Source organism: Pezoporus wallicus, unplaced genomic scaffold (assembly GCF_028554395.1).
Source record: "Pezoporus wallicus isolate ANWC-B61680 ecotype Strahan unplaced genomic scaffold, APGP_CSIRO_Pwel_v1 contig_5785, whole genome shotgun sequence".
NCBI classification, from domain to species: Eukaryota; Metazoa; Chordata; class Aves; order Psittaciformes; family Psittacidae; genus Pezoporus; species Pezoporus wallicus.
Genome location: NW_026641150.1, coordinates 3,871,042 through 3,942,611, shown reverse-complemented (window position 1 = coordinate 3,942,611; position 71,570 = coordinate 3,871,042). Strand labels below are relative to the sequence as shown.

General features: G+C 44.8%; 1 protein-coding gene and 2 long non-coding RNA genes across 13 annotated transcripts; 2 read left to right on the top strand and 1 right to left on the bottom strand.

Moving 5' to 3' along the window:
* Positions 1-15,043: 15,043 nt before the first annotated feature.
* Positions 15,044-54,892, bottom strand: LOC130606198 (uncharacterized). Of its 8 annotated transcripts, XR_008973896.1 has the most exons (8): positions 45,754-46,111; positions 44,956-45,006; positions 38,756-38,838; positions 29,694-29,779; positions 20,333-20,459; positions 18,277-18,311; positions 16,630-16,782; positions 15,044-16,167 (listed from the first exon to the last, which is right to left on the bottom strand). It is a non-coding gene; the product is annotated as an uncharacterized LOC130606198 (long non-coding RNA). The 8 variants fall into 8 exon arrangements; XR_008973893.1 differs by having other exon boundaries at positions 15,044-16,782; positions 45,754-46,108; XR_008973898.1 differs by having other exon boundaries at positions 15,044-16,782; positions 45,801-45,855.
* On the top strand, positions 45,335-51,102 carry LOC130606199 (uncharacterized). Of its 4 annotated transcripts, XR_008973902.1 has the most exons (5): positions 45,715-45,822; positions 46,847-47,035; positions 47,823-47,954; positions 50,391-50,593; positions 50,682-51,102. It is a non-coding gene; the product is annotated as an uncharacterized LOC130606199 (long non-coding RNA). The 4 variants fall into 4 exon arrangements; XR_008973901.1 differs by lacking the exon at positions 50,682-51,102 and having other exon boundaries at positions 50,391-50,668; XR_008973903.1 differs by lacking the exons at positions 45,715-45,822; positions 46,847-47,035; positions 50,682-51,102 and adding an exon at positions 45,335-45,419 and having other exon boundaries at positions 50,391-50,667.
* Positions 54,893-58,155: 3,263 nt separating the features above from the next.
* On the top strand, positions 58,156-61,235 carry POU3F3 (POU class 3 homeobox 3). Its single transcript, XM_057422305.1, has one exon. It carries the CDS (start codon positions 58,179-58,181, stop codon positions 59,496-59,498), a length of 1,320 nt encoding a protein of 439 aa, XP_057278288.1. The 5' UTR covers positions 58,156-58,178; the 3' UTR covers positions 59,499-61,235.
* Positions 61,236-71,570: the final 10,335 nt, after the last annotated feature.

Genomic DNA, 71,570 nt, shown 5'->3' with positions numbered 1-71,570 from the left:
ATTCTCTTTGTCTCAAACAGGGAACAATACATCCCACCTCACGCAGTCTTTCTCGTTCTGTCATCCTTGGGAACAGAGGGATTTTCCTCATCCTGTAAAATGGTGACTGAGGATTGCCTTGTGAGGATCAGAAGGGCATTCCCTTGAGATTGCCAGGCAATGGCCCAGGCCTCGCAAGTATTTGTTCTTCCTGTCATACATTCTGAAGGACAAAATCCCAGGGAAATCAGTTGGGAGTTTTAATGTGGACTTTAAAGGCCAGATATGCCTAAGAATATAAAGGTGATTAAGAAATTATTCTACTGAAATGTTGCTAGCAATCTGGGACTTTTCTTTGAATGAGAAACCAAAGTTAAGAATGCCTTGCTTTGTTTTTCATAAATATCGGATGACAAATCTTAACCTTTTCTTATAACCTAAGCCACATTTGACATACCACTGCAAATGGTTGTTTCCAACTTTGGGTAAACTTGTTATGCTAAACCCTCCCAGTGGTGTCATTTGGATCCCAAATACAGTTTTGAAGTTGGACTGACTCTTCTTTTATGTGGTTTCAACTCCAGTAAGATTTGATCCTGCGCATGTAAACAGTGGTTCAAGAACTGTCTTTTTAAATAAGTGGAATTCACAAGCTTTACAAATAAGTTTGACTTTATAAGCTTCTGGAGAAAAAAAAAGGAAAAAGTCTGATCTAACATTCTGCTTTGTTAAAGATTTTTCATCATCATAGTATGGCAATGTAAAAGGTCTCTATTTTATATAACATGGCAGAGGCAGACTCCACAGACTGTGTGTTGTCATCTCGAAGTATGTATCCCACCTGAAACAAACAGCAGGCCCAAGAGCTTTCTTTGGGTGCCTCCCAGCCTCTTGGGCCCTAGGTGCTTGACGTCGCTTTGTTTCAGGGTCCAAATCTCCAAAAAGAAAGAAGCAGACACAGACTCCAAAGCACGCCCTGCCTTTCAGAACATGCTCTCAGCAGAGTAAGGAGCAAAGAAGGAGCTTATCACTCTTGAAAAGCCCCTTCAGCACTCAATAAAACCCACTGTAAGCATCGTAGCCACTTGCTGGCATCAGCATCAATTTTATAACTATTACTGAGGGTGCTGAAGTGTAACAGAGAGAAGATGCCTTACATCAGATTGGACCCTACTTTTTTGAGGAATAATATAACCATAAACAAGAGCCAACCAGCAAAGAAGCAAAATCAGAGAAACAAAGGGGAATTCATTACTTCGAATTCAAGTACACTGGTTTGGGAAAGTAGGCAAGGGGAGCAGCTCCTTTTCCTTCAGAAAACACATACTGCAGCATCTTCATCCTCATCACAAATAAGTATGAAACAGAGCAATTACTTTAGTGCTGCTCTTTTCCTTACTGCCCAAGCCAGCCACCCATGACAAGAGAGCCAGTTAGAGAATCCTAACTGGCAAAAGGAAAAACAAAACAAAACAAAGAAAGGAAGAAAGAAAGGAAGAAAGGAAGAAAGAAAGGAAGAAAGGAAGAAAGAAAGCAATAAATAAAAAGAAAGAAAAGAAGGAAGGAAGGAAGGAAGGAAGGAAGGAAGGAAGGAAGGAAGGAAGGAAGGAAGGAAGGAAGGAAGGAAGGAAGGAAGGAAGGAAGGAAGGAAGGAAGGAAGGAAGGAAGGAAGGAAGGAAGGAAGGAAGGAAGGAAGGAAGGAAGGAAGGAAGGAAGGAAGGAAGGAAGGAAGGAAGGAAAAGAAAGAAAGAAATGAAGAAAAAGAAAGAAAGAAAGAAAGAAAGAAAGAAAGAAAGAAAGAAAGAAAGAAAGAAAGAAAGAAAGAAAGAAAGAAAGAAAGAAAGAAAGAAAGAAAGAAAGAAAGAAAGAAAGAAAGAAAGAAAGAAAGAAAGAAAGAAAGAAAGAAAGAAAGAAAGAAAGAAAGAAAGAAAGAAAGAAAGAAAGAAAGAAGGAAGGAAGGAAGGAAGGAAGGAAGGAAGGAAGGAAGGAAGGAAGGAAGGAAGGAAGGAAGGAAGGAAGGAAGGAAGGAAGGAAGGAAGGAAGGAAGGAAGGAAGGAAGGAAGGAAGGAAGGAAGGAAGGAAGGAAGGAAGGGAAAAAGAAAGAAAGAAAGGAAGAAAGAAAGAAAGAAAGAGAAAAAGAAAGGAAGAAAGAAAGAAAAAAAGAAACCCAAATCTCACACTCTCCAGCTGCAGGCATCATGGAAAAGTGCCTCAGGCCCCACACATGTGACTTCACAGCAAAACCTAGAGCCAGCCCTGAGGGGTCTGGTACACAGAGTGAAGTAATGTGTCTGTGATTAGCACGTGTGAAAATTAGAAACCCTCTTGTTTTAAGAAGGTGGGTTATCTACCGAGCCTGTTCTACAATTCTTTCAACTGTAATGTGATGAACAAAGGCTATCTGTAGAAGATGCAGTATTTCTCTACTGAGTCTATGTCACTTAGAGCTTTTTATGCTAGACTGGTTTTAAAAACTTCAATTTAAACCAACATGAAAGGTCCTTAAACAGTAAATAGCATATTATATCAAAAACAAATAGATTAAAAAGTGAACATCCATAGCCAGTATATTTCTTTCCAGAAGAGTTTCACTTTCCACACTAACTAAAACTGTAAGACTGGCAGATCTGGGCCAGAGGTTTGTAATGGGCCTTTTACATTTTTTTTCTTCCCTCTCCAGTGATAAATAATCAGTTTTAGAGAACTGATAAAAAGAGACAAGAATGAAAAGTGAGTATGACACATTTATGAGAAGGATTTTTCATCTATTTCTTAAATACAGCACCTTTATTCCAGATTGTATTAAAAAAAGAGACGGGAGAGCCACCCAATTTATGTTGTGCTGCAGTAGTGAATACATATGAATATATGGAGCATAGCCTGAGAGAGTCAGAAAATTCACCAAAAATTTCCTGACAACTTGAAAAAAGTTATGTTATCATTCAAGAGTCGTTTATTTAAAAGAGCAAAGTAAAACCCAGGCCACACGACAGAGGCAGCCAAGGATAACAACACATTGTTTCCAGACAAACCCCCATCAAAGACATATGACTGCAGACTCTGAAGTCAGAATATCTTCATATTTTAAATTTCTATGAGCACTTTCAAGAAAAGCTGGAGTTCCGCTATAGGATTTCCTACACACTTTCCTCTACTGATTGATAACAAGAAGTAGCATTAGCAGTATTTTTTCCCCATCATTCCACTGAAGCTAATGGAGTAGAGGATTTGTTACTTGATCTAATGGCAATAGCTTTCCAATAGACATGCACAGAATCATTGATTAGTTTGTCCTCTCCTTGTTTGCGTTAGAACACTGTTCAATTTACACCAATTAAAGAATGCTTGGTTTGTGTATTGAAGAATAATTAAGGGATGGAATTCCCTATAGGCTACTAAAAATGACATCTGACTGGAATGGTGATTACAGCATGAAGGCAGCATTAGTATTTAAATAGTTTGACTGTTATATAAAATCATTACAGCACCTTACCATGAAAAAGAGCATTAGTTAATTTTGCCTATAACAAAATTAGTTGTATGTATTTGCCTGGTCACTTTAAGTAAATTTGACAAGGCTAATCTTACAGCACGCGTTCCAGGTTTGGTGTAAGGAGCAGACAGAGCACTGTTTAAAGCAATCATTTTGATAGATATGTGTATAATCTTCAACCAAAATACAAATATGCACCAATGAATAGCAGAGGTTTGCCAGAGATTCTTAAATCAAATTTAAACATTAAAAACACATTGGTTGCTGAAACTGAAAATCCAAGGGTAACTGGCATGTTAATTATACAACAATCATGGTTTCACAAACTGTAAATACACAAGAAATCCCTACTTGGCCACCTCTGTGTTTCTGCAACTTTTATCACCCTTTCCAGCACTACATAAAACAAGGCATCAAGAAAAGCAAAGGGGCACAGCGGAAGGAGACATCCTTGCAAATAGGACTCCTCCATGAAATATCTCAAAGAATTAAAAATATTGGAGTAGCCTAACACATCCATGTAACGCTTCTTTAGAGAAGCTTGTTTTTTCTTTGAAGTACAAGGTGGAGGAGAGATTCATTCTTGAAAATACCTTTGAGGAAGGAGGGTTTTTTATCCCCTAACTTTCTCCTATGTATATTAAATTCTATCATCTCCTCACCTTGATTATAGTATCTACAGTAATGATCTATTCAAAACATGACAGTAGCATTACTGTAGCATAAACTGCTTGGGGCCACTCCTGGAGTGTATTTACCTTTCCATAGTCTACTTAAATAGAGTGTGTTTGTTTTACTAAACTTAGATACAGTAGTATGTTTTAGAAGGTCATCCTCCTGCTTCAAGACCTCACATTGCAGCTACTATCCTTCCTATGAGAATTTATGCAGTTCCGCTTGAAGGTTGTCAACACCCTCTTTAATTCATTAAAGGGTTCTCTGTGAAGGAACATAAGACTTTTCTATTTAAGCCTCTAAGGGGTATAAGACTTATTAGCATGTCTATATTGTGTAATGAACGACTGTGTTAAAGATGCCTGAGATCCCGAGCCCAGGTTCCAAATGAGGTGATACATCTGCACAGCACAATATACCCTTATTTGAGAGGCCCAGCACCCCTGGCCAATCTGCAACACCTCTTTACAGATCAAACTAGTCTTTGGTGCCGTGCTGGTCTCATGACCATGCCTGCTTCTGCAGGTTACTTATGGATATCTTCACCACATCGTATTCCAGTGAATGTATCTTCCCTAAAATTAGGTCTGGGACAGTGCACTTCATCACAGAGTACAACCACTGATTTTCCATGGGATTTTGTTCCAACATTTAAAAAGTTTTCTGTTCTAGCTTTTGTTTTCATTTGCATAAGTAATTCTCACTTCTGTACCAGACCTCCTGTTGGGATCTCCTACTATAATCTGTCCAGCTAGACCTTTGGCTTTGAGGAGTGAGACTAACGCTTCCTTTCAATGAATAATCTTCTTTTGCTGCAGGGCTGATATGAGGGTGTATTCTTCCCTCCACCCATGAGAAGAATGTCCATTAATTTCAATAGAAACTCTCCATGCAGAAAAGGGAGAACTGTGCCCTGGGGAACATTCGTGGAAGATTAATGGTGAGGAGAGAAAAGTGATACAGTACAGGCAGAACAAAATCAGAACCCACCACACAAATAAAACCAGACAAGGGTTCATTTTTTAAAAGTCAGTCAGAACAGCAGGAAGGCTTTGAAAAAATCAGGGCTGTTTCAGTGCACTTTTGCATACATTGGCTTTCAGGATACATGAATAGAAACCTAACAGTAACTCCTTTTTCATACCTCCTTTCACAGGTCTCACTGGCAAAGAAGGATTTAGCACTTAATTCCTGTACTTTTATGTGGCAAATTAAGAATTTGCACCTTAAAAGGAAATTGCTTTTCAAACTCCCATAAATTCTGGATTTTATTTTTTTAAATGGTGGAAAACATTCCCCGCCTTCATCCCAACACATAATAAATATCACTCTCTATTACTTCTCTTCAGAAAGGTGTAGGAAAGTAGACTTGGCCAAAGAGAGTTGTTTATCATTCCTTCTGAGGAGATGCTAAAGGTCTAGAGTGCGTCTTTTACCACTTTGTCTCCTTGGCCTTTTTTATTTCAAATTCAAACATTGCTCTTTTCACTAAAATCAAGTGCCTGTTGAGGAAAATACTGAACTTGAGGCTTGGTCATTTGATGAAGTAGGGCCTGCTGGTACTAAATAACCCTTACTAAATTTGGAATATGCATAGAGTTGCGATGTTTTTTATTTTTCAGCTTAAAATCAGCTAAAAGTAAAATCCATCCACCATTTTTGCTATCATTTTAGATAATGACTGGTTGGTTTGCAACTGCACTGAGATGGAAGGAGGTTGGTGAAGCAGACAGACTGACACAGCACTAGAGCATATGGTAGACAGTGGCTAGTGACTCTCCAGGAGGAAGCACTGAAGGTGTGGATGGTTCTGCTGCCTCCAACACAAAGCCCTTTCTTTGGGGGACTTGAAGGTGAGGTATTGTCCACCAGAGTGGGACAAAGGACACAGTCAAACCACCTCTAAAGTACTTTTCTTCATGAAGACAAGACTGAAAGACAAGGAAGTGCAACGCAGAAGAAGCGTGAAGCGTACACTCACAACACAGCACTATGCTGGCAACTGTGGCTGTCAGCAAAACACCCCATTTCTGACTGTTGACACCCAAGTGAAGATAAGCTTACAAAAAAGTTAGTACGTACCTTCATTTATTTTTCTGTTATTTCTGGCCTGGTTTCTTCCTCTACACACTTCCTAGCACAACAAAAGGTCTACAGGTCTTGGGATGGCACTGTTTTTTCTCATTTAATCTGTGAGGCACCATAAAAAACAATCAATGATAATGAAGCATGCTCTGAATTTGTCTAAGCACAAGTGACTCTAATACTAACATGTGAATTTAGTAAAGTTAGTCTGTAGAGAAGAGATAAATTACAGCAGCAATTGAAGTTGAATGTGATAGAGAAATCCAACCAACAGAAGACTGTCTGGAAACAATTATTCAGAAAGCTGCTGACCCTCTATTTCTTTAAAGAGTTAAATATTTGGATCTGTTAACTGGCAGCCGCAATAATAGGCATATGCTCTAATCTTTGATCCATAGCTGAATTTTCAACTCTTTGTATGAGAAACAGATCACATAGATTTTCATATTTTTCAGGATCTATAGGGAGAAAGAGGAGACTAAAAAATGCTTTTCCAAGATGCCACTTTGAGATCACATGATTGTCATGGGTCCCCTCAAGCACACTAATGTTCAGAGCCAGTTGCAAGACTCACAGATTTTATAAATGGCTCTAAACTGTGACATTCACATATGAAATTTAATAAAAATTCCTCCTAGAACAGAGAATTACAAGCTAAAGTTGTGTCGTAGCTCTTCAGGAGTATGTACATTTGTCATTAAGATATCTTTTCCACATCCAAATTTGTGTGAGAACTTTCCTAAAATCTGAAAGACTCCAGGGGTGATAGATAAATCAGGAAAATTTTTGTGAGCAAATGAGGAACTGTTGTCTGGACTCAAATGTATGAGCAAGTAATAGATTTCTGCCAAGGTCCTGACATGATCTTAGCTTTGGCAAAATTTTTCAGTGCTGATGAATTTCTGCAGACACAAGATAACCATGAACCACACAATGGGTAGAAGGGATGTTAACCAAATAATTCTGTTTGTGTTCAAGGTTCATTTCTTGCAAATCTGTGTTTTCTACACCAGCTGAAAGATGTTTTCTAATCACTCATTTTGTATCAAAATTCATGCCTATGCCACAGGAGATTTCTTCCACTTGGTAGTGTTCCCTCAGAAAATAGCTCCTACTGACAGAAGTGAGCAGTATATTGAATATCGTGAAGTAAAGAGGTAATCATCCCTGCAAATATTCTCAATTATGGGATGTTTCAACATAGTTTTTACTTGATTTGAAAAGAACCCCCGTTACTTTACAATAAGCTTTCTCTCTTGGTTCACCTACACAACACCGATACCCTCAAAGAAGGTGATGATAGTGATTGTTATTTGCTTATGGATATTTCTCATACATAAGAAACAAAAATACGGATTATTGTGTGGGACTGCAGATATGTGCAAGGAAGGCAATGCAAAAGCACTCTCCCAAAAAAATCCATCCTGTCTAGCTTTCTTATAGTTCCATGCAGTAAGTCATATAGGGACATGGGTGAATGGTTGAGAAGATAGACTAGAAGCCTGATTGACACAGGAGGCAGTGATCCTGGGCACTATCTGCCCTATCCTGTGGGAAGGTAAGACTTTGTAGAGTCACGGCAAAAATCCCATGAAAAGGAGAGGAAAGTGGTGCACATTCTTGGTTAAACTGTAGTAAAATGGTGAGGTGATACAATAGTATTCAGAATGCTTCTTTTGAGAATGACCAGATCATTGACAGGTGAACCAGAACCCGAGGCAGCAAAAATGACTTCAGTATCTTAAAGATGGAGGAAGGTACTAGCAAAAGAGAACAGCAGACAGGTTTTAATGAGAAAAAATAATTGCCAATGCAAAGTTTTGAGAAGGGACCAGCCTGTCACCCACACACACATTCCACAGGTCAAGCAAACTTAAAATGGAACCCAAAACCCAAAGCTAAGGTTGCTATGTTTTGCACCTTGCTAACATCATTAGGGATAACAGATAGTCTTCTGTCACCAGAAGGGCCATGTTACTGGCTTTTCAAATTCTAGAAGCCTGATGAAAATAAAGGGCCAAGATTTGCCTTGCTGCTTTGTTAGGATTGTTGTCTTCCTTTTACTAACATGAACAGATACTTTTCTTTTTGTGTTTTGTATACCTTTGAGTGTCCTGTCCTAAAGGTTTCTGAAAGATATCTATCTCTCAGAAACTTATTTATTGGCGTTTGTGTAACTTGCTTGTTTTGTGAGAAGGCAAGGTGCAAAAATGGGGAAATAGAACTTGCCTTAAGTCTTGCATAGTATGGTCTTAATTACTTCACTTAGTTAATGCTAACCATATTTTATAAATATCCATGCATTATATTTGTTCTGCCCACTGAGATCATACTTTCAAACTTATTTGAAAATGTATTGTGATATGTTCTGTCAATGTAATATTATAATAATACAAAACTGGTTATATCGGGTAGAAGAAACATCTTAAAAATTGTATCTACAGTTTATTCTCTGTATCTTAACTTTGTACTGCACTACAAGGCCATTTGCTGAGATTTTGATCATGTACTGTTAAGTTGGATCTTAGCATATCACTGCGTTCAGTCAAAATATGGAAACATAAAATGAGAACACCTATAGTTGATGAAAATTAGACCAAGAAAGTAGCATTTTTCTTTACATCATGTAAAGCAGAAAATTTGAATTTCAGTAGAAACAGATTAGAAGTGAGATATTTGGGAGGCATTGTCATTATTGTGGACTACAGGAAAAGAAAAAATATACATCAAATCAGAATAGTACAAGATTAAATTAAAAATGTCAATGAACCAAGACATTAACAATGGGATAACATCACCTTAGTGATTTGATCTAAGGCAATTGCCCACATTTCTTCTGCAGTCAAGAGAGAGAAAGAGAGATTCCACCAGCAACAGAGACCTATTTTACTTTGGACATCTGAGATACCATCTTAAAACAGACACATGAAATACCTGATCAAAGTGAGGTTCCATCTGCAACAGACAGAGAAAGAAGAATCACCTGAGATTAGATAGCTAATTGTGAGATAGCTATAGCAAGTCGTAATGAACCCTGCTTTGTATATGAATTTCCAAACTTTGGGATATTAAGGACCTAATTTCTTTCTAAGTTTTTTTTCTTTCTTTAAACTGATGTGCTGTGTGCGACCATGTCCATTTGTATTTAACATAGATTTCATAGGCTGAACTCTGGCAGCTCTGGAATTATGGATCTTGAGACATATTTAACATCAACTTAGAAAGGTTAGGAAGTTCAGGCTCTTTTATCTGTTCCCAAAAGCCAATGAGCAAGTAGAGCTGTTTGGTATCAGATATTTCTTCTTCACTTGAAATAAGAAATTTAGAGAAATAGGATACCCATCACACTTTCTGAAACCTAGGACAACCTCAACAACAGCAGAAAGACTTTTATCATTGATGGATGAAGCCATGGAACTAATTTCAGATATAGTTTCCGTATCTGTGCCTTCAGCAATTATAGTTAATGTCGATCTCATATCTATCCCATATGAAAGGGAAGTTTATCCATATCCCAAATCAGGTATATGTATCTTTAGTGACCATAATACAAATTAAGCTAGTGTCTAGGGTCTGATTCTATTAAAACACCAGGTAACGGTCATTAATGTTCATTGAAATAAGTTTTATCTCACAAAGCTCAGTAGTGTTTGCAAACACGTTTCATAGAGCTGAACTTCTTTTGAAACATCTGGACTGAAGGCCAGATACGGTGTCCAGAGACTAAAACAGGACACAGAGATATTTGCCCCATTTCTGGTGTCCTAGTTCTGTCCTTCACAATCATTAAAGATTAGATTGGCCATAGGGAACTTTCTGTCTTCCTTAAAACAGAAAGGGGGTGGGAAGAAACAGAAATAGATATACAGAGGAACAAGTGGAAAAGAGAAAGGATTGCTGCAGCCCTCTGACTTCCCTTTATCAGAGGTAAGAGAGTAAAGGGCTCTTCAGTCTTGGCTGAGGGCCAGGCCATGGGCTAGGATATGGGCCCCCTCCTCCTATATTGTGGTGCTGAGCACTTGCCTGTCCCTTTGCCATAACATACCAGGTGGTTGCTTGCCATAGTGCTGGAAGAGGGGGCTCTTGCACGACCAGCTTTTCACCTGAATGTCTTCCTAGCAACAGTGCCAGTTTGGATTTGGACAGTGAGGATTTAACCCACCTGTGACAGATGTAGTGCAGAGGAATGGCACTGGGCTTAATAAAACAGACAAATAGGATGTGAAGAGTGACTGCAGTCATATGCAGAAATATCCTTCAGTAGAACAGAAAGAGAACACCAGCTGAAAGCCAAGCCTCACGTGCTGGCAAATATAAATCTTAGGCTGGATGATGCACCAAAACGCCCCAGAGATCCCCGCAAAACCGTACAAAGTGGGTCAGGAGAAGAGTGCAACAAGCCAACAGAGGAGTTAAATGAATCTCTTGCATTATGTCTGCTGCTGAGAGTCATGTAGAAATTCCTGTGCCAAAGGCACTTTGCAAAGAAAATCAGAGTGTGGCCTTTATACAGATTGAAGTCTCTAAGGAGGAAGTTGTAGAGTAACTTGAGAAACTCAAGTGCAGTAAATCACCGCAACCGGATGGTGTTCATCTGGGAGTTCTGAGGGGAAATAAAGTGAAAAAAAAGCCAAGATACTGACAAGGGGATGGCTTCTTCCCTCAGAAAATGCAGCAGCACAAGAAAGCTAGGAAGCCCTATTATGTTGCCTGTCTTCAAAAAGAGATCAGCAAAATCCTGAGAATTGCAGAGCTTTGAAGTTTACCACAGTTTTAGAGAGCCCAAGAAACCAGTTCTGAACAGCAGCTCAAGAGAGAGTTTGTTGGACAGGAACACCCTATGATGGTGCTCTTCCGTCTCTCAAACCACTGAGGCTGTTACAAGGGGGAAAAGTACCGCCCTGTAGGACTGAAGTACCTTGAGAAAACAGTGGAGTGGCCTTCAGAGGGAGAGTGGGATAACAGGCATTTCTCAGATGAAGGTGACCAAGTGATCCAAAGGTTCAAAAGATTTTGCAGAGGTCACCTATAAGCAATTGTCATAGATGACATTAAGAAATAAAACTGTGAAAAGCATCTTTAAGGTTATTTGTTCCTAGAGGAAATGAATATGAGAAGCATTTCTCTTTTTAGTGAGTGAAAAGGTGAACACCCAGTACAAGGTATTAAGACTGGTGTCATAACAAATAAACGAGTCTGAATCCCAAACCCTAATGCATTCAAATCAGCATATCCAGAATCCACCCCAAGATCTGGATCCAAGTCACACATGTGTTTCCCATCTTAAAAGAGGACAAATCAGTTCCTGAACTCCTTGAGCTGAGGTTTGACTACGCCGTACCCAAAGACTATTGCTCCAGCCTACATGACAGTTACGTACAACATAGTGGGGGCGGGAGGAGTGCATGTGTACACATAGCATGCAAAGGAAGCAATTAAATGTAAACTCAAAACAATTTGAAAAGTGATTCACGGCAGAAAGAGCTCTGACGTAGAGATTACATTACATGAGCATTTGCTCTTGATATTAACTTGATGCATCTAGCTGAAAGGGCAGAAGATTATAAATAATAGGACAGTGGGAATTTTGCTGGGTTTGGTGAGCCCACTTACAAGCAAACATTTCCAATTATTTTTCTTTCAGTTCCTACAGGCCCAGTGCACTAAAGGCAAAGTTACATCAGTTTTAATTCACTCTATCTCTTTTGAATTCATTAGATTTTGAAAGCTTTCAAAGTAAGTCAGGGGTAGGAATTAGACAAAATATAGAAAGTGGGACATTTCTGACTGGCTGGTATGTTTTTAGTGTCTAAAAAAGAAAGCTTTTTTTTTTTTCTTTTTTTTAAGCAACCTGTAGGAGGGCTTCTAAAAATAGATATTTACATTTACATACTAGGACAGATCCTCAGCTGCCATGAAGCATTATTGCTTCATATTGCTTCATCTTCTTGAACAGAGGTAACCCTGACCACCACAGCTGAGAACCCGCCTCTCGCAAATGTACATATATATGTGAAATATGTCTAGGATTCTGTATTTTTCTGAGTGTATAGAAACTGCTTCTTCATCCAGGTGCTTTTGCCTGTGCTCTAAGTTGTGGGTGTTAAAAGCTCCTCTGTTTTTAACTGGGGGTGGTATCTTCAGGGAAGCAGGGTGAGGAGGAAGAGTGAAGTGCATGGAGAAGGCCGCATGCACAAGGGAACCAGCATGAACAGAGAATCCCAGAGAAGAAGGTGGAGGAGAGAAACAGGAACAAAGATTATATCCCATATAACCGTGCTGTGGTCTAAGGGCATTATGTCATGACAGCAACTGAAAACCAAGCAGTATCTGTATTCAGAGGAGCAGGGAGTTAAACTGTGACTGAGCAGCAGCCATGACTTTTGGAAAACACCTCAGGTGTTTCTTGCTAAATGGCAAGAATAGCAGGAGAACTGTCATTGATAGCAAGGTGGAGAAAAAGCCCTTCTGCACTCAGCTGTGCTGTTGCTGGATTCATGTAACACAAGACAGCGTACATGTCACACCAGATAGTGCTAAGAGGTGCCAAAAGCCACTTTCACTCTTTCCCCCTCAGTATCTCCCTGTGTGAGAGTCGGGTGAATACCAATGTGGAACAACTATGTGTTGCTGCATGTTTCTGCCCACACAGTGGGACCCTGGTAGTGATTTAGACAGTACTGGACTCTGGACACATAATGTACACAGAATATCCATAATAAATAATAATTACCACAGTAGGGGGCAGCAGCCAGCTGTGGAGGAAAAGTAGGGCCAGCTGCTGGAAGAGATGTTAGGCGCTGGCTGAGCATGCAAGCTGGGCACTGGGGAGGGCGAGAGGGCCATGGCTGAGAGCCAGTGGCAGCTTACTGCCAAGAAGAGGGAGATAAAAGCACAAAAGCGGTTCACCAGAGGGAGCTGCTCCTGGCCACCCCTCAGCAATCGGTAGCGGCCCTGATCCAGGAGAGAAGGCTGATGGCAAACAGGAGCACCGCCAGCCAGAGTGCGTGGCCCACACTACTCACATGTACCATGCTGGAGCTAACAGGACGGGTATCAGTAAGCTAAGCAAGCCTTCTGTAGGGAAGTAGACCTGCACAAGCCTTCTGGTTTCCAAGAGACACATATCTCCTCCAGAAATGAGCACAGTCTCATCCTGTTCCCCTCAACATCTCCCTAGAGGCACCTCCAGCTGAAGCCAGGTCAATACTCCTAAAATGAGTCAGCTCCCCAGGAGACTCATAGGCACCTGGTCAATGCTTTTCCGAAGCACCTTGATGCCCAGGTCTCCTTGATTTCATCTGTAGAGAAGTTTCCAGGCAGTTCTGAAGATCCCTAAACAGCAGCATTTTTAGCTGCCTGAATTCCTGTGAAGGTATGATACTTATCATTTGGGGTCCCCAGGTGATATGGTAAATGAAAAACTATTTTGGACACCCTGCACACACTTAGTAGTCCAGTGCTACATCTAAAATTTATCACAGATTTAAAATATTTTTCTAACCACCCTGAAACGTCATTTCTAAGACCAAATCAGTTAGCCAGCCTAATTTTCACAAGGTTATTCGTGGCATGCTCCCCACATACTGGCTTCTCAGCAAAGTCAATAGCGTCCCAGGGTAAACTCCTCTATTTGCCCCGTATGGAATACATAACTATTTCACCAGCACAGCATAACAATTAATTAGCGCATGTTCTATGCAGTAATTATAACAATGTGGCACATTTCACTTAAATTTAGCTTAGTGAAATTTAGCTTTACTTATATTCATGTCTTATATTCAAGCTTGCTTTCTGGGCCTTTTTATGTTTCACTGAGTTCAAATGCAAATAGATAAACTCTGTTTGCACTTCCTTGCAAAGGAGGAACATGTTTATTTCCAGATTCTATACTCATCCACCAGAAAAAGTCACACAGGACAACTGAAGTATTTTTCTGCTGTGTTCCTAGTTGGCTGAGCATAGTGGCTGTGATGTGGGTGACATTAAAGGGAAGCCACTTTTCCTCCATTTCTCAATACAGAGACTGAGGGAGTTAATTTGTCTCAGCAAAAAGAAACAGCTACTGTCTGGATACTGTGGGTTATATAGTCCACAGGAGAGAGAAGAACTCAATAGAACACAATCTCAGGCAAATAGGGCATGGTATCAGGGAGAAACATCCATCATTTTTGCAGGTAGTAGCCAAGAATATTCCATTTCTGAGCTCAAATGCAAATTCACAGGCAACAAAGAGCCTATGTTGAACATATATACAGTTCAAACATAACCAGATTCTTTCTGAAAAACTTTAATCTGAATATCTGACCTTAAGAACCAGCCTCAGTTAAGTGCTGGCAAGCACCAAGATTTGGAAGGAAGTTAGGGGTGTTGCACTATTTTGAAAGCTCTGTTTTGAACCAGCTGTCATTACGAATGTCTGCTGGTACCCCGTCTTAGCATACAGCCTGTCGCTGTTGAGCATAATGGGAACGAGCCAATGGAGTGTATTGAGCTATGCTTTCTTGCATGTCTTTATAGTTCAAATTACCCCTTCACACAGCCATAACAGGTAATCTTTGAATTTATTTCTGCCACATTCTAATTGCTTCCATTTATTTTGTGTATATGTCTATGTGTGTTTGTATATACATATATGCATATTTATATGCACACATGTACATTTGGACATCATTATTAAATGTAAGTTTGCATATTGTCACAGATTATTGCTATGTTCACCACAGATTCTTAGACTAGCTGGCTTTATTATACAATAAAACAACAGTGGAAAATTAATGCCTTCTTTAGAATAAATAAGAAACACAGGACTCATTATACCATATACGTTTAATGGTTTGGACATCCCAGTGCCCACATGAAAACAAGGAAACATATATTGCAATAGGCAGTATAATTATTTCAGCAAGGAACATCCATCCCACACTCCTAGAAATATGAGATTCAGCATCACGAGATCCTAGCATTATGTCATCAGCTGCATGAGTTTCACAGCTTATCTTTCTGATTTTATGTTACAGGAGTAAACTCCAACAAAAATGTATAACACTGCCAATTTAACAGCACATTTATGTTAATACTATCTGTAATGATTTCAAGAAGGTGAAGATTAACGTTTCTGTACATGTGTTCACTTATGTGCATATATGCATACACATACATACACATATAAATGCATGCATGTATGTGTGCACTATGTATATAAACTGTCTTTAGAGATGCCATTGTTTTAAAAGGTTGATTCCGAGTTAAACTTGAAAACAATGTTCCATACAGTTGACCAATTTAAAGAAGCTTCTGCTACTACACGGAAGACTGAGCTAGGTGATATCATTAAGCATTATCAGATGAGGCTGCAGGTAGCTGAAACGTTCCTTAATGAAAATTTAAAGAGAGCAGATTAAAATTATATTCCTCCAATCCAACAGAACACAAAGGTAAAGACATTCAATTACAACCAAGATCTCAGTTAGCACTAAAGGGGTGTTGTTTGTTGATCAGAATTTATTGCCTGAAGTGAACAGCCAAGCTTGTGACTATGTTTATAATTACTTTCTACAATGTACCCTTCTAACACTCAGATACAGTTATGGAAGATGGCATTTTCCTTAATTTTTAGCCTGTGATGTCCATGACCAAGAGTTAGAAAATCTCAACAACAGTAACAAAGGTTTTTTTTATCTGTGCTACTTTCATCTCCTAATATTGTGAGAAATAAAACAAATCTATAATGACATGTATTTGTGGGGTTTTTGACTACTATGTTAACTGTTTTAACAGGGTTTTGTTGGCCAACAGAATAAGTGGCACAAGGGAAGTGGTTTGAGCAGGATACTTACTACCTGTGTGTCTGTCCAGACTGCTGGCAGCTTTCCCTAGGCACATCAGGGGTTTTCAGTGAGAAGACATTGAGGGTGCTCAGCTCTATACTGAATCTGTCATTAGTTCAGAGAAATGCATCACATCTTTAAAATCTCAGAACTAAAAAAGATACTGACAGGCAGGAGTGTGACAAGAGGAAAGAAGGAATAACCAGGAGACTGAAAGGACTGATGTGTTAGGGAAGATTATACGATCTAAATAGCTACGGGTTGGCATTATGCTAACTAAACACAGCAGTTAAAAGATACTGGAAGAAAATTGCATCAGTGAAGGAAAATAAGGAGTTTGCAAAGGGATGTAACTAGAAGAAATATGATGATGTTAAGAAAGGTAAAAAAAACCTTCTGACGACAATATACTCTAGACAGCACAGCCTATCCCTGGGGACATGGCATCACTTAGGACATTTAATCTATGCACACAAAACAACCGAAAATATGCCATAGGAAACAATCTCATGGTATCAGGGAACTGTACTGGATGACCTAAAAGGTACATTGCTAATTTGTGTTCACCTGTTACCTGTGATTTTCCTTGCTTGTATGGCCAACTCGTTGTTACTTGTGTGTATTTGGTTTCTCTGGGCCCAATCCAACTCATGCTGTAGTCAGCAGAAGTTTCCAACAGGAGCAATAGGACTTCAACGTCTTTTCCATGTCCTCGCTATTCTAAAATGAAAAAAACAAAACAAAACCAAAAAACCCAAACACACCAAACCATTCTACAAGAACTATTATTGTATATTGTATGAATGTATATGAAATTAAACCAGATTGGTCCCTTAATATTTCTTGGATATTTAAACCTGTGTTTAGCCTTTGAGATATCCCAGGTAATGTGCATTTGCTTTCATACAGTGAAGCCAAAATGTTTGCTAGGGAAGAAACTTACAGTTCATCTAAAAATACCTTCTGATGAAAAACTGCTTTGGTCACAGAAGAATGAAGAAGATTCTCTACACTAAAATGAATATATATATAAAACACAGAAATGGCAGAGCTTTTTCTATTTCTAAAGCAGTAATGCAACTAATGAAAGAAGCAAACAATGAATTCTGAACTCATGACTGTAGTTTTCAAAGAGTTTTACTTAATATCTGAGTGTATATGCTCAAACGGTGCTTAAATTCCAGCTCAGTTGCAGGTAGGGAATCACTATGTTGTGGCAGCTCAGTGTCGGCCCCTTGAGAGGCACAGATTTCTGTGTAAGTGGGGCTGAATGTTCAGGGGTCAGGGCTGTGTGCTGGTGTTGTCCATATATCTAACAGCAAGTATTGCAAATCTTTAGAACAGTGTTTCTTGAAAATACTAAACAGACTTTTTGGTAGCCAGTATTGAGCCTGTGGCTATACTGCTTCAGGCTGTAATCTTGTCAGCTTTTACAACATAAGTAGGGTCAGGAAGGGTCAGCACTTGGATTGGTAACTCTAAGGAAAGGCAGTAGCTGCAGGAAGTGTCTTAGGCAATAAGAATAGATGTAACTGTTTTCCCTGAGCTTTTTTTAATATCCTGATGAAGGTGTAACACACAGCTGTGACACAAAAGTGAGATCCTCACCCTCTGCAGTCATCAAGCACTTCATTTTCAAAAGGGTCGTCCCTTGGCCTGGCATAGAGGTGTGTGGTGCAATAAACAGGAGACCACAGAACTCAGGTACTGCTTGTATGTGCGCGTGGTCCCCGTTGTAATGTAAACGCATGGTCCTAGCATGTTTCATCAGGAAGGGGTCACAGGTGAATGACGTTTCTGACATCTTTGGGAATGCTGGCAACTCCAGTTAAGTCTTTTGTTTTGTTTATAAAACAAAAAAGTCTATTAAGCCAAGACCTTGTGCACCAACTTTCAGCCTCATGCATTTCTACAGAAAGCATAGAAGGCTTGATAATTAAATCCTTGCCCAATGGTCTACATTGCCAAGAATTTTAAATTGTAAGTTAACCAATTTCTCTTCTAAAGTTCAAACAATAAATAAAATTCTATGTGAAAAATGGAGCCTTTTATTCCTTTGTCAAAATCTGATCAGAGTAAACTACAGATGTTAAAAGGTACTGTAGTTCAAAGAATTAAAAAGAATCTTATGGGGTTTGTACGAAGAAAAGAGTTTTAGAGAATAATATGGAAAATATTATAATGCTATTATATAAATCAGTGGCACATCCTTACTTTGAATACTGTCTTCAAATTTGGACACCTCAACCCTGAAAAAAAGAAAGTAGAAATAGAACAAGTCCAGAGAATGGTGATAAAAATGATAAAAGCCAAAAGAGTGGGAAATTTCTTGAGAATAAAGAACACAAGCACCAGCTTCTCTCTCAGGGAAGTTGTGCCTTCATGGAACTGCAAATTCTACATGAACCCTCTCCATAAACTTGGAACAAGTGCTGTTGCCTGGGATAATCTAGAAGATGTCCTTGGACCCTAACAGTTTTTCTGGAAGGCTTTGAGCCCTTGCATGAAGCAGACATTGATGATATTTTGTTAGTGTACCCTGTTCTCCTTAGAGGACTTGTTGCCACTGGAGGCCAATGTAATGTATGGGCAGCAGACCTGACACAGAGCTACATATTATTTGTTTGCTGACTATATCCTAATCTGTTTTTTCAGCCTCAGTTTTAGAAACTTTGCTTTTCCATGCCTTTTTTTTTTTTTTTTTTTTTCAGACTTTGGATGAGTTTTTCAGAAAAGCATAGGTGATTCAGAGGTACAAATCCATTGACTTGCTTGACAATTTTTCCAGTTAAATCACGCAGCTCCCACAAAAATGTGCCATTTGTCTATTCAAATAGCTTCAGTCCTGAAGGGCTTGCACAGTCTCCCTCACTTTGTGCAATGGGATCCCCAGGCTTCGTCAGAGCTCTACTTAAGCATGACTATAATATAAACAACATTTCGCCCTCGTGATCTTCCAACCTAATTAGCAGCAAAGGAAAAAAAAAACCAAACCTTTCCTACCCTGCAAGGTGAAACGAAGAGGTATCAAATTTCAAACGGATAAGAGGTATTGTTTTTCCAAACAATGTGCAGTTAATTAATGGAACTTGCTGCTGCTCAGATAGTACTGAGAAAAACAGCATCATATTTGTAAGTAAGGAGGTGTTTTAGGCATAAAAGCAAATCTTCACACAAAGTTCAGATTGGGTTCAATTCCATAGCATGTATTATGCAGAAGATCAGATTAGATGATAATAATGGTTGCTCCTAGCCTTAAAAAAATCTGTGAGAGTTTTACTAGCTGCTATTATGTAATAATGCCTAATCATCCCAGCAGTTCTTGGCATATGCCTGTCAATAGACAGGGTTAGGAAGGCATTTTCATCCATAGTCAACTCTTACACTGTTAAAGACACAGTGGGGAGGGAAAGCCTTATTTCATATTGTCTGTTATTGGCCTCTGTCAAAGTAAAGGCATTTTAGGATTGATCAGTGCCAGCGACCACTAAGAAGCAGCCAAGCAAGAGTACTACTACCCTCAGAGTCAGGGTGGAGCACCATTGAACATATATCTATGGGAACTGAGGGACTGTCTAACTTACAATGGATCATCAGGGTAGGTATGGATGCCTACCCTGGGCCTTCAGAGGATGAGGAAAGACTAGGAAGCTTTTCAAACTGGTGCCTGTTCACATCTCTTTCTAGAGCTGAACAAATTGTTTTTTCCCCAGTCCTGTGTGGGAACCCTGAAAGCAGCAATCACATTCATGCTAACATGGTGTGTCTTAAGCCCCGTCTACAGATCAGGAAAAAGCAGACCAAGATCAGTAATGTCTTGGGTGAAAGAGGTCTGGAGGAAAGTGTGGAAAACAAAGGCTCAATGACTGCAACTAGCCTTATCTTTTGATCTGGATGGCAGCACACCCTGGAGTCCTAGTCCATTACCCCAACCAGCATCCCTTCAGAGTGTCCCCTGTCCCTGTTTAAACCTAGACCCACCTACAGAGACATCCTCAACTGCCCATGGCTCAATTATACCTCTGAATATCAGAAGCACAGCAATGTTCCCCATGGGCAGGTGTACTCTGCAGTGCCTCTGTCATTCTTTTCTACTTCATATATCCTCACATAGGGGCAGAGACCGAGAGATCTCATTTGTCCTAAGAAATGTTACCTTATTGTGGTGACGTATGATAGATATCTGATCCATCTCTGAACCGTTAAAAAGTTGTCAGTGCTAACATGGTACCATGAAAATAGAGGCCCTTTTTTTCATGACTGCACTTACCTACAACTTCAGATATATTGCAGTCCCCACAAGAAATCAGGGGGGATGTCTTCTAGGGAATAGCTGTGCTGGAGTCATTTCAGTTATGGGAAGTTTTTTCAGTCTTGTGGGTTGGAAAAGCTCTTTACTGAGGAAAAGAAAAGAAAAAATATTAAAAGGAGCAAACCACTTACACTACCAGTTTTACACCAGCAATCTGTACTTTTGTATAAAGACAGAGCACACGCATACAGTAAGCACAAAATACACAAGCAATTGTGATTCCAGGATGTTTGTAATGGCAAGTTAGATTGTAAATTATTTCTTGGGGGGGAGAAAGCACAGTGGAAATAATGTATACTATTCATAAAAATGATTGTCCTGTTCACTTGTATACCTCTGCAATTTATTCTGTAACAGCTTTTTACTTCAAAAAATCACTAGCTAATGACATCTCAAACTTAAAAAAATCCACTTATTCACAACCCTGTCCCTGAGGGAATTCCCGCGTGTTATCAGAATTTTTTCCAAAGATCATTAACAGATATTACAAACCAATTGAAACTGAGTATTTTCTTTGCAAATTACTTTTAACTTTAGAGCTATTGAAAAAAGACATTGAGTGATTTAATTTACTTAATCTGTCTACAGATTGCATCTATGTGCATATCCTGTGATTGCATTTCCAACAAAAAGCATATATAACTATCCTTAATAGAGATATTTTTCTAAATTATCGTATAAGATCAGTAAGATCTCTGAAGATATTAATGTTTACTTTTTCATTTAGAAAATTGCACTTGGGAAAGAAATGGGCACGCTTATTCTGTTGTTATCTTAGAAACAATAACACACCATAATACTTATTTTACCTGCTATTTTAATTAAAACTCCAATAATCATCAGGTCTGTATATCCTTTGAGGATATGTTCTGCTGATTTTTCTGAAAAATCACTGTATTTTCATTAGGCTGTGAAGCCAGTATTTTAGAAACCCCTTACACAGCAATGAGTATACCTAACGAAATCCTCTATCTTGCACCAATCCAAAACACCGAAGCATACAGGAAGCTAATTCAGCAGAGGAGAGCTGGAGAAGGTATCTTATTCTCCACACTACTGCTTTAAACTCCTTCCAGAGAACCTTATGTGTATCAGCACCACTTCTGCAGGAAGTAAGGAAAATATCTTCCCCCATCAATACTTAGCTTATAGCTTCCTGAGTAGGGTTCCTGCTCTCTTCACAGATAAGAGATCCTTAGGGCTTGGACCCCCTGAAGCTCAGGTGGTCTTTGCATGTATTTACTTTGAATGACAGTGAAGGCAGCTGCTGTACTTTGTGTACTGCTCAGTCCTGAGCACGTGTTACACATGCTCTGCCAGTTTGTTCTTTGTAGACATGGGGGCAAAGCAGTGCATAGTTTAATGAGGCAAATCGGGAGTAGCTACTGAGAAGTTCAGCTGTGCTGAGCTGGTGACTCTCTGGACAGGGGGCATTAGCAGAAGAAAGATTTTAGATGTCTTAAGATCTTTAATTCAGAAAAAATGGGGGTGGTGAACTTGGAAGAGTGTGGACTGGGGTCCTGGACTTTGACATCTACGTTCCACATAAGTCTCAGTCATCTCCTTTTCTGGCTTTGGGCCCAGAAATGGCTATTTAGAGAAACAGATTTGTCACAGCAAATAGGTGACTAGACCTCTTTTCACATCTTGCTTAAAATGGTGGGAGAAGTGTGAAGAAAGGGTGACAGAGGTCTTGCAGGTGGTGGTTACTGTTGCACCTCCTTCAGATATTCTGCATCATCCCATCAGCTGGATCAGAGGCCTGGGACCAGCCTATAGACCTCTCCATTCCCAGTACCACTTAACCCTCAATTTTCTGCTGTTTCTCTTTCATGGGTTACCCCAAAAGGCTCTCACAGTGAAAAGACTTTTTTTCCCAGTGCACCAAAAAGCATAGGGTCAGTTAACTTGAGCTAATTTTGAAACTGCACCAGAAGCTAAAATGATTACTCCCTGAGCTACCTGAGATCCAGGTTTGTCCTGTGAACGTTGAGAGACCAGAAACCTTTTCAAAGTTTCCATTGTTTCAAAAAACCATTAACTTGGCAGCTTTTTCCCCCCCCACCATCCCATGGTGGTGGGTGGGCATGAGAAAGGAGATGGTGTGGCTACTATTGAGCAAGGAGTATCTGCACAGGTTACTGGCTTGGTTTTAACCCACACTGCACTCAGTTAAATGCAGAGGGAGGATGGCAAGTTGTTCCTTCTCCTGGTAAAGGTACAGCCTCTCAAATGTGTCATGTTTCTGCTCTTCATTCACCCTGATGACCTGCTCAAGATACTTCCCTGGTCATAGTCCAAACCCCTAGTTTACATCCATAATAGTGCTGTGGGTGTCAGTAGCAGCCACTGTGAAATCCTACTGCTTTTTAGGATGCCCTCTTTTTAGAAGTGTCTCCCCCACCCTTCTGTCACACACGTGCAACTGGCACTGCAGTGTCAGTTCAGAAGGTGCACCCAGAAAGCCAGAGCCCAAATACATTTGACAGTGGCTTTCTCTTTGCACTAACAGTACAATCTCTCATGCATACCCAACTTCAGGAATGAATTCAGTTCAGTGCTGGAGCATCCTCCGCTCTTGCATTCCTGCCTTCCCCCCTCCCAGGTGCCTTGTGTGGCTTGTATTTCAATGCAACCAGCCTTTCCATGCTCTGGGGCTCCATCTGCATTGGGACTCGTGGCAGGAGCCATCACCATGCTTCTGTCAGGGGTGACCTGGACTTTCCACCTGCCTTCAACTGCCAAACTGGCACAGTTCCACCTGCCGTGGCGGCTGAGCGCCTCTGTTGCCACTCAACCCGGGACATCTCCATGGAGTCTGATAACACGTCTGCTAATTAATGCCAGTTGTGATCACTGGTCAGATCCTCAGCTGGGATAAATTGACACGGTTCCATTTAAGCCTGTGACAATTAGTGACAACTTTGAGCTGACCTGGTGGTTTTCTTTATAAAATGGGTATACGTCTTGCTGAAAGTGAATAAACCCCACCAACTAATTGCATATAAACTACCAAACAATCAGAAAATGAAAGTATTGTCAGTAACTCCCAGCCTGGGCCAAATTACAATTGTGACAAAGAAGTGATAGCCCCAGATATATTAACAACTCTCTGAGCTACCCAAGCTCCTTATAATAAAAATAATTAATAATAATAGATGTTCTTCTGGATACATTCACCTTTCTGTAAGGAAAGCCTAATGAGTCTGTCTTTTGAAAAAGAGACTATCAGGAAATTCAAATGTGATTCTATTAACTTGTAAGAAAAGCTTTTTACATTTTAACAATTGAACAGATCAAATCTATTCTTGAATTCAATTTTCAAGTCTTATAAGCAACACCAGTAAGTGCAAAGGAGCAGTCCAAGAACTTTCTCACGATTCTTTTTCTGCCATTTGTCAAAATTTTATTTCAATCAATACTTTCACTGTGTTAAGTCGTCTCACGAGTCCTCTCAACCAGAGTAAGCAGGGCTGTAGTAGGTACTAAATCCTAAGGAGAGGCAAATAAGGCACTTCTGGAAGTAAAGCAAAAGTTTGATAGGTTGTGTCAAAAGGAGCTGGTGATATTATTATAATTTCTTATTTGTTAAGCACTGACAATATGCTCAGTTCTGCTGATTAAGTTCTTCTGAGCAAGTTCTACTGATTAGCTTATAAGGACAACACACTGTACTACAAAGAAGATATGTGACAGCTATCAAGACTTTTGCTTTCAAGGCTCACTTAGCAAAACAATTACATGCCAGTTATGCAGGTTTTATGAAAAAAAAAGAGAGAAAATGCATAAACTGAGTAAATATCATGACTTTTGTGTTCGCTAATTTTCCTACTCCAGATCTCTCATTTCAGTACTGTCTGACAACCTCAAAGTTACATCGAGATTTGAGGAAGATCTAAAGCCTCATCGCTGCTTATATTCAGTTTTTAAAATCATGCTATATTAAAGGCAAGCACACAGGTTGTATTGTTAGGATCTGCCTTTGGATTTGGGGATTACTCCCCGGGAAGCGCAAAGATGGCTGAATGGGGCCATCTCTGTCTGTCCTGAAACAGACAAAAATCCAAGTAACTTCAGATTCATATGCACATTTCCTTCATGCCACAACACAGATCGAACAGTTAGCCAGTCTCCACTCATACAGTGGAGACCTGGTCTTAGAAAGACTTTTGGGGGTACAGGTTCCAAAAGGGAGCATCTTCCCTATCCTACTAGGCCCTTGCTAAGCTGATGAGGTTGTTTCTCTAGTGGACTTATCGTTAAGTCTCTCCACCCTGAGCTATGGGCACATTTTTGCAGAGCATCTAGCAGTTGGGATGTTATGCTGGTCTACAGTCATTGCAGCAATTCTGTTCCTGAGAGACCAGGTGAACTTTCTGCCTGTTTTACATCTACTTTAGCATGTAAAGGTATCACAGCTTTTTCCTCCACCCTTACCCTCAGATCATTTATGTACAGTTTACCTTGAGGGTGGCAGATTCCCAAAACCAGGCATTTGGTGGCAAAATAATATAAATACATCTGTGTGTACACAGCAGGGGATAGGACTGAGGACTGCTCTAAGAACCACCGGCCAAATTTGCATGTCAGAAGGGTGCCAAACAGACATTGTCCCTTGCCCTAGCCAGGCAACACCTAGGCTTTCTAACTGCAGCACTTCCAGAGCTCCAGCTGTGCAGATGTTCTTAGAAGAAAAACTCCCTTTTGTCTGCTGCTATCCTCTATACTGCACAGTTCCCTAAATCCCGCCAGTGCGCTGCTTTTTTTTTTTCTGTAGCTGACAGAGAGAAGTGAGTTCTTATATAAATCCTTTGTGCGAAGATCAAACTGCGTGCATGTAGAACTATTATTTTTTTAGGGGAAAATCTGCCCTAAAATAATCATTCCATGTTATCCCTGCAGAGCATCTGCACTGCCTTTTAAAATGCATCCAAGGCCACCCTCAAGAACAGACAACACTGGCAGACAGCGGTCTGCTCCTGAAGTCTCCATGCATGTGGGGAGGGCAGAGCATGGGCAGGCCGGGGCAGGATCAGGGTCAGGAGCAATGCAGCTGGAAGGGGCCGTAATCTGAGTTGCTCCTTGCAGACAATGTCAGCCTTTGTACTGAGAAAAACTTGTGGGGCAACGCAGGAACCGGACCGGGGCATGTGAAAAAGGTGTTTCTTTACCTAGCCAGCTTGGACTCCCCAAGCATCCAGCTGGCAGAGCCTGGGGTTTCAGTCCAATCTTGTAAGTTAACGTTAGTTTACTAACAGAGAGAGGAGTGGAGCATTTGGTTGAGAAAACATAGGCTTTCATTCATAAACTCAGAAACGCTTGTAATGGAGAGGAGAATCAGCAAAAACAATCAACTGATTACAGTACTATTGGGAAATTCTTGAAAAAAAAATATAAAGACTAAAGAAGAAAGTCCCTAACTGGCAGATTTAGGATCAAGTTCGGTGTGGCTTGGTGTTTAACTATTAAACTATTTGATTACCAACAAGAAAAATTACCAGATGCTAGTATAGTGAAGCCCCCATGTGTGACACCAAGAAGTAGCACAACTCGCTGTAGCAGCTTATGTTTGGGAAAGCCTTCCTCCCTCCTTCTTTTGCTCTTTCTCTTCTTTCTCCCTTCCTGTGTTCCTGATTTGCTTGAATACAATACATATGGGTTTTACAGCCAGCCCTAATTTTCCCAGAAGGTACTGCCCTTAAAAAGCAGCACAGGCTCTTTTACTCAGCACCATAAAAACGGACTTGCGCTCCACTGTGACCATCCAAAAGATGGATGAACCAATTCCATTAAAATAAAAACATTCTACTAATGCCCTTCCTCAGCAAAGTTTCTGCCAGAACCAGAACTAAACCCTAACCTATCCTTTATTAAAGTGGAGAAAAATCAACTTCCTTTTATTCCCCCATTCATTTTCTGCTGCTGTGATTTTTTGAATTTCAGGCAAGTCCATGACCAAGAGCTGCAGGGCCAAAAGGGGCTGGATGTGCTGTTTTCCTGGCCCAAATGGAAGCAGGAAATACTAAACATCTTGCAAGGAAGCCTGTTCTCATCAGGATTATAGCCCAGCTTTTTCCATCAAAAGCAGTGAAGATGGTACAGACACAGTTCAGAAATGCATCCAAGCATATGGAAGTATATCTACACTAATCCTCCTTTTGAGCTTCATCCAGCACTAAATCAGAGCCACACCGGACAGAGGAATAATGCAATAACTTGTGAAAAAGCATGGCTCCTCCTTATTAGGATGGGAAAAATTAAATAACATGACTCACTTTTCTCCTTAAAAACTGTTGGAGGAATGTTAACAGCACAAAGTCAGGTACCTTATTTTTCCTGCCCTGTGGCCATACATCCCCAAGCACCACAGGCTACATGTGCAGGGCAGTCATCACTGGGACAGCACCTGCAGCCTCGGAAAAGTACCAGGATAAGTGCAAGAGTGACAACACTCACCTGCGAAGCTGTGAAAACATCTCTTTGCAGGGTTAACCCACACAGTGCTCATCACGCTGTGACCACAACCACTGCCTTAAGATGTCCCCTGAAAGCATCACTACCAGAGGTCTGGGGATGGAAGCGTGCACAGCCTTATTTTCCCAGCCAGAACACAGAGTGCTCTGTCTGTGGGAGGAAAAGGGCTTTTCTGAGCTCATCAGAGGACAAGAGGGCCCTATGGCTCTGGCGAGGCCCAAAGGGTGTGCCATCGGCACTGGCTCGGACGTGGGAGCAGAATAGGCAGCACAGTGACATTGCACTCTTCATCACGGGCTCTAGCCTCACCTACTTAAAGCAAAAGCAACAGAAAAAGCTGCAAGATGAGACCTGCACCAAGTGCTTGAGATGCTCGAGCAGCAGTAGCACATGCTGAACAGGGCTTGGGTCCTTCATTGTTCTGTCTCCTATGCCCAAGGGAAAAAGAGAATTTTCTAACAAGTGCAACTGTGCTCCGCAGCCTCCAAACACTGCTCTCTGGACCTCAGACAGGGGACAGAAAGAAGGGCTTTCAGCAGAGCTTGCTGCTGGAGTGCTGATGGGTTAGGGAGCTTAAAAAGAGCTGTCAGCTGACAAAACAAGGTGGGTAGTTATGGATACAAGTTAGGAGAGTGACAGGAAAAAATAAATACAGCTCCACGCACACAAGCACATACACGTGCAGAGCCAGCCTACCGCTTGCAAACAGACTATTATTTCCACACATAAACAGCTTCAAACTAGAATTTTCTTGATCACATTTATTGCCCATTCCTGATTAAAACTGGAAGAAATCATATTTATCTCTTTTCTTAAAAAAAGAAATTATTATATGACCCAGTGGAAAACCCTCTAAAACATCCAGTTCTTCAAAATCACTGACCAGAATCTCATCTGGCATAACTCAGGCTTGTTATCATAGGATCAGAGAAGCACAGAATGGTTTGGGTTGGAAAGGATCTTAAAGACCATCCAGTTCAAACACCTCTGCCATGGGCATAGGCACCTTCCACTAGACCAGGTTGCTCCAAGCCCTGTCCAGCCTGGCCTTGAACACTGCCAGGGATGGGGCAGCCACAGCTTCTCTGGGCAACCTGTGCCAGGGCCTCATCACCCTCATAGTAAAAATTTCTTCTTAATATCTAATCTAAATTGATCCTCTTTCGTTTTAAAGCTATATAAACATCTACACAGCAGAGCATCTTTACCCTAGCTTAATATCTGCCCCATATGTTGTTTCTTTAGAACAACTTGTCTTCCCCCTTGGTTTTTTTTCAACACATGCATCTGGTTTAAGGTGACTTTTCCTTTCCCAGCATATGGAGCTGAATGATTATGATGATTTACATTTATTTTAAATCACAACCTATTAAATGGAAAAATAAATGCTAATATGTTGATATGGTTTACTTCTGAATGAATTATTGATATGAATTAGTAGTTGCAGCTATCATAATTACTGTTTATTAAATAAATATATTTTGAATTAGAGACACACTTGATTAAGAAATCACTTTTTTGTCTGAAAATTGTGTCCCTGCTGCTAGTATAAGAAATACCTCACATTAAATAAAAAAAAAAATGTTGGTGAAATTATTCTATTTTTTTATCTATTCCTTTGCTCTGTGAACTTGGCAGCACTTTGTGCATATTCCCTTTCACTGCTTCTCTCCTCTAATCAGTTAAGTGAGGCTCTTTCCCCTCTGTTGTTTGTGTGGATCTGTCACATAGCACCTAGAGACACAAAAAAAACATTTTAAATAGGAAAATGCAAAACACAAAAAAATAAAGGATTGAGGATCAGATACCTGAAACTCCTCTCAACATTTTCTTTTAAGCTGAACACACTTCATATTAATGGTGACTCTTTAACATAAATAATGATCTAATGAAATAAATATGAATTCGAAAGAATCATAAAAAGAATTTTACATTTAAGAATGCCATCTGTGTAACACTTAGCCTAACAATGAAATCATTTTGGTGCCAAAACAGCTCACTCCTCTTCCAGCACAAGTTACAGGGTAATGGTTTTGCAGAACAGCATAAAAGTCTGAGTCCAATCACAGGAGGAACACCTGGGTTCAAACGCAGACAATGAATCTCTCACATGAGTTTTGAACTAGCCCCTGCTAATGTTTCCACCTCAAGCCATCACAAATTTTTCATGTGGCTGATGATTTTTATCAGAAGGAAATTTTGATATCTGAGGGGAAGATTTTGCGGGTCAGTGTGGAGGTATCTTGCAACAACTATTGCATTGATTCTCTGCTTTCCCACTGTGGAAAACTGCCCTGAAATCCAGAACCCGTTTTGTCAGACTGAAAAGCATAGGACTCAGAAACAAGACCACCTTTATATGTATCTGTAGTGGATAAAGCACTTAGGACTTAACACCAGATTAATGTCAGCCCTTACAACTGGCGTCCTAAGGCTCAGGGCTCTCTGGGCATGCAGTTGGAAGACCTGCATCACAGGATGGAGATGCTGTTTCATGATCTGGGAAGCCAAGCTCTCGCCTTGTGCGAGGCGGCGCAGCAGAGCCATGCCGAACACAATGGAGATTGTTTGTTTATACCAGCCGAAGAGAAGGGAACATATTTGTTTTGAGTGAGTTGTGTTAGAATACATATTGTTTTATATGCCCAGGCCTCATTACGCTGTGCTAGTCTTCAATATGGATCAGATCCTAAAACTGCTCGGCATACTGAAATAAATGTGAGCTCTACCCACAGAACATCTCCAGACTTAGGCCTCACGTCTATCAATGTCATCTCAAAAAAAAAACAAATGTTCAAAATAGAAAAACAACAAAAGTATCTTAGAGACGGTGGAGGATGCTCACGTGCGGGAGATGCCATTCAAGGGGATGCTGAGGAATTACTTGGAGAGATAGAAATCCATGAAACAAGGCTGGAGAACAGAGTGGGCCTGAAAGAAAAGGAAAGATAATTAAGGTTCACTGAAAGAAATATGACTTGTACCACTTAGGTTTGTAATTTAGGAGTTATTCTGAAACCAAGAGGAAATTCTTCCTTCACATCAGCGATGTGGCTGCATTAACATCTCTCCAGGCAAAGGTGGCTGCAACCCATATTTTGTTTAAAGATATATAATCATGAGAGCATCCACAGAGGAAGAGTTAAAACACTGTTCAATAAACAACCTGAAGTGCAGTACACTGTATTCATATAAGGGAAGGTATGAGCCAACAGAGAGAGATGTTCAGCTGCAATCAAAGAGGATCTGAGCCTAACTGAGTGCTCACATGACAGTTGGGATCATTTCGGATCCCTTCCAATGAAGATAAAATAGCATCAAAAGCAAGGAGGCTTTTTTTCTTTCTTTTAAGGATGAAAACACAACATCATTAGTCAAATTTAGTCTGAACTTCACCCTCCTCATGTTGATTTGTACTCAGGTTGAGTAAACATATCTTTCCATCAAGGTAAATAAATGTAAAAGCCTATCAGTAACTTAATTGACTAAAGAAGGATGCAGTGCGGGGTGTAACACTGTTTTTGACTGTAATGTTGAAGTTAACGACCTCTCAAAAACACCCATTATACAGCTTGGCAGAAAAAAAATCTGTTTCCTCTTGAAAATTTGCTAATACAATTTCAAACATTTTCAATCATTTTTTTCTTAGTGTTGGGTAGGGGGTGGAAACCTTCGAGGACAATTTTCCAGGAGGCCTAATGTAAAATGGAGTTTGAGAAGCTGTCTTTTGCAGGCCTGCATGCCACAGATAAATTCAGCTTGAGAGAAGCAGAGAGTCCGCAGTAAGGGCAGAAGTTATACAGCATGGGGGAAATATTTCCAAATGAAAATGGCCATGGTACTGAGCAGAGTCATTCTCTGGGGTGGATGGAGGGCTCAGCCTGTGGATGTGAGGAGGAAGCCTAATCTCAGATGCGTAGCACACACCTAGAGACATCTGTGAATGTGCCCTCCTCTGTCCTTGCACACCTAGTGCCCCGGATTGAGAAGACCCACGGGAGAAAACAGTTGCCATTAAAATGAAGCCATTTAATAGAGGTGCAGGCAAAATCAGCTCTCTGGTGAGAGGACAGCGAGGGAAAAGGGTATGCCATGAATCTGAGATTGAAATCTGGCTTACGGTGGGTGGGCAGGCAGAGTGCAGAGGCACAGCTGCCAGACTGACATGATGGATCAGAAAAGCTACTAAGGAGCTGCAAGAGTCCAGGCAATTGAAACAAAGTAAAATGGGAAAAGGCAATAGGTCAGACCATCTTTACAATCTACCAATTAAACAATCATCCACTTCCAAGAGCGTACAGTGTCCTAAGCAGTAGACATCCCAGCACGTGATTGATACCATGATGGAGGAACAAGCTTACCAACAGGAATTAACAATAATAATTACTAGGAGCACTAATAATTTTGGATAGGTTGTTCTGTAGCGAGCCCCTCTGAGGAAATATCATGGTTGGGCATTTTGGCTTAATTCTATAGTCCCATATCAGCTTTACTCAGCCCACTGGAAAACAAGGGTGTGTTCACAATTGTCTATTATGTGGGAGGCTTTTACCAAAATCTCACTCTCCTTCATTCAAAATCTCAGTCTCCTTCTCCATGGTGAGTGCCACAGAGTCGGCTTCAGCTGCTTTCTCCAAAACCCAAAGCTTTCAGAAACGCTCATTTCTGCTGGCATCACTCAACAGCTCATTGTTAGAATTTGTTCTCATTGGCATGCATGAGCTGAGACTGATGTATGGGGCAATCCAGAGTGACAGCCTTCAGCCCCAAAAGTGGATACCTGCTTCACTTAGAGTCCGGGGACTCACACTTGACTCAGAAGGATATATGCAAAAATTATCTTTCCTCTCTCATTTGCCTGTGTAAAGCCTAAGCGTCTTCATCCAAATTAGCAATCAGGCAAACTGTGCATGCAGAAATCTGCACTTGTACAAACTGTGCATTTTTTTGTAACATTCCAAGATTAAATATCTTGACAAAAGATGAAAACCCTTTAACAAATCTGCCCCTAGAGAAAAGTAACATTTTTTTTATTCCATTTACTGTCAAATGACATAAAGTATAGCTGAACACAGGCCTATAGGTTGATTTGTTGCTTTAAATAATGTCACTAACATCCAGATATCAATGTGATGGTGCAGAAAAAAAAGTTCACATTGAGCTAGATTCAATTACAGACCTAGAAATTGAAATTAAGTCTGATGCTACATGCTTAATTCATGTTTGTGTGACTGAGAAAGGGAGTATCTGGTTTACCTTGAATTTCCTGCCTTAGGGTGGTGAAAACATGACCCATCACTTTAATTAAAAAATAGTTTTCAAATGCAGCTTAAGTGGTATTGCATTGGCAGGAGGACACAAACACTTTTTTGTCTTCGATGTGTTATGTGATATAAAGGAAGCTGTTCAACGTCTTTTTCCTCGATTCCTGGATAGGTCTTACAGTTCTCGTTGAAGAATAGGAATAAATAGAATGACCTCTCATAATGAGGAAAAAAAAAGGTTCTTCTTTAATCAAAAAATCAAACATTTGCCCCTCAAAACCCATAATTATCTTCTGACCACATAGTTTGAAACAGGTGCATATTGGCAATTGTCACACATGTTAAACCAGTCTATACTTATCTCATTTGGGTATTACACCCAGTATGGTATGCTCACGTTTAATACCCTAAATTACTGTATCATATCAGTGGACTTTCTACCAGCACACATTTGACTACTGATTTCACATATGGGGCTGGGACTAACTTTTCTCCTAATATGGTAATGGCACAGGCACTATTTAAATGATTCCTGAGCCTTGTAAATATACACCAGATGTATCTTTTGTAAATGTTACATTTTTCAACATCTCAGCATTTGTGAATAGTTGAAAGCGATGCCAGCCATGCTTTAATGGGGCACGGAAGCAAGCTGCATTCAAAGAAATGGCACACCATTGCAATAGTCAAAATTACAAGTGCTGTCAAAATGCTACATTTTCACTTTATGGATTAGCCCCAGGTAAAGCAGGTCTCCATATCATACTGTCATACATGCCTGTTTCACATGCCTGTTTCAGCTGATGTTTGCCCACGTGGGCACAGAGAGAGGGATGTGGAGCTCCCAGGGCTGCCCCTGGGAAGGAGAAAGTCAGAGCCCCAGAGAACCAGATGTACCCCCCAGCCACCCGGATGGGCCAAGGTAGAGCAGGAAGGGATGTGGCTGCTGCTGCTCCCACTGCTGTGGTCACCATCTATTGCCAAGAGGAAATGACAGGGATACACACACTTTCCCAGGGCTAGGGAGGAAGCAACGTGCACTTTTTCTACCGGCACTGATGTTTGAGGCTATGATAAATTTTCTTGTGGCACAGGCTCCTGCTGCTTGGTCCTTCCTCGTTGCAGAGGTAACTCAGCACAGAGAGAAGGACCTCTCCTGGAGTGCATGGTGATTTCATTCAGCTGTAAGAAGCAGCCACCTCCTGGGTTTTCCTGGACCACTTTTTTCCCCGAGGCTTTTCCTGGCTTTTCCGTGTCACCACAGAAATCTCACAGACGACCCAGGAACATATGTGTGACAAGCCATGGAAAATGTCCTCTCCATACTTCCTACCTCACGGCACTTACCCTACCCACCACCACCGCTTCCCGACTGTCCCGATGTTCTCCCTGTTAGTACCAGGCAGTAAAAGGAGCCGTCAGAAAATCAGCCATCACATTTGCCTGAAAATGCACTTTTCCTTTGCAAGATTTGCCCCTAAGCTGTCCCACAGATTAGAAGAAAGGCCTTTATGCTTTTGCACAGTTACTATTATTTGCAAGGCATAGTGCTTTTGCTTGGTGAATTTTGTGCTGGAGTTCCGCAGTGTGCCTCAGTCCAGCAAATCAACTAAAATCAAAGCTAGGTGACACATGACAATAAACTTAGAACAGAGTAGATGTAATGCCCCACTACAAGTATTATTTCCAAGTTCACAGGCTTGCAAATTAAAATGTCCCTGGATCGCTGCCATAAGAAAGAACATTAAAAAACAGGGGAAGAGGTCTGGGCATCTGTTAGAAGCATCTAATATATACCAAATGTGTATGCTGATCTTCTTAGATATATGTGTTGTTGAAATATAGCCTACAACTAATGTAAAAGCAGAAATATTTTAATTGTATTTTTCCATTTGATATTCAAATGAAAAAAAAATCTTATTAAACACAACACTTGGCTTTGCTATTTTAATAAAAAATAAGTTGTTGAGGAAAAGAAAAGCAAAACTACTGATTCCTTTCCTTATGATGATCAAATGAGCCTTTCATGTTTGTATCTTATACTTCACTTTTTAGCATTTTGAGGCAAATAGCAGATATCAAAACTTAGTAAATAATCAAAGACTTACTCAGTTTTTCCAAACTGTCATGCCGCTTATCTTGTAATAACTGATCTCTTAGGTAGCATAAGCTATTTAATTGCTACTGAAGATTATTTGAATGAAAAAAAGAGACGACATTCTCCCTTACCCCTCAAAAAAACAAAACTATATTCTTCAAAAAGACACATGCAGACAGATAGATTCTGATCTCTTCTACACACTCACAAGTGCAATAGCTAATTTTACAAGATTTGATAGGAGCTGCATATCTGAGATTACACCCTGTCCTCCTGACTGCATATTCCACATGGAAAATGGCTTAATTTGGAAATAAATTTCATTGCTGATAAATCCAGCAACATAGTCTGCGGGCATCCAAAGAACCAAAGCTATTGAATCATTTTAAAAAGCAGCTAAGTATGCACAGCAACTCTGTTTTAAAGGGACTTTTCACAGTGTTGGCAAAGTGCGTATTCATGTATCCCCTCTGACATGATAGACTGTAATGGCTTCGGTCTGTCATGTCAACCATCTGCATATTAAACAGTCCCTAAGTACACATTGACACAGCAGACCCTAATAGCTCTGAAGCCGTAACAATCTATTGAGTCAATAATATGCATGTTAAAGAGCATCTCCTGCACTTCCATCAATATATTTTATCTTTTCCTTAATTTGTATCTTCTTTTCATATGTATATGTGGAGTTAAGGTTTTAGGAACCTTTATCCTTTAACGTGCTGCCACAGATGTGAAACATGTGGCACAGAAAGGCATATGCAGTAGCAAAATGCTTCCCTAGTATCTGGGCCAGATCTTAAAATGAGCACTGTAATATTTTTATGCTGGCAGCACACGTTCTTCCAGATAAGGTGGAAATAGCCCCTCTTTTCTGCTGGGCCTTATCCGGTGCTGGGGAAAAGCCCAGGAAAGATTCCTGATAATTTCAAAGGGTTTGGATGGAGCCCAGTGTGATGCTACTCATTTCCTATTATACATTTCCTTCTAATTAAATGAAATAGGTCACAAGGGGAAAATGAAACAAAAGACGAATGTATTTACTTACAGCAATATCAACCCCCCCAAAAAAGACAATCAGAAACAAGAGAAAAGAGAGTCAAAATACACTGATTCTTCATTAGCTTGAAATTACGTCTGGTACCACAGTCTTAATTCATTCCTGTGTGATCCCGAGATCTTTTGTACCATGGGAGAGGGAGGCTGTTATTTAAGCATAAGAAAATGGTGACTTAACTTCTTTTGTCTAAATAGCCACAGAGAAAAAGCTTAATTTGCTTTTACCCCAACTTCACATCACTGTACCGTGGTGTGATCCTCTCACACCCTGATATAAGACTTCCCCATCTTCTTCCACTCGTGTTGCTTTCTGTAAGCATCGCAATTTGGCTCACACTTTTAAGTGAAACCAAAATGCAGTTTGTGTTTCCAAAAGGCTGACCCAGGGACAGGGAGGCCACCTGACCCTATCAGCAGATCTTACTGGCCTGAATTCCCCTCTCCTTTCCACTAATTTGACACCAATGCATCTTTGAAGCACATACGGATTTATTCCAGCATATTCTTAATCAACTTTCACACCAGTAAGGGCAGAATCCTTGTACTCTACCGGCTGCTTTCCAGGAGTGTGCAATTCGTCCTCCCTCTGCCTTGCATCATTTCATGTCCCCAGGCACACCAGCCCAGCCCATCTAATTCTGTGACCCGCTTCAAGACAGCATCCCCTAACATCATGACAAGCACTGAAGGCACCTGCCCTCTATTAAGCCTTCACAACTTTCTTCTTGTAGCCAGCAGGTTTTTTCTTCCCAATACAATGGCAGGGAAGTCAATCAGATGCCCACCTGCTTGCCCAGGAATTTACCCAGGTCTTCAAAGCCTTGGAGTAGTGCATCCACCTCATCCTACATGCCACCGTGTGTATTTTCAGGACAGAACTTTCTGAACAGCAGGTAACGCAGTGCTCACATGCACACAGTGTTCATTATTTGAGCTTATCCACTGAAGATCTAGCAATCACATTTGGATTTGGGCAGGAGATTTTTTTTTCTAAATGAAAAATCTATTGAAAAAAATCAAAGCAAATGAACAAAAGCTAAAGGATAGGTGCCGTAAAAAAAAAGATAAAAGTCACTGAAAGTCCTGCTATCTACATTGCCAGTATTTCCTTTAGCTGAGGGAGTCAGCCCAAGTGGAGCTCTGGAAGGGTTTATTTCTGAGGGAAATGGTTCTTTGCCAGATCCCTTCTGTGATGCTGCAGTTCATTACCAAATAATAGATGAAGCTCAGTCCTCTCTCTGCAATAATATGGGTACAGCTTTGCCCCTTTGAGGAAAATGTGTCCTCCCTGGACTGTCTAAGGAGCTCTCATTTTCTATTCACTCTAGTCAATGCTGGTACTCTCTGTGTAGCACCAAGTCCCATAGCCAGGGCCAGTCCAGCCCTGGGGAAAGTAGGAATGTCACACAGCAATGACACAGCAGCTCTGGACCATATATGACACCCGCCTGCTCATCTGTCTCTTCCATTTGCACTTAATGAGCCCGGCAAGCCTCTTTTCCTGTACTTACCAGAGTTACCAAGCAATGGCAAAGGAGGAGGAGGGCTGTTGGCCACGCAGCCAGAAAGAGAGTCCTTTAACACAAATCCTCTGCACTGAGGATTACCTGGCTGGGTAACACTCGGTCCAGGCAGCCAGCACTTCCAGGAATTGTTCCACTGATTTATGAGGAGAGGTCGCCCAGTTCAACCCTACGTCACAGTAACTGTTACCAGCTCCAGGCAAAACTAGAGTCACCAGCCTCAGTCAGTAAACGAGCCAGATATGGAAGGGCGATGAAGAGAGGGAGAATGAAAGAAACACAATACCACAGGCAGGGTGCTCCTTGACCCCCTAGCAACCACCTGATGAACACTGCAAGTGCAAGGTGGGCTCACCGAGAAGGGCCTTGCTTCCTCCACCTTATGCCCCTCTTGTGTAAGCCCATCCCACAGCCAGCTCCATCTGAGCCTGCCCCAGGCTGGACTGATCTTGAGCCCACCAAAGTCAAAGGAAAGATTCCCAATGACTTCAGTGATGAGGGCCCCATACCCTCAGGCAAATGTGGGAGAGCAAAATGTGGGCAGGGCTATGATTTCACTGCCTGTGTGCATAGGATGTCTTCTTCCCCACATGAAGGAAGGCTGGCCACCCTTCCCACTTCTTTGGTTCTCAGTGTTCAACACTGCACCTGGAGTTATCTTCCATTTACCAGGGAGCTGATTTAAGTGTCTGACTCAGTCACATATGTTTGGCTCCCCTATCCAGAGTAAGATTTGGCCTACTAGCTGTGAAAACAGCTTATATCACATGTGCTGCAAAGCCTAGCCAGAACAGGCTGAATAAAGGATGAAGTTTAATCATGGAAATGTTGACCTACAAATAGAGAACAAAATGTTAAACCACATGGTATAGGGTGCTGCACGCCCCAAATATCAAGGAGAGAAAGAAGAATTGAACACATTTGGAAAGTAAAGCTCACTGTTTGGGGTTTGGGGCTGTTTTTTTTTCTTTCCCTTTCTGCAGATTCGGAGAGTCAGACCCACACTGTTCCCGCTCGCAATGACACCCTAGCATCTGAAGAACAACAAGACACCCACCACAAAATGCTGCTGTTGGCTGGCACCGTCTAAAGTGGTGGGATTGGTGAGGGAGGTGAGACTGCCAAAGGAAGGCGAGTGGGGGTGTCACAGCCAGTGGGACCCGGCCACCAGCGTGACTCAGGTCTATGGGACCTGTGCAAACTGGGGTGAGGTAAACGTGAAGGGGATGAACGCCCCTTTCATCTCTCGTCCTTGAAAGCTAGCTGTGGGTTACCTCTAGCAGCTTGGGGGGGGGGGGGGGGGGGGCTCTGTCATTATTTTCACACCACCTTCCAGCTGGGGTGTTCTCACCTTTGTGGGTTTCACACAAAGAAGGGCAGCTTTTTTGGCAGAGAATCCGTTTCCATTTTTAATCACAACCATCACACAAACAGTTCATCTCACAGGACGTGAAAACTTTCTCATAGGCTTTATTTAACATCATTTGGGGGGTTGCAAAAGACGAAGAATTTTTTTAAATCAACAACAGTCTTGCTTTTCAATAACTTGCAGGCTTTGTCTTTAGGTACGCTGCATTTTAGACAAACATAGTTAAGAGCAGCCGACCAGACCTTACTGACTGACAACTGTTTCTTTACAGGATTTCTGTGTGCCAAGGAGCTGGACAGTAATATCCATTTGGTATTCATGGAAAGTACTTGCAGAACAATAATGACAATAATTGCTTCTGATTCTTGTGTTTACAACACTGCCAAAGTATCATTAGAGCCTTATTTATAGATAATAATGCTTATCAATCACACATATTTGAATTTTGGAATGTATTAGATTAATATTCTTTTGTAACTTGGTTCTGCACTAATGCTATGAAAAGCACTTTCTGAATGCAGCCCACTAGGAAGGGCTCACCGCAAAAAAGTAAAAGCATCCAAGCCATCTGCAGGTGAGGGACAAAGGGCATACCTCTTCCTCAGCAGGCAAAACGCTGGAGCCGGACACGCAATTCCCAGAAGCAGATCCTTTGGACTAAAATCGGGGGCGAGCTCCTGAAAAAAAAATAGCGTGAAAGGTGTGATAGTAGTGTCGTGCTTGAGCTTGCTTTTTGATGCTCTAAGGAAGGGTTTGCTTTCTACTGATTTATAAAGAGATTGGTTTTGGGGGTGAAGAAAAGGTCCATCTATCATCCCACTCTTTAACACCCTATTCTATCTACCCCATGGGTGAGTTTAGTCTGGACCTCAGGATTCCTCATTAGTTAAGAGGTGGGTAATGAGAAATATAGCACAAAAATCACTCCTAATTTTGGTTATTAAATAATTCCAGCTTTTCTGTATCGATGTCTGCTGCAATTCAATAGCAGGAAAATGAATTTTTAAAAATGACAGTTATAACAAGCAAAAATGTCACCCAAATCTAAATATCAACTGCCATATATTCATATTCTTCTTTGTCTCCCTGTAGCCCATTACAATGCTGAAAAATAAACCAAAGCAACTGCAGTACCAAACTCCAATTTTTGGAGTGTGGCCAGCTCCATAAATTTGTGTTTAAACAAATAAAATCCATAACAGTGTAGTATGTCTTTCATTATTATTTTTTCCCCTTGCAATGGTTCTCCAAGCAAATGTAAAGAGGCTCTGTCGGTTTAGGGACCATATTTCCGTCTGCCTTTTTTTTTCCCTTTTACCCGCTGCTGATGTAACTACTATAAATGTCAGAAATTAGAGAAACTGGGAAGGGGGAGTGTGAGTGGGGTTGTATTTTATTCTGTGTGTCCATTTTGTGGTTTTTATGGCATTCCCTGCACAGTCAGGATAACCTGTTCCTCAATGTCACAGCCCCCATTGTCTCTAGGGATCTTTCACAGTGGCAGAAAAAAGAAATAATTAAAACTCAGAAGCTTTAAATTGCAAAGAACACTTGTGGCTTTGCTGCAACTCCCCCAAACTGCCTCTACCCGATATATTTTAATAGACAAAATTACAAAGTGATGGTGCCCCCTTAAACGTGTTTCGTCCATTAATATTCTAGCGTGCTTCGCTTACTTTGTTTATAAAACGCCAGTATTGAGGTTTCCCAGGAATTTCAAAACTATCAAGACAGCCAGTGCTGAGCCCAACCCAATCATTTCTAGATGAAGACAGGACCTGAAATAAAATTAAAACCTCGCACTGCAGTTAGACATTAAACCAAAGAGCAAAGTTGAAACCAGGATGCAGAGGGGAGCCCCATCCTTACGGGTTCGGCACAAAAAAGAGGGCCTCCGCTCCCGCCCGAGTACCCCAGCTCCTGCTGGGGCTATGGGGCCAGTCTGTCCCTGGTTTTGCTGGAAGGAGGGTCCCCCAGCTTCACCTACCACTTGCAGGCAAAAAAACTATGCCTCCGAGCGTGGGCACCAGGGGTGCACAGAGCTTCAGGCTGGACCCCTTTCCCACTTTTGTCTCAACACCATCAGGAAAAATGGATCCCAAAACTTGGTGGTGCTGCACGGAGAGGACTTTGATAACCAGTCACAGGTTTTGGTTCCCTTGCTTCTCCTCATCTGAAGAGGAGCCCATAACCCAGGTGAATGCGACCTTCTACAGGGTTCACCAGAGCAGAGGTGTTTACGGCATATTCTCCTCTCTCCAGCCATTGGCTGCTCCTGAAAATATTTGTTATATTTTCCTTAGGTTTCAGCACATCACAGTGGAGAAAGCTGTCCCTATAACAGGTCTTTAAAATTTATGTCTTATTCTTTCCTAACAGTCTTAAGAAATAGCTGGAAGGGTTCACTACTAAGATCCTAATTTCAGAAAGTCAAAACGTGAGCATTTAAAATCATAATTCACCCTATGCAGATTCCAGACTTCTTATTTTCTTAATTGAGCAATGAACAATAATTTCTATTATTAATGTCTGTTTTTTTCAGGGTGGTAGTGTTTCAACCGTTTCTCCTGCCTCTCTGAGGGAAAAGGCAAAGAGTTATCACATGGGGAAAGGTAGATTTATGTTTTATATTCGTAGGGCTGATGCTAAACCTATACAAAGATAAAAACAGAAATTTCCAGTGATAGTATTTTGCTTTTTTTTTTCCGCTTTGCTTTTTTTTTTCAGCCAGAGGTACCAGAAGTCAGATTTCTGGGCCCACATTTGAGTTCCTAAAGAAAAGTGGCCACATTTTTTATATAATACTGACTTTTCACAGTTCTCACTGAAGTCAAATGAAGGCGTAAACACCCAATGCCCTTGAAAAATAGTCCCTTTCCTGAAGTACCCCTTTCCTACACCTGTATGAACCCCCAGTATGACAAGGCTAGCCCTCCTGCACAAAATAAGTAAATGACCCTACAAATCCTGCTAACATATCCCATCCATTTCAGCACAAGTTTGAGCATGAAGAATCAGGTCTCAAGAAAATCCACTCAATGACCAGTAAAAACACCCTCCTAAAGTTAAATGGGGTTAATACAGGCTACATTTTTGGATTTCTAGATATGGGACATGAAAATTGAGACAGCTAAGTTTCAGGTAACTTGTTCGCTAATTGTATCTCAGTGGTCACAAAACATTAAAAATGAACATTCAACTGGAAAAGATCTAAACAGAGAGAGTTTCAAACCTGTATTTTTGTCATACCTTTTTATTTGCTATATTTCTCACTAGAACAATATTATTCTGTTTGTATTTAGTGTTAGGTTTATCATCAAATAGCTATTCTTTCTGCTATCAGATTGCGTGACTGTATATTTATCCCTCCAGATGCATGGCAGGAACATTTCTTTTCCTTATTTTTATATCATCTACAGCAACTAAAATTTGGAATTTGCAGTTTCACATCATCTTCATAGAACTCTAAGACACAAGCAGGAATACAAACAAAAACATACCTTTTCATCAAGCAACCTGCTAACCAAAAGGAGAAAGAAAATAATCGCATATTTCTAAATAGTCCTGTAGGATTCATATACTTTTACTATGTGCTATGTATTGTATAGTTCCTCCCTCTGTTGTGACATCTCTGATTACTTTAAAAAAAAACTTTCAAAAACGTTAAGGCACAAACCTTTGTATGGAGTACTTTTAGTATGCTTTTTATTCTGACAAGGTTAATAATTATCCTATAAGCATGACACAGTGTTTTAAAATGTTGTTTCTGCTATGAGCTAGCATTGTGCATATGGGTATAAATGTGGAAAGAAAGGTTATTTCACAGTAGAGAAATGTATATTTAAACAAATTGTGATAAAATGGTGAAACTGTTTAAAGAGGAAAAGTTGAGGGGTTTCTTCCCCATCACAGTTATTCTGAACCCAAAATACCAGTAGCCAATTTCAGAAGGGCACTGACATTTGTAATGAAAACACGAGCTACTGAAATTAGTCTGAGATAATTGAGAGAATAATAGCAAATGTCCCAGGGCTTTGGGCAAAAGTGGCCAGAAAGAGATCCGCTGTGTGGCAGGTGTCAAGCGTGTCCCCCCATCACCAACAACCTGCCTTCTTTTGTGGCACCTGTGACTAGCTCCTAGTGGGAAACAGGTTATGGACTAACCATGCTTTGTGCTGTCCATCAGTAAGACAGCCCCTAAGTGCTTACAGTCCTCATGACAGCCTTAGTCTTCCCTAGAGCATGCAAGTGCTCTTTTCACAAGCTCATACACACCCAGCACTTCCCAATGGTGCAAAGACACCTTTTTTTTGCCCAACTGTTCAAAATGCCCAGTCATATGTATTCTGTGTACCATATGTAGCGACTACCATTGGGGCTGGCCTGGTTGGCCGGAGCCAAGCTGGGTAGGATCTAACCTTTAGAAGGCTTAGGCACTAGGACAAGGTCAATGTGGCCCTCAGACCTAACTCCATCCACACCAAACAAATGCAAAAATAATCTCTCAGCTGATATGAAGGTCTCATGGAGGTACAGAGGGTCAGATCCTGCTCATTCCAAGGAGGCAAACCTCTGGATGGCTTCAATGAACAGGACAAGCAGGATTTAACTCATCTTAAGGGGCACAAGATTTGTCTTCCAGAGGCTGAGCTGTACCAGCTTGTTGAAGCAGGGCAGTGTCAAACACTGGAGTCAACAGGCTGTGTACTGAGGAGTTAACCAAGGGCTACGCTTTCTCCCTACTAAAACTAACTGCAAGGCAGGCGGTGGTACTGCAATTTGCCCGAGCTTTCATGCTGGGCTTCAACCCTGCTACCTGCTTTCTACTAACCTTCCTTGCAGGAGTAATTTTTAAATCATGTAATGCCAAGTGCCAGAGGGCTCGCTTTTTACAACATCAAGTTGAATCGCATCAACTCCCATTCTAAATTTAAAATATGATTGCATTACTTCACTTTATACTTTTTATAAAGGTCCCGTTGTGGTGAAGTTTCACAAGGTATAAAAGCCCATGCAGGTATGATGGGCCATATCAATTCATTTCATCTCATTAATCAGCTGCTTAAAAATGTTTTCCTTGCAGCACAGCAGAAAAATAAAATAAATGTTCTTTTTTATCACTTCCCAAATTAAATTCATATTCCATAATGACCATATTTCATGTGCAAAATAACAAAATATGCTTACATACTTGACTTCACTTCTTTAGTGAATTGCTTCATTTGTAAAATGTTGCATATGAAATTGGAGCCTAAAATGAATTACTTGTTTTTTCTTGATATGAAACCTTGTTTAAGTTCACAGCAATTTTAAATATGATACATTTAAAATATTAATATTTCCCATATATTATTCACTGACTTTCAGGTTTCATCTCAAGTTAGTGGCACTTCATATTTCAAAGGAAGGAGTGTTTCTTTTTTTTTTCAGTACTAATGTTCTATTAATTCACTTTGTAATATCATTCTGGTTCAGACAAATGAAATTGCACTAAATTGCTTATGCCAAGAATCTTGCTAAAGTAGTTGGCATTATATAAAATTCCATATTCCATTACTATTTTATACATGTTTATCTCTGTAGCATCTTTTTAGGCATAATTCATAGCCCTGCTTCGTTAGCTCTCGAAAGACAAATATAAGCACAAATATTTTTACGCTGAGATGGGGGTGTATGTAGATATTTACAGTGAAGCCTGTAACTTACGGGACTTTTGCAAGGCACTAGATGCAAACTCCCAGTGAACTACCTTAACAGCTTTTCCTTTATGAACGTTCTTATTTTGAGTAGCTTTCCCTCCCAGAATGTATTTCACCACACACGTGTATAAACACACATGCACGCACACATACACGCTTGTGAAAAATAAACGTGTGTGCAGGCAGAAATACTCAAAATGCCTCATATGCATATTATGCAACGTATGCCATTCATGTAACCATTATATATATAAATAAAATTCATTTTATAGATGCTAACAAAAGATGGGAAGGAAGTCCTTAACAGACCTATAAAGGCCTAAACATAGATGGACTCTTCATCACATCCAAAGAACTGAAAGAACTGTGGATATAAACCAGAATTTTTTTATATGACCACGTATCTTTTATAAGCTTTCCATAAAGTCCACATGGCCAGATAACTATTTCCAGAGATGTGGATGGAACTTACACCTGGACAGGCTGGAAATCTTTAATGAGTAAAACAGCATTTAACCCTATGAAATGCCTTTCAGGAGTGAAGTATTATAAAGTGCTGGAGCAAGAGTAGCAAACAGCAGCAAAATCACCTGTAAATAGTAAGGAACTATAAATATACCTCAGTATTTCCATAGACGACTTTCTCTAATAGTCATCAAAAACAGATGCTTGGGAGCTAGAAATCCAACTCCAAGGAATGCAGATTAACACGTTTATATGAATTTATAGTCTGTGCCTTAAAGTTTAAGTTTGTAACATTGTTAATAACATATGCTCCTTTTGCAGTTCCCAGTGTTTGCTCTCTGCAATTTGCAAAATAAGATATTTTTTTCTCTCTAAATTTTATGAAAAAAAAAACAACACTGAAATTTGCAAAATAACTGATGCAAATCCCTGTCACTTGTGAACACAATGAAATTATACACAGAAGAGCAAATACAGGAGAGATTCCTCCTCAGAAACAGAAATGAATTCCCTGTTCCTATACAATCCTCAAACGCCAGGATTTTGAAATATGAATTAGACCTCAAATGCAAATTAACCTCGGAAGGGGGGGAGAAGGTAAAAAAGAAAAAACAAATCTGAGAGACATACCAAGTCAAACGCTCCTTTTTCTGCCTATCTCGTCCTCAATGGTAAAATAGGCTAAACAAAACAAGTGCACATCATCAAGACAGAGCCAATTAAGGACAGGAAAGCGGGGAAGGTTAGGGTAAGGAGGGGAGGAAGGCACCTTACTGAGCGCACGGGGAGTGGGAGAGCAGTATTCCCCCACACCTACCTTACGGGGGCTCAAAGGAAGACAACCGGGGTAAATTGGAACCAGCTTTGATTTTTGTCATCCGGTTGCACCCGGGATGCGGGAGAAAAGGCGGGGGGGGGGGGGAAGGAATCGGTCTGGAAGGGAGTGGAAGGGAGATAAAAAAGAAGGGGGATATACCGAGCGAGGGTGCCAAACGGTATGCAAATGAATGGGGTTTTTGGGGGATGGTGGGTGGGGTGCGGGCTCTTTTAGGATAAGAGGGGAGTAGAGGAAAGGAGGCACCGTCAGTGGCGGGGTGAGTGGGTCCCCACCCGCACGCTCCGCACACGCGTGGGGGAAGCCGAGTGGAGTCTTGCGGGGAAGGGCGGGAGCCCCGTCGAGGGGAGCGGGGCAGCGCTGCCGGCTGTTGGGGGGAGGAAGCGCACGGAGGAGCGCGGAGCCGCCGCTACGCCGTGTCGGCGGCGGGCAGGAGCGGGCGGGGTGCGGAGGCTTCCCCTTCCCGGGAGCGGGGGTGCTCCAAATGGGGGGGGGGGGGGGGGGGTGAGGGGCCGCTCCCTCTACCCCTCCTTCATTCATCGCCTCCCCCCAGCCCCCCTCCCCCGCTGCTCCCCCCGGCCCGGCTGCCTCACCGCTCCCGGCGGCTCCCCGCTTGGAAATGGAGACCGGCAACTCTCACCAGAGCTCACCAGCATCCCACGGTCCTGAAGAAGGAGTTTGGGGCGGCGGGGGGAAGCGGTCGGGGGGGGGGGGGGGGGGGGGGGGTTTGAGAGTGACGGTGAGGCGAGGAGGAGGAGGAAGGAAGAAGGCTGGGAAGAAGGGGGTGGGGGGAGACAGCGCTCCTGAAATGGAGCCAGCCCAAACGGGAGACGATGCTGGAGCAGGGGCTGCGTCATTTCGGGGCTGTGAGAGGGCTCAGCTTCCCCCCTCTCCCTGCTCACAGGCAGGAGGGGCAGGACAGGGCCCTCTCCGCAAGCCCCCGGGGAAGGGACAGGCAGGAAAACCCCACTCCAGGAGAAAGGATAAGCCACCTTCGGTCTGCCTAGCGATTCCAGGAAATAAAGGGCAGGGAGAGGCGTGCGGGGTCGCTGGGCAGGACCGGTCACGGTCACGAGTGGAGGTCCTCGGAGGGGCCGGCTCCCGCGGGGGGAAACGGAGTGTCACGGCCGGATGGGCTGCCGGGAGGGCGGGGGTAGGAAGAATGATCGGCATTTATAACTGCGGGGGAAGCTCGCAGCCTTTCAAAGAGTTTCATCTGGGTGAGTGGAAATGCCTTCTGCCCCTTTCACTTTTGGAAGTGCAGCGGTCTTTTAGAGGGAGGAAGCAATTTATTATTTTTTCCCTGCTGGACAGTGGGTCTCTTTGAGCTTACTGTCATGTCCTACGGCTGCAATTACAAACAAACTTTCCTTCTGCAGAGAGGAAGTAGCTGAGACTGAGGGTCTGAAGCTAGCGAGTGGCCAGCAGCTACCCCAGCCTTCACTGGCCCTTGCCAAGAAGCAACGGGAGGCAGTGGCCTGGCCCTGCGCAGAGGGGCTGTGGGTGCAGCACTGTGCATGTCCAAGGCAGAATAACGGCCTGGGAACACCTTTCCTTGTTTCAATTATACCCGCCTGGTCCAAGGCAGCTTCCTTTTGAAGCTCGTCCTCTCAGAAGCTTTCTAACCACAGCTTCAGATGTTCATGTGAATGTATTATTTTATTATTGTTATTATTTCCCTACCAGCCCATGGTATCAGCTTTAAAAAGCAAAGCTGCTCGTAGTGGGGCTGAGATCGCAGGTGCCACCACAGAGGCCCATGGTAAGCATCACTAAAAAGCAAGAGAAAACAGAGTCCCCAGGCAAGACTACAGTGCTGGTACACAACCATGTACAGCCTCATTCCAGCCTTCTACAGCACCTGCCACAGCAAAGGTGGCCAATGCAATGTCCTTAAAACACTGACCATGGTCATTATTATTATGTGCATGCAGATTTTTGCTTATTTAATGACTCTGCATTTGTGTGTATGCAATACAAGTGTGCTTGCACACACATATCTATGTGTACGTATATATTCAATAGTGATGAGCCTGTTAAACTGAGCAGTGATTTCTCTACTACAGATAGCTGTATAATACACACGCATAGCAATGATACCTAAGGTGTTTGGGGGTGGGGATGCATAATATCTTATAAATTTGAAGTTTTTATCAGGCAGAGCAGATTACTTTAAGCGTTCAATTTCTCAGCGATCCAATTTTATTAGGATTTACTATCATTTGTGCTGCACACCCCTGGGGAAATAATGCTTTGATTAATGTAATCCTGGGCTGGGATCTGCCACATGCCCCTCTCCCAAGAGAAGGGCCCTGTTTGACAAACAAAAACAGAGCAGCAACTATTGCAATCTGCACTCACCTTTCAAAAGCACACAGATCCACAGGCACACACACACACAAAATATAACCCCCGCCTCCCCCCGACCCTAAGTACAATAACAGCATCTCAAAACAATGTGAGATTATTCATTTGCACACAATGCCTCTGATTCAGTGTGGGCTGTACAGTCCAGCCCTCAACTGCACAGAGCCAGCCCAAAAAGGATCCTGCTCTGTCCCCCACTGAGAAGCTGAAGCATCTCTGGGAAGCTCAATGCCTCTCTGTATTTCAGGCTCTCCTTGGGCTCACAACATTTCTGCCTCTTTGTTTCCCACTGCAGGCCTTGACGCAAACCGATTCCAAGTCTGCTCCTTCAACCCACCGGCAGCCCAGGGGCCCGAGAAGCTGGCTGTCCCTGCGAGGCTCCCTGGCACCCACCTGGGGGAACATGTTCCTCCTTAAACGGGCCCTGGTAAGTGAATCACAGCCAGCTACTCCGCTCAGCTCACAGGAAGAGGGTAGGGGGGACACCCATAAAACAACCTCAAACAGAAAGTCATGTCACATACATTTTTAAAGAGAAGAAAGAAAGTATTCCTCCGCCTTTGGGGGTTCCTTGGGTTTGAGCAGCTTTGTTCCAGCCACCACCACCACCACCACCCCCCCCCCACCCCCCACCCCCCCATCCCTTCTGTTTGTGTCACAGGCTGGCAGGAACAATAGCGTTTAAACAGGAATAAACATGCCCAGAGCCCAGCCCCGAAGAAAGCTTTCTCTTCCTTTACATCCCTAGGTGAACTGACCGGTGCTTCCCCTTTTCCTCCTCCTCACCTCTCCCCCTTAAAATGACTCCCAGCAGCTTAAATAGCAGTTTAATGTTGATTTTCTCCCTCCTATTTTTCCCTTCCTGTTCCCCCTCCCCGCAACAAAGCGGGTCCCACTGCGCCTGAGAAGGACACCCAGTCCCCAGAAAGAGGGCTCTGGCCGCACTTGAGACACTTTATTCCAAGTCCGAATTAATAAATCCAGGGGAGGAAGGAGGGGAGGGAGGGATCTCCAAGCTGGAGATGAGAAGGGATGCGGTTTGCGCAGGGGTTTTCAATAAGATGCTGCTTTCTTCTTCGTGTTTACCCACTGACCCCCAGTACGGTGACTCAGCGATTACCGAGCACTGGGTGTCTCGGGGGGAGGGCTTCCCCCCCTTACTCCTCCTTTTCTTTCCTGATGAAAAACGTTGCAATTACATTTCTGCATGCTGATCTGAGAGTTCAAATAACCAGCCTTAACCGCGTTATCAGGCGCTTGATAAAGAAGGAAGGAGGGGTGAAGGGGAGAGAGGAACAAATCTAGGCGTATGTACGTCTGAGCTTACGTATACCTATATATCCGTACAGTTACATATGTAGATAGATACATGTTTAAATGAAAGACTGCTAGAAGAAGAGATCGGCTGTTGTTCGGCCTGAGTCCCTGCAACCGAGCGGTTGAGGGAAGAGCCTCAGTTTAAAACAGCAGCAACCAAACGAGGGAAGGAGGAGATAGAGTCGCAAATCACTCCTGGGAAAAGTCATTTGGACCCAGTCTCTGGGTTTTCCCAGGACAAACTGACTCTCCTGCCGGACTTGATCCAGTTTTCCCGCTCCCTCCTCCCACCCCGGTGGGGGATCCATCCCTATTTCGCATTTTGCCTGCCTGGCAGTGGCTCCCTCTCCCCTCGCTCCCCGCCTGGGCGGGCGTTTTCTGACACCGCTGCGCGCCCGCGGCCAGCTTCGCGCTCGCGGAAAGGCCGGCAGAGGAGGGGAGGCCGCTGGGTGGTGGCGGGGCCCCCGCCGGTATTTCGGGTCCCCGCCTTTACCCTCCCCCTTTTTCCCCCCTCCCCCCTCCGATCCCCCCCCCAGCTCTTCGCTAGCGGCAAGAAATTGTTTCAGAAGTCGGGCGGCGGGACTGAATTCCGAGAGGGAAAGAGGGAATAAATGCGAGAAGATGATGAATAAAGTTAACTTTTGACTGTAGGAGTCATGATGGAGTTGAGCGAAGCGGCAGGGAAATATGTCATTTAATCCCAGGGCTACCGTAAGTCCCTTTTATCAAACATCGTGATGCTGGAATTATACTGCTGTAAAAGCGACTGAGTACTTAGAAGTATCCAGCATCAGGCACAAATACAGAGATGGGAGGAACGGGTGTAAAACCAACGCGTCTACAAACTAACCACACGACCATGAAAAGCCCAAGCGGATTAGATAAATATAAATAGGTGTGCCTTAAAAAAAAAAAGAAAAAGCCCGGTAAAACTGGAGCTGCTGCATTCACGCAACGAGAACAGAGAGCGTGTGCGTGTTTGTGTGCAATGCCAAAAAGAGCAGCCTTAAGGTTGACCTACTGCAATCTGCACTGAGCTCCTCAGACAATAGCCAAGTTCAAATGTCAAAAAATCTAATAATAAAAACCAGACCTGCCAAACTGCACGAACTGTTTCCTGGTGTATCACAATTATTCACCCTCTTATCCACTAAGAGACTGCCAGTCCTTATGCACCTAAAAGAAAAATCTATGAAATGCATATGGATCTTTCTTCCCCCCCCCCTTTCTTTTTTTTCATGTGTGAAACGCTATTGAGATGGCAAGCACGCAAATCGGGATGATATCATGTTTAATAAAAGCGGGGATAAGGTTTTCACAGTCTCCTTTAAAAGGCTCCAACTTGTAAATCCCCTTTTTACGTCGCTACATGCACAATAATTCTTATAAATAAAAATCTACATGTTCAAGAAGCTGGATTGGAACTATATAGCCCTCTGATTTTAACATCGGTGGGAGCATTAGCTTTCCATCATACGTAATGTGTCTCCGTTGAGCTCAAGACAACAGATAGATTCTTCCATTCATTTGGCAACTTTCCTTACAGTCCGTGAGAGGTGAACGCCGAGCATGACACCTCGGGAAATACCAGAATTATGCGGCTGGGAAGCAAAGGACCCCGGATTTAACAGCTCTCCCGCTTTGCAAGGGCGGTTCTGTGTTATTGTCCTAATTTCTTACAGAACCCGAGGTGCTCTGTTATACTCAAAAGAAAAAATAAGATTCCGAGTGAAGCCTTCAGAATAAAAGGTGCGGAGAGATGATCCGCCTGCCTATTGTGTCCCGTTATTATCGCCAGCCTTTAAAAGTAACCCATGTGTTTTGCTCTTTCCTCCAGGCTGGTTAGTGTAACATTCCCGGGGCAGCTACCACCCGGCTCCTATGAACTACAGTGGGGGGAAGCTTGAGAAACCCCGGGCAGATCCCATTAGCCAAGGCGGCTGCGGCTCTGGAAGCCAGTCAACTTCGCTCTTCCAGCTGACTGCTGGATTATGCCCGGATGAGTTTTACATATAGCAGGCTGTATACGGAGTATGTCTTTATGTTTAACATTTTAATTTGGGCATGCTAATTAGACATTCGGTCCCCATGGTTATATCAGTAGATACCTAATCATTTCCCACTAGAAGTAAAGGAATACTCAAGACGGTAAACACTCTACTTTCTTTTCCCTAGCTCAGCTACAGCATCGCTTCTTACATCCCTCTTCCAGAGGCGTCCCTTCGAACAAAATAGGCATTTATTAAATGAAAGGGAGCGGGGGGGGGGGGGGGGGGGGGGGAAAAAAATTGCTCCCTGTAGCACTCTTACAATTGAGGTGCGGAGACCCGGCAATCCTGGCCGATCCAGGCTTTTTGGAGGTCAGGCAGCAAAGTAGTTCGAGCTTTGCCGAGTTAACTTGTTGCTCTATTTAGCCTGAAGTTTTTGCTGGTCGCTTGCGGTACCCCGAAGCTGCTGACTGAGGGAGGCACAGCGCAGGGAGCTGCGCTTCGAACTTTGGTGCTATTAAAAATACAACGCAGGGCACACTTGGGGGGACTGGGGGGTGAGGGGAGGCAGAGGGAACCGGGGGGGAGGAAATCCGCTTTGTCCCAAAACCGAGCTGATGGACTTTGCGGGGTCTCTTCCAACTCAAAAACCCACCCGCTGATGAGGCGAGGGAAATGTTCACTTAACTACGGCAAATCTCGAGTAAGCGACCACGTTTCTGAGAAGAATTGCGCTCTGGAAATGTGTTTTACTAGTCTGGAATATTGCTAGTGCTTATTTCGCCAAACGTGGTAGGTGGAAAGTTTTGTTCATGTAAATATCTCAATCTTTTTCCCGCACGGTCAATACAGACGGAGACTCGACTCCGTTTTCCAAACGAAGACCCACAAACACTTTAAATGAAAAGTTTATGTTCGTGTAGGTCGTTTCCTCTCTTCAATTTCTTTTCTCTCCCCCCCCCCCATCATTTTTTTTTTTCCCCATCTTTTTCTGTATGTGTGTGTAAGTGTTAGGTTTTTAGGCGGGGAGCTCATCTTGCCAGGATCTATCATATTTATGGGCTGTGTGATTTCCAGGGCTCCAATTGGTCTTTCCTTTATGGAGGCAAGGAATAAAACTTTCCCAGTCGGACGGAAACTGCTGGGGCTCCAGAGGAGGGGAACAAAGTGGCTTCAATTCTCCCCTCAGCCCCGGGGCCACCTCTTCCCACCTCCCGCTCCGGGGGCTGCCGGGGACATTCCCCCTCCCCCCCTTGCAGGTGCGCTAGGGGATGCTGCAGCCACGCTTGTCCGTGTGCCCAGCATCGTACCGTGTTTAGGGAGGAATACCGCAAGAAAAACTAAATTTCTCCTTCCTACCCACTCTTGCAGCCACTTAGGGAGGGAAACGGAGGAAAGAAGAGGGCGCCTGGGGTAAGGGACTGAGCCTACGTGTGTTTGGAAAGGGACAGAGAGCCGAGCGGTGCCGAGTTGCGGCCGCCGTCGATGTGTGTCGGTTTTAGTTGAGGTTGGTGTCCGCGAGTGTCCCGGGCGGCGACAACGTGTGCCCGGTGTGCGGCCGGTGCAGGCAGGGCGGGAAACAGGGGGGGCGACGCTGGCACTCACAGGTAGAGAAGTTTGGGGGGAAACATAGAAGGAGGGGCCACCTTGGGGGTGGGCAGAGAAAAAGAAAGAAATTAAAAAAAAGCTACTTTTCGATGTTTAATACTGTGATTAAATATTAAATGATGTAAAAAAAACAAACAAACAAAACGAGTTGCTTTACAGCACCCTCAGGGGCTTAAGTGCCTTACGTGGACAAAAAAACCCAGCCAAACCTGCGTGGCACCTCAGGCTCTCCCCAGCCTCCATGCCCGTGCCTGTGTTTAATGAGCTGCTCTCGCTCCTTCGCAGGCCCCGGGTCGGTTGGAGGCATCGCACCAACCGGACCACTTTTGGGGCGGCCTTTTAATGGGCAGCAACCTCCCTCATCTCCTTTCCCACCCCGATTCCCCCAGCCCGCAGTTCCTATACACTCCACTCGGCTACCGCCTTGCCGGCCCCGGGAATTTTGGGGCTCTCCTCTCCCGGCCGTGGTGCCTGGGGGGAATTGGGGAGCAAAGGCCTGGACTAGAGGACAACCAAACCTGCCCCCCTTACTCCCCTTCCCAGGACGGGCCGGGGGGGGGGTGTAGAGACGGACGAGGGCCGTCCATGGCGCCCCCTGGCGGTCGTCAGTCGCCTGACGTAGCGCTCCGAAAGTTGATTTTGTTCAGCAAGCCGTAGCGTATAAAATTAACGACAGCCAATAAAAATTAGCTTACATGTTTCAACCGTAAAAGTCCAAACCAAAATAAAGCTAGTTTTAGTGAAGCTAAGGAGCTGTGCTTTGGCCCCGTTCTCCCTTGGCTTGAACCGAGGTCCTTTTATCTAAAGCCCAGTGCACAAACATATAGCTTAATGTGACTAGTGTTCTTCCTTTTATTTCTTTCTCTATGGCAACCAATATGTTCTGCTCAGAAATGTTCCCCCATCAAGGAAACAAATGATCTTGAGGGAGCAGCTCTATACGGCATCTGTTCCGATGGAGCACACAGAGTTAACCCCAGTCAAAAGAGACGCTAGGCACGTCAACAAGAAGTGGAAAATGAGCGATTCTTCTCCCCCACCCCCCCACCCCCCCAGTTGAAACCTATACCTCCCTAGTTTTACAAGCCATTTTATTGATTTGACTATCGACCGTTTCCAAAGAAGTAACTAATTCTAGGAAATTACAATGATCACCAGGCATTGTGTATCCAAAAGAGCAGCAACGGGGGAAGGGGGGGGGGGGGGGGGGGGGTTGGAAAAAAAAAATTGTATGCAAATACCACTGCAAAATTAAAATAAATGAAAGTCACGTAATGGGATATTTAAGCCTCAGTAAAGTTTTCAAGAGCGGTATCTGGCCTAGTAATTTAATCCTACATTATTTATCACATTATTTATCACACTGACCCAAACGCTATAAAAGAGTTTCAGATCATTAGCCCGCACCTCTCAATTAGACGGGGTTCGGGGAACGCGGAGAGACAAGCGGGGCTGTCAGGAGAGAGAAACCGAGTGAGATCGGGTCTGTAATCCCCCAGCCCCAGCCTCCTCGGAGAATAAAATGAAGGGATGTCCTGGTTAGTTTTGATTGATTACACTCTTTCTGATGGACTTTCACTACAGAGCTCTAGATGTTGTGCTTAACCGGCTGTTCCCTAGTTACAATATTAACCCTCTCCGTGCACCCGCCACTCCGCACCTTCCCCGGCCTTCACCCCAGCCCCGTTCCCGGCCCTCGGCACCGGCCCCGGCAGCAGGTGCCCGGGTCACCGAGCACCGGCCCCGGCCCCCCCCCCCGCCCCCCCCCCGAGAAGCAGCGTTTGCAAACATCCCGCACATCTGCCTCTCCTCTGCTTTACAAATCTGTCATATTTTCGAGAGATTTCCTTCCCTCCATCCCCAGCCATCCCCACCCGAGCCCTGGTGTTACAATAATTAACAGTGCCCAGGAAAGTGAAGTAGTAACCAGAAAGACTTTCCAGCTCTGAAGAATTGCTTTGCTGCCTTGAGCTTTGGAATGAATCCATGCTTTTTATGTAATATTTCACTAAGGTGCTTTTTGTTGCTGGTGGGATTTTTTTTTTTTTCCCTTTCCCTCTTTTTTTTTTTTTTTTTTTTTTAGCCTGTTTCCTTCCAGGCAGTTGCCATGGGTTTCCCTATCTTGTTCTAAGCTTTTGAAAATATATATCCAGAAGAGTTTAAAGAAAACAAAAGTAGATTTTTGAAAGAAAAGTAAAACACTTACCGATCATACTTCCAGGATTTAGAGAGAGTTTTGGTTTGTTTTTTTTTTTAATTTTTGATTTTAATAAGGTGACAGGGGGAAAAAAGCATGTTCTCAACTCCAGCGAAACGATCCATGTTAAGATTTTCCTTTGCACTGACTCCACTAAGCCCCGCTCTCCACTAGTCTATTATTTTCACCAAAATATATGAAAATTTATGCAAATGAAAATCAGCACTAACTGTTCTCCCCTTGTTATACTTTGGATTTTTTTCCAGACAAAACAATCTCACTCTGCAAGGGAGGGGGTGGGAAGAGTTGGGGAACTAACTTGGTTGTTGGTTTGGGGGGTTTAATTTATTATTATTTTTTTAATAAAAAGCATTACTCCAGCTCGAGCTTTATTTTTGTTGTCTCCGTTATGAGGGTTTACATTTATTTATTTATTTTTTAATTGGGGGGGGGATTTCTCTCTCCCTCCCCCCCCCCCTTTTTTATTAAGAAAGATCTGTTTGCAGAGGCGCTATCACGTTTCATCAGGCCACCTGAGACGGCTTTTGAAAGCGTGTACTGTGAAATTCATAGCAGTAATTTAGACAAAATCCTCACTGTATATTAATGAAAGACGGCCCCATGGCACCGTTCCTATCCTCCCCATTCAGTGTAAACAAAACCACGAGACTCACTCGGTTTTTGAGCCTGATCCAAGCAAAATCGGCTGGAAAGGAAAACATGGGGTTCTGGCACTGACTATTCAAACGTCTGCACCTGGAGATCTCAGATTTATTCAATGAAATCTGTGTTGGATCTTTTAGATATAAAAAAGAAACCTTTGGAGGACGCATGGGAACAAAAAAAAAATATTTTATATATATATAAATACATAATCGTTATGTTTGGGGTTTGGTTACCAGTGCCCTTCAGATCCGTACTCTTCACTTTAATGGCTTTCCTAAACCTACCTACCACGGTACTTTTGGCAGCGCCAGCCGAGGGCCGGTGGGAGCTCCGAACACCGGGGGCCGGCGGGGTCGGGGGGGCCGGGGAGAGCCGGGGGGAGCCGGGGCTTGCCGCCTCTCGGGGCCGAGTTACACGGCGGGGAACGGGGCGGGGGATAAAGGAGCCAAGCGGGGGCCACGCTCCCCATGGCAGCAATACCCACTCCGCGCGGTTTCCCCCACGCGTGTGCGGAGAGGCGGGGGTACCCCCAGCTGCACCGTGTCCCCTAGACGTCCGAGCGGTGTCCCCGCAGCGGCGGGCCCCCGGGAGTGCTCAATTTGCCCTTGTTTTTGTTGCCACTTTCTTTTTCTCCGCGGTTCACTGAGGTTGCCGCCGCGCAGCGCTTCCGCTCGGTCGCATCTCTCCCCCTCCCGCACACCCCCCCGCTTCCCCCGTCCCCCTCCTTCCCCCCCTTTCCACCGCTTTCCCCCGCCCCCCTTAACTCTTTCCGCCGGACGAGAAATAACGTAGCGGTTCACGCCGCGGAGCTAGCTCCCTGCGAGTGACCGCGGCTCGCAGGGCAGGCCCACCGCCTCCCTCCGCCGACGGGGCGGCCGGGCGGACTCATCCTGGGGTGCGGGGTAGACAAAGGCTGGTGGAGGGCAGGCGGGAGGGGAGCTTTAGGGGTCAGTGCCGACATTGCCGGGGGGGGCGTGGGCGGCGTGTGCACAGCAGTGCCCCCCAAACACTGTTCCTACCCGTGGCCAGCCCCGTTGTTATTATTATTGTTGTTGTTGTTGTAGTCATTATTACTATTAATTATAAGCGGCGTTCCGCCCCCTCCCACTCCCTTCACGCTCGCCGCTGCCAGAGCGGCGGGAGAGCCCTGAGGTGCGTGTGTCCGCCGGGCAGGAAGAGTTAAGGGGCGGAGGGAGGAGGGCAGAGAGGGGTGGATGGAGGGAGGAGGGAGGGATGAAGGGAAGGTGGGGGGACACGACACACACACACACACACACACACAACTTCCAGCTCCGACGCCACTTTGCCTAAATTAAAAGGCAGCCAATCGGAACGGCCGGAAGGGGGGCCGCGCGGCCGGCGGCGGGCTGTCCGTCACGGCGCTGGCAGCCAATCGGCGGCCACCGGCTTCCTCGCGGCGGGGTCGGGTGGTGGCGGCGCGGGCGGCGGCGGCGCGGGGCGGAGGGGGGTTGCGGGCTGCGGGAGGGAAAGGAGGGAGGGAAAAGAGGGGAGGGAAGGAGGGGAAAGAGGAGGGAGGGAGGGCGCGGGCACGGCCCGGGAGAGGGAGGCGGGGAGAGGCGAGCGGCGGGACTCCCGGCACCGCCAGTGCGCGCTGCCAGCCCGGCAGCCAACTTCCCGGCTGGAGTTAGTGTATAAAGGATACCATATATGCACACACACATACCCACACCTCTCCAGCAAGGCGCTCCTCCTCCGCCTCCTCCCTCGACCAACTGCTGGAATTAAAATAAAAAGCAAAACAAACACCAAAAAAAAAAAAAAAAATCCAACAATCAACCAACCAACAAACCAACAACCAAAACAACAAACCGAGCGAGAGAGCGAGAGAGCGCGAGAGGGAGAGAAACAGTTCGCGAGGTAACGAGAAATTTCAACTTTTTTCTCTCTTCTTTTTTTTTTTTTACTTTTTTTTTTTTTTCCAACCGCCTAAAGGAAAGGTAGAGAGAGGGAAAAAAAAATGTCTTATCCAGAGCGTGACTCGCGCAAGAAAGCTCCGGCGGGACTCTTGTTTCAAAGGGGACAAAGTGCTCCAGCACCAGCACAACTTTGAGAAATGCATCATCACCACCATCACCACCATCATCATCACAGGAAGTTTTCTTAGGACACCAACAACAAAACTTGCGAATAAAAGAGCAAAAGGAGATCGGGGAGCTGAGGAGAGCGAGAAAGACGCGGAAAGAGAAAGAGACAGAGGGGAAAGGAAAGGAAAAAAAAAAAAGGAAAATATACCCCCTCACAAAGCCTTAAAGGAAGAAGAAAAGGAAAAGTTTCGCCCTGAGAGGGGAAGGCTGAGAGGTGGAGATGTACTCCTAGGGGAGCCGAGGGGAGAAGGCACGGGGGCTTTTTGATCCCCCCCCCCCCCCTTCTTTTTCGCTTTTTAGCCTTTGTTTGGTTTCCTCCCTGCGAGCAGCAAACTCGGGCGAGAGGGCGGCGGAGGAAAAATAGATGTACAGCTAAATATTTCTCCTTGTTTTTGGCAAAAGAGAAAAAAAAAAGAAGACGAGGAAAGCGATTTAAAGAAAAAAAAAAAAAACCCACACAACAAAAAGGAGAAGGAAATCGAGGCGAAGCGAGAGCCGGCGGCTGCAAGGGCCGCGGAGCCGCGGAGCGGAGCCAGGACGGCGGGCGGACGGGCGGAGGACCGCGCGCCGCGGAGCGCTAGCAGGTGAACCCCGCGCCCCGGCGCCCCGGTGAGGCTGGGAAGGCGGCGGCGGCGGCGGCGGCGCGGGCGGCGGCCCCGGCAGCGGCCCCGGCAGCGCCGGGCAAGGGCGCTCGCGGCGGGCGCCCGGCAGCCGCCGGCGGCAGCGCGGCGGCGGCGCGGCGGGGGCGAGCGGCGGGCGGCGGGCGCGGGATGGCCGCGGCCACCTCTAACCCCTACCTCCCCGGCAACGGCATCCTGGCGGCCGGCTCCATCGTTCACGCGGACTCGGGCGGCGGCGGCGGCGGCGGCGGCGGTGGCATGCAGCCGGGCAGCGTGGCCGTCACCTCGGTGGCGGGCGGGTACCGCGGCGACCCGGCGGCCAAGATGGTCCAGAGCGACTTCATGCCGGGCGCCATGGCCGCCAGCAACGGCGGCCATATGCTGAGCCATGCCCACCAGTGGGTGACAGCCCTGCCCCACGCCGCCGCCGCCGCCGCCGCCGCTGCCGCCGCCGCCGCCGAAGCGGGTTCGCCCTGGTCCGGCAGCCCCGTGGGCATGACAGGCAGCCCCCAGCAGCCGCCGCCGCCGCCCGACGTCAAGGGCAGCGGCGGGCGCGACGACCTGCACTCGGGCGCGGCGCTGCACCACCGGCCGCCACACCTGGGCCCCCCGCACCAGGGGCACCCGGCGGCCTGGGGCGCTGCGGCGGCCGCCCACCTGCCCTCCATGGCCGGCGGGCAGCAGCAGCAGCAGTCGCTCCTCTACTCGCAGCCCGGGGGCTTCACGGTGAACGGCATGCTGAGCCCCCCCCCCGGCGGGCAGAGCCTGGTGCACCCGGGGCTGGTGCGCGGCGAGACGCCGGAGCTGGGAGAGCACCCCGGGCACCACCACCACCATCACCACCAGCACCCCGGCCACCACCCGCCGCACCACGGCGGCGTCAACAGCCACGACCCGCACTCGGACGAGGACACGCCGACCTCGGACGACCTGGAGCAGTTCGCCAAGCAGTTCAAACAGCGGCGGATTAAGCTGGGCTTCACCCAGGCCGACGTGGGGCTGGCGCTGGGCACCCTCTACGGCAACGTCTTCTCGCAGACCACCATCTGCCGCTTCGAGGCCCTGCAGCTCAGCTTCAAGAACATGTGCAAGCTGAAGCCTTTGTTGAACAAGTGGCTGGAGGAAGCCGACTCCTCCACGGGCAGCCCCACCAGCATCGACAAGATCGCCGCCCAGGGCAGGAAGAGGAAGAAGCGGACATCCATCGAGGTGAGTGTCAAGGGGGCCTTGGAGAGCCACTTTCTGAAATGCCCCAAGCCCTCCGCCCAGGAGATTACGAACCTAGCGGACAGCCTGCAGCTGGAGAAGGAGGTGGTCAGGGTTTGGTTTTGCAATCGGAGGCAGAAAGAGAAACGGATGACCCCCCCGGGGATCCAGCAGCAGACCCCCGACGATGTCTACTCCCAGGTCGGCACCGTCAACTCCGACACGCCGCCTCCTCACCACGGACTGCAGGCCAGCGTGCAGTGAGGGGCACCGGCGGGCGGGCCGGGAGGCGAGGGGGCCGGGACGAGCACCGCCACCGGCGCGCACAGCCGCCCGCTCACCCGGACATACTCACACGCGCACACACACACACACACACACACACACACACATGATCCAGGCTCGTTCAGACTGCTTGTGTTTATATATATATGGATAGACGCGTGCATCTATATCTATATATATATATAAGATCGATACCGATAGGGAGCGGTGGAGAAGGGTCGATCCGAGCGAGAGCGTTCAGTCCGCGCTGGGAAAGCGGGGTGGAGATGCGTAATGCACCAAAACTGCAGCTGTGCCGGGGAGGTGGCTGTGGGGAGAGGGCTTGGGCAGGTGGGCTCGAGCTTCTTTTTTAATTTTATTTTTTTAATTATTATTATTTTTATTTGTATTTTCACTCTCCAAATTATCCCCTTCTCGCAGCGAGGAGCACCACTGATGTCTGCACCTCTTCTCTCCTCTCCTCCCCCTCCTCCCCGCACTCTTCCCCCTATCCCCAAAAGGGCTCTCTTCTATGAATCACAGAAACTTTTTTTCTCCTTTCTCTCTCGTTACTTTTTTTTCCCCTCTTTTTTTTTTTTTTTTTTTTTTTTGAATGGGAGCAATCAGAAAAAAAAAAATTAGGGAAGCAGAAGCAAAATAATCTGGTTAATCAGAGGGTGCCTGCTGCATTCCAGCACCCTGTTTTTCTTGGCCAAACCATCGGATTTTGGTGCAGGGCAGACATCCACTCTGAAAACATATATATATCTATCTATATATTCTGCAAAATGAAAGGGGCCACTTTTTTCCTGGAAAAAAAAGAAAAAAAAAAAAAGGAAAAGAAAATATGCACACAGCACTAAAAACAAGCAGACTGCATAGGGAAGCAAATACATATATATATTTATCTATATATATAGGTATAGCTATAGAACAAAAAATATGGAAATAAAAGCCCTCATGCCGAAAAACTGACCCTGAGGAGAAAAGGGGGGAGGGGGGGGAGGGAGAGATCCCGGGGGGAGGGGGGGGAAAGGAGAGGTTGTTGGTCCCTAAAGTTCTAGCTCTGTAGAAGGACTTTGCATGAATTAAGGGAACCAGCGAGAGAAAGGGAAATAATTTAGGGCTGTCAAAGTCCTGCTCCTGACGGCTGCCAATCATCATGGAAGAGTCATAAAAAAAAAATAAAAATCCACTGCTAATATTTTTTTTATTAATATTTTTATTTTTTATTTCTGGACTGATTCAGATAAAGGGATTTAGAAGGACTGAGCATCTGCAGCTGCACTTATCTGAACTTCTCCTCTCCTAAATCCGTTGCCAACTTTGATTGAATGGGTGCTGTGGATGTGATTATATAATACTGCCATTTCCAAGCAGTGTTTTTGGTAGGTTTTAATAAACAGACTTTTCAAAAAGACGGCAATATAGAATTGTTAGATCCGTTGTTGATCTAAAAAAAAAAAAAAAAAAAAAATTTGCTTTATATTTTCATTAAATGACTTCTTTTAATATTTTATTCAGAATACCTATGAACTGCTGCAAAACGGTAATTTATTTTTTCCCCAGATCTTGTATTACGTGTTTTTTTCAGACGAGCACAAATCAAAATGAAATGAAAATATGGACAGTTGTTAGGTAATAAGGGTATCTTTTGATGTGATAATTTGATTGTAATTTAATTTGAGTAGTGATTCCGTAAGAGCTGATTGAGAAAATAAATTTGTTAGAATGAAATAGTCTGTGTCTGATGCATAAACACTGTGTCGAAAAAAAACCCAAAGTTCTCTGAAGGGTAATACTGCAAATGATGAAGTGAGAGGAAGATGGGGGGGTCCGAGCCGCTCAGCCGGGCAGTGTCGCCTTCCCTCCTGTATCCCCGGGGCTATTCCCCCTTCATACCCCCCTGCCCGGCTGGCACATCTCCGTGGTCTCGACCATCAAAGTAGGGCCCCCCCGCCGTGGGGAGGGAAGGCGAGATCAGGGATGCTGAAAGCCCCCCTTCCCGCAGGGAGGGCCGTGCGGGGCGGGTTAGGCTGGCCCGGCAGGGCCTGGGTAAGGCCAGTGCCCGGAGCAAGGTTGGCTCCAGAAGTTCGTTCTTGGTTGCCCTCTGTTCAATCTGAGGTGGAGGGAGAGGGGAGGGGGGTTGTAAACTGTAAATTATTTTGATGCATTTTATGTCTGTGTAAATATTTGTATTTATAATTTAAGCAGCTATTTTTTTTTTCTTCCACTAGAATAATACTTTAGCCCATCCTACGTGTGGTCCGCCTGGTTCACCATTTCTGTTGTTGCTGTTGGTGTTGTTGCTGTTGTTGGTTTAGGGTTTTTCTATGGGATGTGAAGTGTTGTAGTCTAATTTTGTCCCACACAAACACACGCGTGTGCTGGTAATGTTGGAGATGCCGGTTGATGCGCTAAACCTGCCTGTCAGATTTATCTGCTATAATTTATTGTGATATAGGGACAAGTGAACCACCTTCTCTGCATTCTTCATTCTCAAGCAGGGAGGTTGTGGGAACCACAGAGCTGCACCTCCCGCCTCCACCCACCCCCACAGATAATCTACCACAGAATAAGGTTTTCTTTTATGGTCCATCTCATCCGTGGCTCCTTCCTCACCTTCCTCTCCCTCTCTTCGTTCTCCCCACCCCCCTCCCCATTTACTCCATGTGCTGTTGAGGCAGGGGGTTAAACCCCCCGAAAACTGCTGTAGGAACAACAAACATTTCTTCCTTTCAGATTAGGCCTTGTGTCAGTCCATAAATCAAAGGCATTCTGAGAGCCGGGCGCCGGGATGCGTTATTTTACCACCAGCTCATAGTAAAATATCACCGTCGGTTTGATTTGTGAAATCCGAAAGGCCCCACTGACACGGAGGGAAAAAAGGGGAGGGGGGGGGAAAGGGGAAAAAAAAAACAAACCAACAAAGGGAAAGAAACACGAAAGGGTAAAGGACGGTCTTTCTTTTGTTCATTTAGCAAAAGCTGCCGGCTCATTTCGCGGCTGGGGCGGGAGGGGGGAGCGCCGGGCCCCGTTAAGGCAGGAGGTGGGATCCTCTTTTCCACCCGTGAAGGGGAGCGGTTTATTAGGCGGGGAGAAGGGCTGTTTAAATTTCGGAGCGCTATTTGGTTCCTCGATTCGGTTGGCAACAAAGAGCCAACGTGAAGCTTCGCACTGGTTTCTATTATAAGGCAACCCTGGGGGGGAGGATGCCTCAGAAAAGCCGGGGTGCGGGCGGGGGGATAGGGGTCAACCTTTGGTCCGTGGGACGGCAAAACATGCCCGTTCCGTGGAGTTGTCACGTACAAAAAGTGAGGCCACAGGCTCTACCCCCACCCCCAGCCCCCCTCCACTCCCCGAGAAACGGAACTCTTTGAATGTATTTAGGAATTTCAGGGTTGTGAAGCTGTGAGATAACGAGAGGTAGATAATCACTGAGAGGGTTTGCGCTAAGGGTTATATGGTTACACGTGTAAATAATGAAAATATTGTTATATATCGCCAGATCTCTTAATGAATTTAGTAATTATGTTCATTTCTAATATCAGTGTTCTGTGCTTGGTAATTGAGTCGGCATCGTTTTCCTTCTTTCCCCCCCCCCCCTTTTTTTTTTTTTTTTTCCTGCTGTTCTGCCTAAAGGAAAGCCAAATGTTTTACGAAGTTGTGTTTGATCAGTCTGGGTAATCCCGACATGTGCTTATTTATAGTTTATGTTTTCATATCCTGTGGTCCTCAGTATCCTCACTCCCTCCCATCCCATCCTTCCCCCTTCGAGCCTTTACACAAGAAATCATTTTCAGGTGTATTGAAAACAGCCATCTCACTGCCGTTGGTCTGCGTATCTGTTGGAATTTAGCAGAGAGCTCTACCTTGATTTAAAAACACAGCGGTTCCACTAGGAAAGTGATCTTTCCAGAATCCTTATGCTTTAATGTAGTGGCTCGTGTTTGCACATGACGATGCTCAGAACTTGTTTTGTATGACTGGTTTTCAATTGAACGCTTAGAGAATAATCGGTTCTACTATCAAATGCAGTATATACTGTTGATAATTTTATCCGTAAATTGTAATATTTTAAATAATTTTAAGAATTTAATCTGCTTTTTAAATTATATATTTGTAAAATATTTATCCTGTCGTAAAGCAACAATATATTGTTGTATTTATTCGTTTATTTTTGTAATAAATGATCAACATCTTCCAGCTACAGCAAAATCAATACTTCTATACATTTATCCAGGGATGTATGTCTGAGGCGCAGAGAGACTTGTTCGGGTTTGCCCGGGGTGGAAGGATCACCCCTGTACCTGGCAGGTTGCAGGACCAAACTCTAGGCGAGAGCTTCTTCGCCACATGTACTTTACTTTGCTGGAGTTCCCGGGTAATTAATCAAACTCGGAAAGGGATGCAACAAGTTCCGGCCTCGGAGGCAGGCGTGAAGAGAGCGCTTTAGGGCAGGGACCGGGTTTGCTTGAACCAGGGATGGCGAGGAGCGTGGTGGCCTGTGTCCAGACAGACGGACGAACGGACAGATAAATGGAGCGAGGGAGGGCGATGCAGAGAGGTGGTTACCCCACCGGTATTCTGAGTTGAAGTTTGGAATAACGGAGCGGGCTGCGCCTGCAATGGCCGGCGGGAGAGGGGAAAGAGAGAGGAGGCGGACGGCCCCGCGGGACCGGTGACACTGCACTCGGGTGCTTATTTTTTGGGCTGAGAGGCTTTGGCCGTACAAAAAGCTAAGGGGCGAAGGCCGAGAGGGGTTAGGCTAGCCGTCTACCCTGTTCTCCCCGCCGTCAAAGGAGCAGCGGGGTCTCGGGGGCGCCCACGGGGCCGCGCTGTCGGGGCTGCACCGGGACCAGACCCCCCCTTCCTTCCTCTTTCTCCCTGAGGGTAGCACCTCGCCCAGGGAGAACGGCGCTCGGGCCCCCACTCGTGGAAGCCCGTCCTGGGGCAGCGCCGACGGGGCGTCCTGCGGTGCCCGGCCGCGCTCCCTCCCCGGTGGGGCGGCCCGGGCGGCGGGGCGCGGCGGCATGGGAGGGGCGGGCGGGCCGGAGCTCCCGGCGGAGCAGGGCAGCCCCGGGGGGAGCCGGCGGGCGGGCGGCGCGGTGCCGCGGCGGCAGCTGCTGCGGGTCCCACAAGTTGTATTCCTCGTGGCGACCATTGAGGAAAACGCAGACTCCTTTCTCTAAGATTTAAATTTCGCGGATGAATTACCATACAGCGGTTGCTTAGCAACTAAATTCAAGCCGGGCTAAGAATATGCAAGCTTTTTGTATTCTCATTAATAAAAATGCCACTCTGACACAGCAACCTGACTTTGGATCACTGCAACTTCTGTAAAAGCCATGGGAGAATACAAACCGGCTCCTCCATTTAATTACAGATCAGAGTGGCTTGAAATGTGATGTTTTGTTAATCTATCTTCCTAAAAGCGATGTAAAAAATAACGGCTTTTCAAGAGCAGTGGAAAACTACTTTTTTAATGGAGCTGTCTCCTGGTGCTACTGATGGCTGTAAAGCGAAACCTTTCTTCTTGGGTTTTTTTTTTTTTTTGAGTCACACTTTCAAGCAGCATCCCCCCTTTCGTTCTGAGTTTTCTGAAATCAAAAAAACATTAAGACGTTGGCAACCATAGGGGAAGAAGGAAAGAAAGAAAATAATAATAAAAATAAATAAGCTGCAGCCGACTGGCTGGTTGGAGAGGCAAGCATCACTCAGGGAAGAGAAAGGGGGAGGTAAAAATGTCGAGAAGCAGCCCCAGTCTGGCACAGACTCACATGTGGGGTGCTGCCTGTTCTGGTTCTGGAGCAGGAGTCAGTCCCTTACTCCAGAGTGGTTCTGTTTGGCATAAGGTGCCTGGCTACTTCTGCTGGGGAGGGCAGAAGAAACACCTTCAGGGAGACCTTGTTGAATGTTTCTCTCCAAAAATGTGTTTCCCCTTTCTGCCAACATTGACTTTACATTACTCTTCGAGCAGTGGAGATAAGCTCTTGGCGTTCAATTCTGGCATTGCACACCCAATCTTGTATATGTGGGAGAATGACCTCATCAGAGGAGGACTGTGGGTATAGATAGGATTATTTAAACATAGACTAGACACCTACATATAAAGCTATATATAAAGATGTGTGTGTATGAGATAGAGATATATATATGTATGTGTGGCTTCAGCAGCACCAAAGAACTTCCCCGCCAGCCTGTGGGAAGGGCTGCCTGCATTTGGGACGGGGGGCAGTGGCTGCAGGGGCCGCTGGCTGCTTTCACTGACATCTGGGGGGGGGGGGGGGGGGGGGCGGGTAGTGGTGCTTTTTTAGCAACAGAGTTAAACACAAACTTTCTTTTCTCCTCTCTTTCCCCTGCCCCTTTATTTTTCCTCTTAAAAGTGCTAAAATCGAGCCTGTATTGCACAAAACCCAAGCCACATTAAAAGCTCAGGCATGTAGGGTGGTTTATTATTGTTATTTGTATTTTTCCAACAGGGTGTATCTGCAGGAAGAACTTGGGGTTCTGTCCAAGCTGTGCAGGTCACTGAGGAATCAGGGGGTGCTCCCTCCTCCTCCCTCCACCCCCCTTCTTTCTTTTGCTTTTAAGGTTTTCATTTTTCCCCTGAAAGGAGGAGGATGGCTTGAAGGGGGGTGGATGGTCGAGGGGGTTAGGCATTTTCCAAACATGAGTTTGTGATCGAGGGAGCTCTCTCTCCCAGCAGGGTTTAGTCTCTCCTCGCTTTAAACCGTAGAACAGCAGACCAAAAAGGAAAGAAAAAATCCCATGTAACAAATACCAAGGGAAGAAAAGGCAGTGAAGTGAGAACCTGTGAAGACAAGAGTCCCCCTGAAACTCAGGCTCACCCAAAGCTACAGCAGAGTGTTTTGCTTCTCTCCCCAACGGTTATAGGATGAGTATCACAAGGCTACAGCATAAATAATCACATTGCCTTCCATTTTACATCTCTCTCTCTCTAGCAGAGTTGAGATTAAAAGCCAAAATCCAAGCGCAGCCCTTAAAGAGCGGTTGAATGGTGCCAGTACATATGTTTCCCACTCACATGTTGAAAACTGTACCTTCAAACATAGGCTTGTTGCTGATAGCTTGCATTTCTTCAGCTAAAAGGTGGGGGGGGGGGGGGGAGGGAGCTAAACAGAACTTTTCTGAATTGTTCCTATTGAGCACATCAGTAGGGTGAAAAGATGGTGTTACATTAGCTCGATACCTTCAACGCAAACAGGGAAAGTTTATCAAGACAAGCTCACAGGCATACCACAAATGGAGATCTTTATTTTAAGACCTGGGGTGGTTCAAACTGACTTGACACCAGTACTGAGCACCATAACATATTTGGTTTGGAAACAAACTTTCTTCTGCAGTAGAATGAAGTGGATTGCTGCTCCTGGATACCAGGTCACTCCAAGTGTCCCCTTGCTGCCTTCCTTGCAAGGCACATGACAGAGAGGAGAGTTTCTATCCACAGGGATGGTGCTTTCCTGTCATGCTGCTCTGCATGCTTTCCAAAGCCTAGGCAAGGGGTCTCAGCAGAATTATTTCTTCCTAGGGAAAAAATGGATTAGAAGGGGGTAAACAGCTAGGGGCTGCTACCTGCACTGGTAGTAGGCCTGCTTTTAAACACAACATCAAGGTGGCGTGATACATGTGTGAAATGACACTGACAGGTACTATTTCTTCCTGAGGTCCACGCTGATTGGAGAAAGTCAGAGTTGTTGACTGCCTTGTGTCTGGGGCCATTCTTTCAATTTGAAATGAATTGATTTAAAAAAGGAGGGACTGGCTAATGGGGAACCGCATGGCTGCTATATTTATGTGCATCAAACCAAAATTTAAACAACTTGAGGCAGCGTGGGCTGTATAAATGTTATATATATAGTAACCTTTGTGTTATTAGTTTTGGAAATGCTTGGTGCTACTTCCCTGCCACCGCTCCGTAGAGCTGACTACATGTCATTCAATGCATGCTACAGGCGAGTGGGAACTGTTTGCTCAACAACTCTAGGCTCCATTTCCAATTGGAGCACTAACGTACACCCTGAGCTAGTCACACAAAGCCAGGTAGTCCTGCGTATGTAGACCACTTCACCAAGCAGGCAGCTGAAGTACAAAAAACAAGCATGTGGCTGAAGGGGAGGTGTGGGCTGGAGGGTCTTCTGAATGGGTTGGTTTTGTTGTTTGGATTTTTCCCCCTCTCTGTGTGAGCGCTTGTGAGAGCCAGAGGATGGGGACATCCTCTGGAGCTGAGTCTGGGCTCATCTCTCCACCTCCCCTTCAAGTTGAAGATATTGTGAATATTTACTGAGTATGACAGGCATGAGGACTGCTGGGCATTGATCATTATTATATCCCTTCCTCGACAGAAAGTGGGCCCAAGATAGCAGAGCTGAAACTAATCTTTCTGAAAGGGGGGAAAGAAAAAGGAGGTGTGTGTTGGTGAAGAATTGTGCTGGAGTCACATACATTTCATTCATCTTCTGGAGCTCTCATTCAAAACAGGGGTTCATCTGCTCAAGTAGGACATTTCTCAGAGAAACCTAATAGATATTTATTCTAGAGTCCACAGTAAAGCCATAGACCAAATGCAAGGTGCAAAGTTCTCCATTTGTTTCTCTCTCTCACACACACATCCACACACACGCAAACACACACTCCCTTCTCTTCCAAAAATAATAGAACATCCTCTCCCCAGTTCTGCCACCTTCTCTATTTTATGCAGATCCACACTCAAATGTGTACCAAAATTCTTAACTCAATTTACTGAAATCACCTAGATTGTCGAGGAAATTAAACTAAACAAGGAGCTGTGTGAAATGTTGAACTTTAAATACCATCCACTACCTGGAGAAGAAGAAAATGAGTCAATAAATGCTCAGGTTTCTGCTACTTTTAGATTATCGTAATTAAAAGAATTATTTTGTGATATTTTTTTCTTTTGCTTAGCGTGGTGAGAATTCCCTCATGCTGTAATAATGGGCATTTGAAAATAACACTTTTCTTTTCTGATGTGGGGCTGAAGGACGGGGTTACGGTGTGTCCCCTTAGTGTTAATGACGGATACGGACGTGTTTAATCTCACGAATGGTACGTGTGTTTCTGTGAATACCAGGCGACATGACAATGTCATTTTCAGTAGCCCAGAAGAGGCGTATTTTACCTGGAGAACTGGGCTGGGTGCTGCTGCTGCTGCTGCTCTGGGGTTTGGGTTGGGTTTTTAATTGTCCTGCCTATTCTCTCAAGTCAGTATTAAAGCCATACAGCAGGGCTGAGGCCAGGGCTGAGCGAGCCCCGTCATTAACAATAGCATAAACAAAGGAAGGGGACCAGTTACCTTGACATTAGATGCCCGCTTTGTTCCCGAGCCTCCAACTGCATCCCGACGCCCATACAGGGAAGTATTGCCTACGGGAATGAATAATCCACTCCAGCTATTGTCCCAGTCCCCTGGAAAACAAAACAACACAACCAAAACAAAGATGACAGCCCCCACCCCCACCCCTCCCCGCTCCGCACGGAGCCTGCGAATGGTTCCATCCCCTCATGCCTTTCCCCGGACTTCTCTCGGCCACTCTCACCACTAACCCGCTCCCCTGATCTCTGCCCAAGGGCGCCTCCCGCTTCGCCCAAGCTCTTCAAGCCCCCTATTCCCCAGTTTCCATGAGCAAATGGCTTAATGGCTTGGAGGACACCCCCCCACCCCCGTGCTCTGGGGAGGACGAGGGGCAGCGAGGAGGCTGTGCGTTCCTGTGTTCCGCAGCCCAGCCGGGCCGCGCCGGGGGGTGTCCGTGGTGGACTGGGAGGCCCGGCGGCATGGGATGAGTGCCTTCAAGCCGGTGTGTCGTGTGTGTGTCACAGGGAAACGGGATTCATTCCACCACCACCGCGGCGTGGCCTGATAAGAGGGGCAGCGCGACATCCCCACGCACTGCCGTGGGGGGGCGGGGGGGCGAGCGTCTCTGTGTGTGTATCTCCATTGTCCTTCCAGCTTCTCCCTCTCTGGACGGTTTTCCCCTTGGAGGGACCCACCCGGCGCTGCGCCCCCCTCGTCCCCCCCTCCTGGCAGACCGCGCTCCTCAGCCCCCGGATTTGGGAGAAACGCCCGGTGCAGGCCTCCCTCCCCCTTCCTCTTCCCTCCCCGCTCCTGCCCGGCCGGAGGAAGAAGCCTGCCTGGAGCAGGAACGTCTCTTTCCTCTGCCAAAATAACTGAGCTCCTCGCATCCAGTTTTGCTTTCCCCTTCTCCTAGAGCTCCATGCTGGCCGTCAGGGCAGAAGGATGGATAGGAGCCCCCGCAAAGTTTGAGGGGGGCTGCTGTAACCCCGTCCTTCTCTGCAGAGAGATGGAGCAGGGCCAGGCCACAGTAGCACTCCCAGGGGCTCCCTTCCACCCCGGGGTGAGCTTTTGTTCCCGCTACCCTCGGAGGGGAAAAAGTTCAAGCCCCGGGAGCCCTGCGCCTTCGCCTGACTCTCCAAGAAAAGAGGAAGGAGACCTGGTGGCTTAGCCTGAGGTAGAGGGAGGTTTTAAGAGCCAGATGCACCGATCCCAGAGATAGCCAAATCCGTCCTCACAACGTGAGAGGGTGCGTGGGGGTACAGGGGGAGCGAAGGAGGTAGTCTGAACCTAAAGCCCTTGCTTCAAAGGTCAAGATCTCCCTCGTCAAACGCTGCTGGGCTGAAAGGGGGAAAGGAGGGAGCGTCAACATTAGTGCAAATTTCAAAGCACTGAAAATAGCTCTAAGAAATCCCGATGATGCACCCACCACCGGTTCTTTTTTCCCGGGACATGTGCATTAGGGGAAGCTTTTCCCGGAGGTTCCTGTGAGCAAGGCCAGCGGGAGCGACGGCTGCCACCCCCCATCCCACCCCCCGCACCTGCAGCCTCTGGCTGAGCTGGGGACCCTGCTGTTGCTGCCGTCTCAGTAACATCCCTCCCCCCCCAAGCTTTGTCGGGAGCAAACCTGCTCCCAAATCAAACTCCCTCCTCTCCTGGGCCGTGCCCCCGCTGGGAGCTGCGGCGGCCGGGCAGGGGCCGGCCCCGGCAGCCCTTTATGAGCTGCGGTCAGCACCGGGGGGTGGGTTTGCAGCTGCATGCAAATAAATCCCCGGCAATAATCTCAGGCGGGTGTGCTGGCCCGACGACAAAGTGCCGCCACAAACGCGAGTGCTAGTTTTCCCTTCCCCCCCCCCCCTTTTTTTTTATTCTTGACCACCTAGGTACCTCAACCTAGGGAAACAAAAATAGGAAGGGAAGGAGGAGGGGGAGTAAGAATTTGGTTAATACGCATGTTTCATCAAAGGCAGCCTGCTTTTGTGATATACGGAAGCCAAGGATTTGTTTCCCGCACCTCTGCGAGAGCATCGCCACCCGCCCCAGCTGGAGAAAACGATTCCACGCGTGACGAGCAGGACCGAGGTGTCCTACCCACGCGGCCTCCCGCTGCTGCCTTATTTGTCCCGTGCCCACGTGGAAAACGCATCTTTCCCCTCAATTTTCATTGAGTTACAGCTGCATTGGATATGGGATGGAGGGTGGTGGGGCGTGATTTTGTGCAGTGTCTTCTCTGGCAAGTAAAAGTTTTTCTGTTTAGTTGGTTTACTGCTCTCCAAGACACCTTCCCCTGTTCTGTTTGCACGTATAGGGGAAGGGATGTTTGGTGTTTTGCTTGCCCTTCTTACGTTAAAGCTTAAGAGCAGAATCAATGGGATAAAGGGAAAAATAAATAAATAAAAGAGGGTGAATCTTTGAGAAAGAGCCGGAGTGGGGGAAGAAGGAACATCAATCCGCAAAAAATAACCCCAGCAATACAGTTCCAGAGAGGATGGGATTGGAGGCTGAGGCGGGGGGTTACATTCGGGAATTGGGAGTCTCTGCCGACCAGCAATCCTTCAGGACACCTGGTGACCCCCTGGAAGACAGCCCCTCCTCCTGTTCTTCCCGCTAGTTCTCCCGATTCCTAGGAGGATGCTGCGCCCAGCCGGGGGGGGGGGGGGGACGGACGGACAGTCTGCTCTCCCTCTCTCCCACCCCGAACTTTGGGAGGGGAACACTTTATTCCTTTGGAAAAGCCCTTT

What these genes read in the sequence shown, in the direction of transcription:
- POU3F3 (XM_057422305.1), top strand. Translation starts at nt 58,179, where the DNA reads ATGGCCGCGGCCACCTCTAACCCCTACCTCCCCGGCAACGGCATCCTG.